Below are 72,089 nucleotides of genomic sequence, written 5' to 3' on the forward strand. Positions count from 1 at the left end.
AAAATGTTTTAAAACTTTACAAAACCACAAAAAAATTCTAGGGAACCGCCTTTTGCAGTTAAAAAAAATATAAATTATGCAGGTATCTAGGAATGAGTTTATGACTGGTTTATGGATGATTGAAGGACTGCATGATCTTATAATGACTACAAGAGTGTTACCTGTGTGATTCTATGAGTGCATGGGTAGTGCCTGGGTAATTGTATGAATTTATGGGTTTTTACATGGAAAATTGGAATGAGTGCATAGATACGGATGGGGTAATTAGATGAGTGCATGTGTAGTATCTGGGTGAGTGCATCGGTAGTGCCGGGGTGATTGGATGAGTACATGGATAGTGCCTGGGTGACTGTATAAGTGTATGACCAATGCCTAGGTGATTTTATAAGTGCACAGCTAGTACCTGGGTGATTCAGTGAGTGCAAGGCTAGTGTTTGTGTGATTGGATGAGCGTATGGGTAGCGCCAGGGTGATTGGATGAGTGCATGGGTAGTGTTTGGGTGATTGGATGAGTGCATAGGTAGTGTCTGAGTGATTGCATGAGTGCATGGGTAGTGCTTGTGTGTTTGGATTAGTGTATGGGTGGTGCCTTGGTGTATGCATTAGTGCATGTGTAGTCCCTGGGTGAATATATGAGTGCATGGGTGATGCCTGGGCAATTGTTTGAGTGCATATGTAGTGCCTGTGTGATTGCATAAGTGCATCAGTAATGCCTGGGTGATTGCAGGAGTGCATGGTTAGTACCTGGGTGATTCTATGAGTATATTTGGAGTGCCTTGGTGATTGGATGAGTGCATGGGTAGTGTCTGGGTGATTGGATGAGTACATGTGTAGTGCATGGGTGATTTAGTGAGTGCATGGGTAGTGCCTAGGTGATTGGATAAATGTATGGGTAGTGCAATGGAGATTGCATGACTTAATGGGTAATCCCTGGGTGATTGTATGAGTGCAAGTGCCGTGTCTACATGATTGCATGGGTGCAAGCGCAGTGCCTGGATCACTAGATGAGTACAAGTGCAGTGCCTGGATTATTGCATGACTGCATGGGTAGTGCCTAAGTGAATGGATGAGTGCAAGTGCAGTCCCAGGATGAATTGATAAGTGCAAGTGTAGTGCCTGGATCATTGGATGAGTGCAAGTGCAGTGCCTGGGTGACTGCATGGGTAATGCCTGAGTGATTGTATGAGTCCAGTTGCACTACCTGGATAGTTGCATTAGTGCAAGTGCAGTGCCTGGGTGAATTAATAATTGCAAGTGCAGTGCCTTGGTGAATGAATGAGTATAACTGTAGTACCTGGGTGATTCGATGACTGTATGGGTAGTGCCTGAATGATTCTATGACTGCAAGTTTACTGCCTGGATGTTTTCATGATTGCCAGTGCAGTGCCTGGATAATTGGATGATGTAAGTGCAGTGCTTTGGTGAACGGATGAGTGCAAGTGTGGTGCCTGAGTGAATGGATAAGTGCAAGTGCAGTGCCTGGGTGAATGAATGAGTGCAAGAGTATTGCCTAGGTGATTCCATATCTGCATTAGTAGTCCCCGAAGGAAGGCATGACTCCATGATTACTGCATGGTGGGTGATTGGATGAGTGCCTGAGTAGTGGCTGAGAGACTGGATGAATGAAAGTACACTACCTGAATGATTGGATGACCGCCTAGGTAGTGGCTGGGTGATTGGATGAGTGGAACTGTAGTACCTGGAAGATGGGATGAGTATATGAGTAGTGACTTGATGAATCCATTACTAGATTAGTGATTTGACACACATAATATATCTTGATATCCAACCACTGTAAACAACATAAACAGAGAACAATTTATCAGAATTTCATTTTGAACATACGGCAACCAAAACGACACACGATATATTATCTCCAAAACTTTAATTCAACATAGACAAATGTTTTGCTGGGAAATAACAGACTATGGATTGTAAAAAAAAACAAATGTGCACAGTACATCATTACAAAAATTTCATACTGTGCACGCCACTCACTACAAGTTTTTTTAGTAGTGCCTTCCTGATATGTGTTACTACCTTAATGAAAGTAACTATATGGTAAAACTGTTTCTGATAGTTTTATACCTGGTACAAAATGTCCAACAATTACTGAACAATCTTCATTTTTGGATATCCCTTTGTATATCCTTTTGTAAATATCATTCCTGTTAGGGCAAATTATGTCTAAAATGTTCTTGGTCCATGTACGAAACATGACACACAGTATTACGTACAAGCTTCTGTAGCAGAAACAAAAGGGGGCATTTGTCAGTGGTGAACAGACTTCTTAGATGCAGCTTAAGGCTACTGGTATTATAGTACCGCCATTTAGTTTTTATCTGTAGTAACAGAAAGTAGCCCTCAAATGTTTTAGAAATTCCTTTCCCGGAGTTAAAAAGAGTCTTTCATTTCTAACAGCTTGCTGTAGACAATACACCAAAAAGGCTGAATAATGTCTCAGAAACATATAATCCATATAAATCACAGCACAATACCACCTTTTCTTATCTTAAATGCTCCTTAGAACTTCGGTTCTAGAAATAGCAGATATGAGTTTGGTAACTTTTTAGCTAGTCTTGATTTGAATGTGACTTGTATGTCATTGAACTCTGTCCATCCTGTTTGATATCTTAAACATTTTGTGTAGTGTCCAGAGGTTATATTAACTCCTTCATGAAATATGATGCTATAGTTGTGAAAGTTCTCTTTGAAATGGAAATTTGTCCAGCTACTAAGTTTGTAATTTCAGTTCCCAATTTAGTACCATCCACTCTGCGACACTGTAGCATGACTATGACATATATTTAATTCATTTGTAGAAACAATGTTTACCTAAGTTCTGATCTACTATTTGGGCAGGACTTACTTTGATCGGCATTTTAGTTACATTTTCAAAGGGCACAGTTTTACAATCTTGTAATGTCAAGTAGAGGAATTGTTCTGAATTGATTTCAGTGCTAGATGTAAACTCACAGTCTTCACAGTTATGGCTCAATATATAATTAAATCAAATAATTCATTGGTATTCACATCTTCTTCCTCTAAAAGTCCTAGCATTACCATTAAAAGTTTTTGAGCATCCTGCTGAAGATTTAGAGAAAACACTATTGATCCAGTACAGTCATCTTTAAGTTTTCTTATTCCAGTAGCGGAATGTATAATACTTCTGTCACTTCTTAATTCTTCAAATAAACTACATACTTGTATCTATTTTTTCTTTAATTGTAAAATTAGGCAAATGGTATAGTCCATTTAATACTACATTTGCATAACAGTTAACTCCAGATTTATTATCAGAGTGATACCCTTCTATTTCCTCATTGTGCTGTAGCATTCTTTTCTTAGGTCCTTGTTGTTTTTCTTTTTGTTCATCTTTCTGTTCAGTTCTGATAAACTGCTTGGGACACATTATCAGTTTTTCCAACACAGTATACTGGCCTCAATGAGCACTTAACCGTTTATACTCCCTTACATAGCTTACATCAGCATTTGCTTCTCATCCAAATCAATCAGAAATCAACCAGACAATGTTCTAATTCGTGACAAAGCTACATATGACATTACTTCTTTGAATACACTGCTAACAATATTAGCAAGTGCTGTATCTACACTGAAACCTGTGATTTGTGGATAGTTACTGCATACTCTAAAGGCACTAGGAACTGCTTTTGCTGGATTTCTTTCATAAGTAGGAAACGTACAATGCATCTACCAATCTACTTAATTTCACCAGCATCGTCAACATTTATGGCTAAGTACTCCACATCATTTCTGTTTGGATAATTAACACATTTCATAGCTTCGCCCATTGCGCTATTCACTAGCCCTTCTACAACATTTAAATTACTACGTAAGATTACACAACAATTTTTACAGATATGTAAATGTTTTTTTAATCCTGCAGATTTTTACACAGTGTCTTCTAAACTATTCAATTTTGTTTGCATTGTTTCTGTTAGCAGCACTGTTACTCCTTGATGTTCCATTTGGTCATTTGCTATTATTTTGATTATCTCTTCTTTTTCCAGTTGCAACCATTGTTCATTGTTCAATTTACTACACACCTCAAGAGTTAGCATCAAACAAACAATAGACTTCTCTTCCTTTACAAAATTATACATTACTTCTGCAGTTGAAACATTAGCTGAAAACAGATTTTTGTTGAAACCGTTTTGTAATGCTCTCTTTCCTTCTTTTGTGATAACTCCCACTCTAATAATGTCCTTTAGTATATCTCCATATTGCATATCTGATGCTTGGTGCATCTTTCCGATTAACTCTTTGTAGTCAAAGTTTTCCCAACTATTTACATTTCCAATACTTCCTAGTGAATTCCTAATTTCATTATGTAGTAGTGTCTTGATGACAGGTTGTTCTTTGACTGAAGTTAGTTGTGGCAGGTCTCCAAAGACTATTAAGTGTTTTCCTCCAAAAAGCACATTGTAGTCAGTTTGTACTTGCTGCATGCTTAAATGTATAAAAGCTAGCATGAGGTTAGATACCATGCTGACTTCATCAATAATTAGTAGCTTTAATTTCTTTAATACTCTTGCCACTTCATGACAAGCATCACCAGATAATTTGCTGTATTCCAATTTGTCGTTTGGTTCAAAAAGCAGCATTAATAATTGATGAAGGGTAGCTCCTTTAATATTATGTGCAGCTAACCCTGTCGGTGTTGTAAATACACATGACAAATTGGAATCTGTTGTCTTCTGTAAATCACATGTCGGTACTTTAATCAAGAAGCTTTTTTCAGTTCCATCTTGACCACTTATGTACAATAGAACTGGTTTATACGTAGAACAAGCATGCTCTTTTTTCTCATGCAAAAAAACATGTTCTATTTTTCCTTTTACTTCATCAATAATGTCTTTCTGAACTGTATTCAGTTGCTATATTAGTTCTTCTACATCCAGTGTTTCCTGTCTTACTTGCTGCATTGCATTCTCCACTTCATTCATGGCAATTGCAGCTTTAATTTGAATGATTAGCTATCCAAGAGGATCTTGACTTCCATGTGATGACCTTTGACTGCTCTGAGAACTCTCTCTTGCTATCTCAGCAGCAATTATTTCTTCTTGTTCAATCTCATCTCTCAACTTTTGAAGATACACTGAAAACACAGAGCACTCAATGCTGTCTCTCACAGCATTGAATAAGTATTCATAACAGTCAAATTCTCCAAGTGCCTCACTTTCCGTTTGCCATGGCTTGAACAACTGTAACAAGGCTAAATAGAAAAACTCTCTTTTGTCTGTAGTTTGGCAACTTAGCTTTCAATGGTTGATTAAACTTCCTTTGTTGTGTCTGACCAAACATTCTTCAGATCCATCAACAGGAAATTTTCCTTCTTCTATGTTTTCACTGACATACTTTCTGCATGTATAGTGTTGAAGTATTTCACACAGACACATCCTTTCTAGTTGAGGACTCATTCTTGGATAGTACATATGCAGTATGTTAGTCTTCAGAATGTTTGTAATGTGTGGCTCGAATTCCGAAAGATATTGGATTTCAGGAAAATACTTCAGTACTCTGTTAAGAGTATTAGCAAGCCCTAAAACTCACCCATAGAACTCTTTAAGATTTAGAAAACAAGCTAGCTGAGTTTAACAGATTTGCACATTCATAAGAGCTGATTTCTCTGTGAGAAAGCATTTTCAAACTAAAATGGTACAATTTCTTGGTAAGACTCTTTTCTGGTGAAATCTCCTCCCACATCTCCTTCAACTCGGTTTTCTCTGACTTTGTTATATGAGGTGACATATCAAGCAACTGCCTTTGAGTTATCTGCACCAAACTGTAGATCCATATTCGCATTCCACATCTTCAAAATCACAGGATTGTAGTTATTGATGTATTTTGAGGCTTCTGTTTTTCTGAGGTTCTATGTGGTGTTTGGTGATTTCTGTGTGAGAGTGTGTCTTACTGCAGACAATAAGCTATTAACTCCTCCTTCTGAGATTGCATGCCATTGAAATCCATAACCACATCTTGTATAATATTTTCCTTTAAAACTATATTTTCTACGACAGTATTTTCCAAACTTATGGTTTTGGAATCTAGGAACTTGTTGTTTTAGTATTTTATCAACACTCTCATTTGAAATGATGCAATTGACATACTACTCTAGGAAAGACACCACAGGTTCATCAGTGTCTGTTCCAAACTTTGGAACATGTTTTACTTATAGTAGCATGTGACTATGTGGAGCACCCCAGGCTTGGTATTCTTTGCGCCAACAGAAATCAGTCACTTCACCGAGATGTTGATTGGTCTTGTTGCAGATGAAAGCCATCATAGCTTGAAATCGGTGGTTAAAAATATCTGCAAACATTTGAAGGGTCCAATGAGCAGAGTTCTCCTGGAGTCTTTAGATTAGTGTATTCTATATTTGGATTTACCTCTCGCAAGAATTGAAGCAGGTCATCCCATGCATTCTCAGCACAGCTGAGTGTTAGAAATCATGTAGGTGCTCCCAAATTTCTAAATATGCATTTTCATTCACCATGACGATGACTTAATATTCATTGGTCCCACGTTGACATGCCATGAGATTAATTAAACTGTATTCCAGTTGTTCATATTTCCCTCAATTTTCTCAACAAATTCTCCTGCAGATAGATTTTGCAGATTTACACCTGTTTTCAAAATGTGGTTCACAGCAGAAGACAATGAAGATAAATCGCTTTCAACTAGTAGATGAAACATATAAGGGATATATTGACGTAATCTAGGATCCTCTAAATAAAGTCTAGTAGATCTGTACTCAGCAGAAGGTATTTGTACAGACCAATCATCATCCCTACAACCTTCTCCAATAGGAAAGAGATGAGGGAAACAGCGAGCTTCTAACGTTTTTTCCCATACACTTAAGGGAGTTCCTTTTGCTTCTTTTAGTTGATATAGATCAATAGCACCACCAACAATCTCTTCTGAATGTAGGAGATGGATGATGTAATGTTCATAAATGTCTTCTTCTCTGCTTCGATCCACTTTTTCTATCTGACCTGTTCATGATGATGTGTTGTCCTCCAGATGTGTGATATCTTGAAGAATTCCTGCATTTTTATAATAATTGTTATTTTCTACTAGATATGAAGTCACATTTGTAACTTTGCTAACATCTACTAACTCTTGCCATGTTTTTTTACTCTTGGTCGGACACTATTTACTGGAATTGCAAGTCCCTCCTCCAAAATTCTCTGTACCCCTGTATAACTTCAATATTTTCCTTACAATCTAATGGCAAGTATACAACTCTACCTTTGAGACCTCAGTTGGAGGATCTTTGCCTGTCTTTGTCTCCATGGAAACTATAGCTTGAAATGGATGTATAAACTGTATTAATATGGATTCATAAATATTAAAATCTTTAAGTACTTCTGGAACAGGTACTATTTCTAAGTTGTTGTGTACTGCTCTAGCAGGCATTTTCCTTTCCTCTAACTTAATATAGCAATACTAACATATAACTTGTCGGGTGGGGTGGATGTGGCAAAGCACCATGGCTGACAGGATGTGAACCTTTGAGCTCCCTGCCAGCCCGCCGGAAGATCCTGCTTAATCCTGCCGATTGATCCCCAGACCAGCCTGAAAACTTTCAAGTTAAGGCGGGCTGCTTCCCTGCCTGCGTGGAGTGGCCCTGGGGGCCCCCAAAGCCGGTGATAGGGTGCTTTGTGCCATTACATACTGGGCTGCACTGGACCGCTGCAGCCCTGAACTGTGGATGAGGATTTGGAGGAGGGCTGCATCTGTAACCCTCGCCGGTATAGCTGGGCTGTCCTGGACGGTGGATCCGTGACCGATGGGAAGTGGAGACCCGCTGTCGGGGGGAACTGTAGGCAGAGGCTATGGACCCCAACATCGGCCGTCCAGCCCTGAGAAGTAATTGAGGACGTGTCCCGGGCCGTCCCTGTGACTCCCGTGATCTGCTGCTGTCCTTGGTGGGCGTGGGGGTGCGGCTGCACTTTTTTGCCTGCTGGAAATTTTCCCTTGGGGGCTTTGATCTGGTGTCTGGAGGGGGCCTGGAGTGCACCTGAGATTGACTGTGCAGGCCAGTCGAAGTTGGGGGCCACGTACCGTGGCTGCTGCAGAGTACATACTGGGAGGCGACCGGGCTGCACTGGTGAGGGCATCCCTCCCGCAAGGGTGCATGGAGTAGCAGATGTCGTGAAGAGCTTCTGGGACTGGTTCATTGGACCCCCCTTGCAAAACCAGGTTGTTTTGTGAGAGGTAATTTTGATGTCACCTCAATAGGATTTGGGCCCTTGCCTGTCGCAGGTACTTGACCCACCCACACAAGTGAGGTACCATTTTTCTCTGAACGCTTTGGGGAATATGGGGTGGGTTACATTGTGTGGATCTAAATAGATTATGGAACTTTCCACCACAGAAATGTGAGGAAAATGTTTTTTTTGTAAAAAAAACAATTGAGGTTTTCAAGGGATTCTGGGTAACAGAACCTGGTGAAAGCCAGACAAGTCACCCCACCCTGGATTCCCCAGGGTGTCTAGTTTTTAAAAATGTATAGGTTTGCTAGGTTTCCCTAGGTGCCGGCAGAGCTAGGGTTCAAAATCTGAGGCTAGGCACTTTGCAAAAAAAGGGTCAATTTTCACTGTGAAAATGTGTTGTGTCCACATTGCGTTTTGGGCCATTTCCTGTTGTGGGCACTATGCCTACCAACACAAGTGAGGTACCATTTTTCTCGGAAGTCTTTGGGGCACATGAGGTGGGTGGAATTTTATGGATCCACGCAGATTCCAGAACTTTCCACCACAGAAATGTGAGGAAAATGTGTTTTTTTTGGACAGATTTTGAGGTTTGCAAGGGATTCTCGGTAACAGAACCTGGTGAGAGACACACAAGTTACTCCATCTTGGATTTCCCTGGGTGTCAAAGTTTGAAAACTGTATAGGTTTGGTAGGATTTCCTAGGTGCCGGCAGAGCTAGGGTTCAAAATCTACAGCTAAGAACTTTGCAAAAAAGGGTCAGTTTTCACTGTGAAAATGTGGTGTGTCCACGTTGCGTTTTGGGCCGTTTCCTGTCGCGGGCACTAGGCCTACACACACAAGTGAGGTACCATTTTTCCCATAAGACTTTGGGGAATGTGGGGTGGGTGGAATTTTGTGGATCCATGCAGATTCCAGAACTTTCCACCACATAAATGTGAGGAAAATATGTTTTTTTGGACAAAGTTTGAGGTTTGCAAGGGATTCTGGGTAACAGAACCTGGTGGGAGCAAGACAAGTCATCCCATCCTGGATTACCCTTGGTGTCTAATCTTCAAAAATGTACAGATTTGCTAGGTTTCTCTATGTGCCAGCTGTGCTAGGGCCCAAAATCCACAAGTAGGCACATTGCTCAAAAAAGTCTGTGCCTAGTGGGCTTTCTGCTGCCCTGGGGGGAACTGGGGTGGGGGGGTTTGCCCCAATATGCCCAAGGGGGGGCAGAGAGACTGAGGCTATTTTTTGTGGGGACATTGGCATTCCTCACCATACAAAAAGCCAGCGTAATCGCTGGCCCCTAGTAGGCTTTCTGCCACCCGGGGGGGGGCAGATTGGGGGCTACTGCCCCCATTTGCCCCCTAGGGGGGGCAGAAAGACTGGAATATTTGCAGGCGGGGGGTGGGGGCATCGGCATGCCTGTTTTGGGCAACCCTCACTCCTGATTCAAATTTGCCAAAAAGAACCTGGCATTTAGTGGGCTTTTTGCTTCCTCGGCGGGGCACATAGGGGGCTACTGCCCCCATTTGCCCATCAGGGGAGACAGAAAGGCTGTAATTTTTGCAGGAGGGGTGGGGGCATTGGCATTCCCGTTTTGGGCAGCCCCCATCCCTAATTGGAATTGCCCAAAAAAATCCCTGGTTTCTAGTGGGCTTTCTGCCCCCCACCAGTAGGGAGTAGATTGGGGGCTACAGCTCCCATCTGCCTCCCAGGCATACTACTACTAAACTGAGAAAAATCCTAATTTTAAGACTTTCGGTATTCACAGAAGGCATTTAGGAGTCCTAAAGTTATGACTCCTAACTTCTGTGAATACCGAAATGAGTAAGTGCCTTCTGTGAATACTAAAATGAGTAAGTGCCTTTTGTGAATACCAAAATGGTAGTAAGTTTAGGATTTTGTCTTAAGTTAGTTCTGTGAATCGGGCCCTAAATTTTGCCAATTTGTTTTGGGGAGAGCGAAGGCCCATGCCCAAGGAGCCGACCCCCCCTCCTGGGGCAATCCCCAAGCAGGGATCCACTGGGAGGGACACCCCTTTCCAATGATACCTCTCCCGTCTTTCTACATTGTCAGAGGGATGAGATAGCCCCCTGAGCACATAGAAAGTGAAACTGAAATGAGCCTAAAGGCTCATTTCAGTTTCGGTTACTGTGAAATGACTTCAGCGCGACGTGTGCGCTGATTGTCATTTCACAGAAGGGGGGGGGGCTCTGGAGCTGGGGAAGCTCTTCCCCAGCTCCCAAGGCTTTGGGAGAGAAACCGAAATCCCTCTGGTGCCTGCAACAAAGGGATTTCTGGTGCCAGGATGCCCGGGAGCTGTCCTGTGCCCACGTGCACCATGGCGTAGGACAGCTCCCGGCCGTCCTGCACACACAAGGGGTTAATATGCCCTAGAGCATGTGCTGCGCAAACAGATTACTGCCATCTGGGACAGGTTGGACAAATACATGCTCACTCGCCATTGCCAGGACCTTCACACCAAAGGCAACAAGTCCGGATGCCTACTGGCCTGGATTTTGCACAGGGAGCAGGCACCCCTGTTGACGACTTGCTTGCACAATTCAGCGGGCGACATGGTGCATTCCAGAGAAGTCATACTGGAAGAGTTCCAGCAGCACTTGCAGAAGGTTTATACTGAGGACCCATCAGTTCGGTCTGACCGATTTGTCCTGTTCCTCAGGGGTTTGCAATTGACGTGCCTCCCACTGTTGGCCAAGAAGAAGTTGGAGGCATGACTTACGACTGAGGAATTACTCAAGGCCTTGTATGAGTTGACTGCGGCCAAGGCGTCGGGGGGAAAGGCTTCCCGACTGAATACTACCAGGCCTACTCAGAACTACTCGGAACAGTTGGTGCAACCGTTACTGCAAATATACAATGAGGCGTTCATGTGGGGATCCTTACCCCCTTCCCTATGGGAAGGGGATATATGCATGCTCTTGAAACAGGGTGGGGAGATAATCATGATAAACTCTGATGTTAAAATACCGTGCAAGGTACTTGCAAGGTGACTGACCCCCCACATGTCTCACCTCATTCAGGAGGATCAGTGTGGGTTTATCCCTGGCCGCAACACAGGCATGAATATTCGGCACCTATCGCAAGTCATGCACGAGGTACAGACTAGAGATGAGGAACTGGCATAGTGTCCATCGACCTTGAAAAGGCATTTGACAGTGTGGATTGGGGCTATCTTCAGGAGGTTCTGAGGGCGACGGGTTTTGACTAGCTTTATTGTTGTTGGGTCAAACTTCACTATGCAGAGCCATGCGTGTGGGTCCAAGTGGGGTAGAACCGGTCAGATAAATGGATGTTGGAGCGTGGAACACAGCTGGGCTGCCCACAGTCACCTTTACTCTTTGCTTTGGCCATTGACCCCATGGCAGTATGGGCCCGACAGGAGCTTGGGCAGTGGGGAGTCCGCACTGGAGAGTTCTCCCACATAATATTGTTGTATGCTGACAATGCTCTGTTTCACATTGCATCCCTCCGTGTGGAGGGTCCCTAAATTATTACAGCTGCTGAATGAGTTTTCTGACTACTCTGGCCTGTGCCTTAATAGGCGCAAGTCCTTGCTCTTCCTATTGGCTGGAATAGTGGCATTGCCACCGGAGAGTCTTCCAAGACTGGGTTTGCACTGGCAGACTGGGCACTTCCGATATCTGGGCATACAGGTTGCGCACATGGATTTGTTTCTGCTACAGCTGAACGTGAATGGGGTGACTGATTCCTTGAGGTAGTTGGCGGCTTTCTGGAACACCCTACCGCTCTCTCTTCTGGGAAGAGTAGCAGTGGCAAGGATGGTTGTTCTTCTGCGTTGTTTGTATGTGCTCCAAAACTCATTGTGCAGCATCCCCATGAGGGTGTTCAGGCAGCAAAACTCAGTGCTGGTGACCCTCTACTGGTCGGGTCGGTATAGCAGGGTTGCCTTGCATGTTCTAACGAGGCGTTATGAAGACGGAGCTGGGAAGCCCCCAGACTGGATTTATATTACTAAGCTGCACACCTGCAGTACGAGGCCCTGTGGCTGGACGAGTTAGAACACTGGGAAAAGCATTTGATTGGAAGACAAGCCCAGTCAAATAGGCTTTCATCGGCTCTGATAAAAGGGGCGGGCACCTCTGGTGACCTGCCATACGTGGTCAGACAGACCACAAATGTGTGGCAAGTATTTGAAGAGTGCGTTCTTAGGCATGCGCCGTTTCACTGGAAACCAAATGTATGGTTTCTGGCCCCAATGTCATTTCAGGCTTGGAGGGAGGGAGGTTGTCAAATGTTGGCAGACCTGTACCTGCATAAGACCTTCATCTTGCACGAATAGGCGTGTGAGGTGTTTGGTCTGGGTCAAGGCCAATACCTTCAGCATGCTGGCCTCACAGACATAGCTAGGGTGACATGGCTCACATTCCCTAATGCTCCCCAGACGACTCAATCACTTGACATTATGCTTACTTGTGGGAGCTGGCGTTGACTGGTTTAATTATTATATAGGGCCATGAGGGCCGACTCTGTTGGCCCCCCACTTGGAATGGGGACTTGCTGACACCCATGGGCGACAAGACATGGAAAGCAGCTTGCGCTCTAACTCATACTGTATCCTGCAATGCACACTTTAAATTAGTACACGTTAATTACCTGCACAGTGTGTGCATGACCCTGACAAGACTGTGTCGTATTGACCTGGAACGCACTGATGCTTGCCCTAGATGTGGAGTGGAAGGAGCAGACTTTCTGCACCTAGCCTGGGGGTGCCCTTAGGTGCAACAATCCTGGACACAAGTGGTTGAGCAGGTGAGGGGAGGAGTTTGAGATCACCCCACTGCCTACTGGGACAAGTTCCTAGGCCTAGAAAATGCAATATGGCATACAAATTGCTGCAATTACCCCTGGTTCTAGAGATAAGAAGAATCTCATTAGTATGGATATGTAGGTGCTCCCCTTCGGTGGAAGACTGGTTGAGAGAACTGAGTCAATTGCTGAGGAGGTGCACATGAAGGCTAGCAGGAGGGATGAGAAACTAGAGCAAGATCTCATGTTATGAAGAGAGCTCTGTAGGGATCTCCAAAACACCGAGGTGGCTGAGAGTTAACAACACAATTTGGAGGTGAGTAGTAGTGGGACTGAGTATCAGGTGTTTGGCTGCCCTAGATGTGATTATCCCTAAGCCCCTAGTCATGCAGCTTGTACTCATTGAAATTGTCTACCCCTATTGTCTTTGCTTTTGTAATGTAACCTGCTCACGGAGACAATCTGACCGTCTGCTAGCAAATGTGCACCCATCGCTCTGTTATTGTAAAAGGAAAAATAAAGGTTATACATTTTTTGTTTTAAACTTGTCAGGTGGACAAATCAAATCGTCCCTCTAGAAATAAAGAAACAGCAAATTCTATCAACTTAATATTCTTCTTTTTAGTTGTAGTGTGCTAATCAACATTACTTATGTTTCTTTTTTGTAGTGAGAACATCAACAACATGTACAAACACAGTTTGGTTGCTCGGAAGAAACTGCGTTAATCTCTCTAATCTCTTTTACAAAATTTCTAACACTAATACATCTGTTCTGCTCCACAACTCCTATTGTTACCAACTCTTCATGTTCCCTACACTCTTGTTCCAGTCCAAAAAATTAACATTCAACATCATCACAAACCTTTTCTACTTCTAATACACTCCTAAACATCGAGGAGTTTTTACATAACAAAGCCTCCTAACAAAAGTTCTCATTATTGAATGGTGTACACCTAACATTCTAAAATTATGAAAGCTGTTTTGACACACATTTTTAGACAAAAATCTAGTGAGTGCCCTTGTAAATTAGTATGTTGTCTTACTTTGCCTGGATCAAATCCTTGCAAATTACATATTTTGTGTTTTAATCTTCTGGAAGCAAACATATGGAGGACGTTTCTCAATATATCAATTAAATGTTGATAAATATTACAATTACTACTACAATTCCATTTGTACACTGGGGACTGTCTACATATTTCTTGCATCTCTTCAGCACACTCTTCTTCAACATTTCTAGGTACCATTACTTCCAGTAACAGAAATACAATTTTTCATCTCATAACATCCTCCAGATTCATCAACTGCATGCACTAATTTGTTGTCTTGGAAATAGCCTTCTTCATTAAAGAAAGGCTCAGTACTTGAAGTATGTATGCATTCACCACTAAAACTTTGCAAGAGTTACTTCTATTAACAAGTCTTTTCTTTTGGCTCTGTGTCCTCATAGACAACACTATTTTGTCCAGTGTCTTCATTCCGTTTAAAACCAAGATAAATAGTTTCATCTTCAGAGCAAACGCCTTATCGACTACACCTTCACCATATTCCTTTTGTCTAATTACTTGTGTTCTTCTTTTATATTTCTTCATAGATGCTAACAAATTGCGAATAACTCTAGTGCAGAACATCCTACCTCTGATTTCCTTGAACTGCCTCTGCCTTCTGCTTAAAGTCTTTCCTTTTTTCAATGGTTTCTTACTTTTTACATCAGAAATATTTAGTGCTTTAGTACTCGTGTTATAGTTTTCTTTCACTTTGCTTCTTTTTGTACTTTTTTCGGTTGTGCACAAACAATTTTTAGAAATGTCTTGGTCCTCTTACCAGCAAGCCTTTTGTCTTTGACCATTTTTTTCTGCATTGAGCCCCTTTTGTTTCTTAGTGCTAAGGAGACTCTATATTTGCTGCTGCTTCTTTCTGCTCTGGTGTTTTGTTGGCATGGTAATTCAGTGTAGATAACTAGATATTGGTGTCTGAAAACAAAATAAGAAATGTACATTCATCACTTAAGTATTTAGTGTCACATTACATATTTTCACTATTTAAACATTTCGTTTACATGAAGATATACAGCTTAGGCAATTGTCAGACTACATGTGTTCACTTTTAAGTAAGTAGCACCCATCCTATTAACAACCGACAGCCTACCTTACTGCTCAGTTATATGTATGGGTGAATGAAAGGTTGCTCATACAGCTACTCACACACACTTACTCATAGAGTTACTCATAAACCCTCTCACTTACCCATACACCTACTTACACAGACATTAACTCAAAGGTGCATATCCTATTGGCTAACTACAGCTTACCTCAGGGGACAGTCACATGGTATAGAAGACTAGCTTAAAACTTGACAAATCTCTACATGTTAGACTTGAATGTATGTGAATAACTATGCGAGTCCCTATCAAGAGCTGAAATTCCATGAGTAGGTAAGTTTTTTCGTAAATGGTTGTCTGTCTTTTTGATATCTATGGTCCGCTAAATGTGTCTGTAAAATATAGGTTTCTTTAAGAGTGTAAGAAACGTTCTTCATTACCATAAGATACATATCAGTTGTGCCTGTCTGTGTGAGTGAATCTTTGTGTGCTTCTCTAACTACCTCACTTGGGGCCATATGTAGGAAGCCCAATACCGGTCGGTAACGGCCGATTTTCGGTAAAAATCCCGTTACCGACCGGTATTCAGGCTTTTGGTATGTAGGGGGGGACATTTCAGGATTCGGTAATTTACCGAATCGGTAATTTTACCGATTCGGTAAATACCGAATTCTGAAATGAGATGTAGGGGTAGTGTGTGGGTGTTGTGTGGATTCGTTATTTACCACCAACTAAAAGTTGGTGGTAAATGACGAATGTCTTAGAAAAAGCATTTTTTGGCCCTTAGAAGTGTGCAATGTGGCAGACATACATGCCCTTAGGGCATGTATGTGTGCCACATGTGCACACATGCAGGAATCAGGGGTGCAACAGGGTGTCACTGTGACACCCTGCCACCCTTGGTTGTGCTCCCCCCATTACCGAATCGGTATTTACCGATTCGGTAATGGTAACTGGCTTCCCATTGATTCCTATGGGCCTCCTGGCCCATAGGAATCAATGGGAAGCCAGTTACCATTACCGAATCGGTAAATACCGATTCTTAATTACCGACCAATTCCGAATCGGTAATTTTTACCGACTGATTACCTACATAGCATTTACCACTTCATAAATACCGAATCGGTGAAATTCGGTATTTATGAGGTGGTAAATGTTAGGCTACCTACATAAGGCCCTAGGTGTTTCAGCGTCTGTTTCCTTTTGTACTTGGGTATCTTGGATTTAAGTCTGGCTGTAGGCTGGATCTATAATTGGGCACATAAGTTTTTATGATTGTATATAGCTTAATGAAACATCAAATTGCATCTTTTACTTTTTAAGAAAATGGCTCCCTGCACTATAGCCTAGCTACAGCCTACCTCAGGGTTAACTTAAATGTGGTACAAGTACAGTCTTTACCTTGTGTAGCACTTTTAAGTGATAAGATAGCTCTTCCAGAAAAACTACATGCCCAAGCCAAAGTATACCAGATGTGAGACATAATGCAAGGGCTATTTCTCTGCATAGTAAACTTGAAAGTGTCAGTTGTTTAGCAGACATCTCAATGAGTGTTTCACTTCCTATCTGGGGATGTGATTCCATGTGTTGGTAAATGTATTACTAAACCACTGCCTCTATATATGTGATATGTGATTGCCTGAATGTGTCTGTAACGGCCTGAATAAATTGCCTCCTGGGTGTACTAGTGAATATTGGATTTTTATGTATTTAAGAAACTGTGTTCATTACAAGATACATATCATTTGTGCCTGTCTGTATGAGTGAATCGTTGTGTGTGTTAGACCTGGCATCCTTTGGAGGTTGGAGGGTTTCCTCTGTCTTTTTGCTTTCTAACCTCACGGTTTTCACTCTGTTTTTACTGGTTTAGTGTCTCTGCACACTTTCTCACTGCTGTTCAGTGTTAAAGTGCAAGTGCTCCTGTTGCACTGCAGGGTCTGCTCGCAGTTTGTAACTGCCATGTCGACCTGGCAAGCGCACCCACTTGCCAGGCCCTAATCTCCTCTTTCCTTATATATAAGTCACCTCTAAGGTAGGCCCAAGGTACCCCTGTGGGCATGGTGCTGTGTATGTTTAAGGTAGGACATGTACTGGTGTGTGTGGCATGTCCAGGTAGTGAACTACTACAGTGCATTTCATTTATCACTATGGAAATACTATCTGTTCAATAGGATAGAATAGGAGTTTTACTCATAACATCTTATAGGTATAACTTCCCATTGGGACAGATGGGAAATGGAGTTTAGTATGCCTGGACTCAGAATGTAAAAATGCATCTTTTAGTAAAGATGATTTTTATATTCCGTGTTTGTGTAGTAACTGATTCAGTAGGCACAGTAGAGGTTCAATCAGAATTTATTCCAGCACAGCTACACAGCAGACAGGAGAGCAAGAAGGCTACACATCCAGCTCCAACTGCTCTCCAAATCATTTGAACACAGAGAACCCAGCAACAAGGCAACGAGGCAACAACCCAACATTCTACAAGGTGATGCCTGGAATGGAACATTAGAACAAGGCAATGCAGCATAGAGCTGCAATACTAACAGAGATAGGAGAGAAGATACAACATATTCTCCTTTGTCAATAAATAAAGAAAACTAAAAAAAAAAAAAACTAAACAGAAAACTAAAAGAACATCAACACGAGATATACATGAAAAGAACCGTAGTAATGAAACAGTTCAAAGACGGTCCCTATTAGGCACAATTCTTGATCTTGTGCTCCTTCTAGGGGAAACCCTGGAGGGTCCAGCAACCTCGAGACAATGAGGGACAGTTGGGGAGGATAGAGCAATATTCCTAACTTTGACAATTTTTCCAACATTCCACCATTTTCCTCCTTCAACTTGTACAGCATTCCTACCTACCCTGGTGATGGAAATGGGGGAACCAAGCTTGCTCTCACCCTTCTTTACAGGTAAGGAAGATTTCACGCGTACAAGGTCACCTACTGCAACAGGAACAGTCTTGACAGCTTTCCTGTTATCAAACCAGGACTTTTGTTTGGATTGAGAGCTAGCAACATTTCCTATAACCAATTCCATAAGGCTGTCAACATCAGGAACAGATTTGATCCATTTGTTCATCCAGGTGGGTTTAAAACTAGTGTTTGCTCTCCTTCCCCTTAAAAGCTCGAAAGGCGACACTTTGGTTGTGGAGTGTGGGGTGGTCCTGTAGAACCAAAGCATGCTATTAAGGGAAGTGGGGATATCACAATTACGAGACATAGCCCACCTGATGCAGTCTCCCACAACCCTGTTCATTTGCTCAACAAGTCCATCGGGCTGGGGGTGGTAAAGAGAGCTCTTGACCTGTCTAATGTTGCATGGCTGCAGGAAAGATTCAAAATTAGCACTGGTAAATTGGGCACCATTATCCATCACCATGGTATCAGGGAACCCCTCTCTCATAAAATCCTCCTTGAGAAGAAAAATAACGTTAGCAGTGGAGACTACTTTAACTAGTTTTACTTCAGGCCATTTTGAGGCATAGTCAACAAGCACTAAGATAAAGCGACACCCACCGGGCAAGAGTTTCAGGGGACCCATGATGTCTAACTCCACCTTGGACCAGGGTCCAGAGGGGCATTCGATTGGAAGAAGGGGTGGCGTAACTACCTTCAACCCTTTGTCAGCTGATCGGCAAATAAAACACATATCAACAGATTCAATAATATCACCCACTGTCCATGGAGGGCCACCAGAAACAATCACAGACACATCGCTTGGTGAGCGTAGACCCTAAATGACCTTTGTGTGCTTTAGTAATAATATATTTTCTGAGGCTCTGTGGGGGAATAAGTCTATCATCACGTAATAAAACACAACCCTCCAAAGAAATCTCGGATTCCGCCTTCCAGAAATGTTGTAGACATTGAGGAAGAACGCGTTCTTTGGGCCATCCTGACCCGACAAACTCACACACACGCTGCAAGACATCATCATCAGAAAGAGCCTTCATCCAACTATCTTCAGTGCTGAGACCATGCTCGGGTAAATCAGGAGAGGCCACAAGACAATCATAAGAGTCTTCTTCCCCCACATCACCAAGAACAGACTCCTCCTTGTTAACATTCATGGGAAAACGGGACAAATAGTCCGCTCTGAGATTTCTACCACCAGAGACATGAATGACATCAAACTGGTACTGCATAAGACAAGATACCATACAGAGGATTCTAGGGGAACAACACTTACCGGTGCCAGCACCAAGTATACTAATAAGGGGCTTGTGGTCGGTCCTCAACAAGAAACATCTTCCCCAGATATAGGGAAGGAACTTTCGATGACCCACAAGCAAGAAAAAAGTTCCTTCTCAATGACCGAGTACTGAAGCTCCCCATTCCTCAGAACTGTGGAGGCAAAGACGACAGTGTTTTCTCCACTACAGGCATTCTGTGTCAACATGGCCCCTAACCCCACTTGACTTGCATCCACAGTTATGCAGCAGGGGAAATCTGGGTCAAAAGGCTTGAGCGCACTGCTATTAGTGAGGGCATCTTTAACACACCACAAAGCAGTCTCACACTCATCAGACCATGCGAACACAACTCCTTTACTAAGGAGGGCACTAATGGGTCATACAAGAGTGGCATAATTCGGAACAAACTTTGAATAGTATTCGAGCAGATAAGCAAAGACTTGACTCCAGCCTTATCAGATGGAGCGGGAGCCTGGGTGATCGCATCTAACAGCCACTGCCAGAGTCTGATTCCCTCACCAGAGATTAGATGGCCTAAGTATTTGATTTCGTCACTGAGGAACTTGAATTTTTCAGACTTTACCATGATTCTTGAAAATATCAACGACCCTCTAGAGTAAAGAGTTATGAGTCAGGATGTCTTGAAAGACAAGTACCCTATCAATCCCACTAACATATTTTGCATGACTCGTTGAAAAACAAAAGCCGCAGAGGCAAGTCCGAAGCATTTGTTTGTACTGAAACATGCCTTAGGGAGATACAAATGCTGTAAGAGGACGTGATGAAGGGTCCAACTCAATCTGATGATAAGCGCTGGCTAGGTCCAGCTTTGAGAAAAATCAGGACCCTCTTACACTGGCAAACAGATCACATATTTTCGGCAGCGGATGAGAGTCTACCCAGATCTCCCTGTTGAGAGACCTCAAGTCCACGCAGACACGCAATGTGCCACGTTTCTTGCGCACATCGATCAAGGGTGACAACCAGAGTGACGACTCTGTAGGTTCGATGATCCCTTGATCGCACAGAGACTTGAGCTCTCTCTCGAGGTCATTCCTCACACTGAAAGGTACACCCCTCAATTTATGTTTAAAAGGATGGGCCCCATCTTTAACAACAATTTTGTGCTTGAAACCTTGTACGGTTCCCAGACCCCCTCCAAAAACTGATGGAAAACATTCCTTCCATTTGTAAAGATGTTGATCTTCAGAAACTACAAGGGCTTGCTCAGATGTACCAGGTTTGAGAACCATCCCAAATAATCCTTGATGGTACCACCCCAGGATGTTCAAACCTTTTACAGCAACATACATTTTCCCACAGATTTTCCTATCCTTGAAGACAAGCACATCCTCAAAAAAACCAAGAAGGTAAATCCTTCATAGGAGATCGGCGAGCGATCTGGAGGTTGGAGTGGTCTGTTGCCCCATGTCTCACAAAATAACTTGTGTGTTAACATAGTGATCAACACAGTCACATGAACCATTTACAGTAGATACAAATTTGTGAGAATCAGTGATAACAGAAATGACCTCAGGATCAGATTCTTGATCAGGTTCTAAGGCACATGCAACAATTGTTTTTTGGTTGTTCTTTTTCTTGAAACAAACCTTTGCAAAGTGCCCTACTTTCTTACAGTAACTACAAATTACATTAGCTCCAGGACACTTTGCTCCCTTTAAGTGGGGAGGATTGCCACAGCGAAAACACACATCTGTTTGGTGTTGTGAAACTCAGGTACACTTCTCCCAGTATTTGAGTTCTTAATTGTGTTACTTGTAAGAGAAGCATGCTTAGAGTCATTTTGTTTATCCTTAGCGTTACTGATGATGGCATTAACGGGATGAGCAGATTTTTCTTCCAGTTCTTTTAATGACACCTGAGATGTTTCAATGCTAATGGCTATTTTTTGGGGGGGATGAATAATTTTATTGATAATGTAACAGTTGTCACTTGCACATTCACAGCAATATACATTCTTTTGCATAGTTGAAGGTTAGCGTTATTATGTACAATAATACAGTCGGACATTACAGTTCAGTGGCTCGTCCCCTTGACATTTCTAGTTCCACTGTCGGAGAGATGCACAGTTCCCCCGATAAGCATTCCAGGCACCTCATTTTTTGTCCCATTTTTTGGGGCATCCTCTAGATTTGTAGACCTCCTTTTCGGCAACCATGCATCTGTCCATTTCCGCCACCCATCCTATAAGTAAAGACCAATCTGCAGCCCCCCATTTCATGTCAATGGCTCTTTTAACCAACGTGTACCCCTGGGTAGTGAGTTGTTGTTCCGAGTCCGTGAGATCTGTAGCCGCCCAGATATTCAGAATCCCCAATGAGGGTGTCAACCCGAGTTGTTTCCCCAGTGCGTTCTGCAGTTTGGCCATAGCCCTGTCCCATATGTGACGAATAAAGGGACAATCCCACAATATATAGTAGAATGTGGCTATCTGGTGACAGCCGCGCAGGCAAAGTGCATCCTGTCTCATCCCTATCTTAGCCAGGTTACCCCTGTGAAGTATGTCCGATGTAGAACCTTTCATTGGATAAGTCGAAAAAGGTGGTTTATAGCTGCCTCTCTCGGGGACATCAGAGCGGTTTACCAATCCTCATCCTCAATGTTTCCCAAGTCTCCATGCCATTTATCCCGGAGAGTGAGGAAGGGGCCTGGCAAAATATTGCATAGATTACGGTATGTAAGTGAAACGGCCTTGGTCAAGAGGGGTTCTGACATGAGTCGGTCCTCCAGGGGGGATGTGTCTGGTATGGTTGTTAAATCTACAGGGGCTGTGGTAAGCGCTTGGCGAATTTGTAAGTATTGAAAAACCTCCTTAGACGCCACCTCATATTTAACCTGTAACTCTTTAAAGGCAAGTATCTTCCCCTTTTTTATGAGATTGCCAATAGTAGAGATTCCTATTGTGTCCGATCTGTCAAACCCCGCTTGGTAGCATAGTAGACCGAGCTGTTGAGAGGGCCATAAGGGCGTTGCTTTTGTCAATTTTCCCTTCCAGCCCAAGCTTTTGGTAGCTGAATGCCAAATGGAGGTCGTGTGGGCCATTGGGCCTAGGTATCTCCCCTTGCGGGGTCTAGTGTATAGGGCTCCTAGATATCCCTCCCGTCCAGTCTGATACCGCTCTAGTTGGTATGCTGGGTTCATTGGAGGACTGTACAGCCAGTGATTGATCGCCACCAACTGTGATGCCCAATAATAGAAGCGTAGATCGGGAAGTGCAATTCCCCTGTCATACCACCCATTCGTTAATTTGGCTAGGGCAATTTTCGGTGACCCACCGTCCCACTGCAGCGTACGTATCTCCGCTTCCACGCTGTTAAAGTATGATTCAGGGACCAGATATGGGCAGTTTTGGAGTAGGTAGAGGAACCGTGGCATTGCTAACATTTTAAACAGGGCCGCCTGACCTAGTAATGATAGTGGCAGTGACCTCCAGTGTTTGACGTCCTCTTTGAATCTATGTAGGGGGCTACAAGATTTTTGTCATAAAGAATTTTGGGGTCCGTATTGATGAATATCCCCAGATAGCGGAAACACTCCTTTGTCACTTCGATATTGCACCCTCTAGGTAGCCTAGGAGTGGGGTCATTGAGAACAAAAAGCACCGATTTCGCCCAATTAATAGCATAGCCGGAGTACTTGCCAAAGTTTGTGAAGATGTTTAATAGGCTGTGGATCGAGGTGTGGGGGGAGGCCAGGTGAATCTGGATATCATCAGCGTATAATGATATTCTGTCCTCAATATCTGCCTCCCATTTGTGGCCCCTTAGAGTAACATCCCATCTCACCCAAGATGCCAGGGGTTCTAAAACAAGGGCAAAAAGCAGGGTGGACAGGGGGCAACCCTGTCTGGTCCCCCTGTGTAACACAAACACCCTTGACGTCCAATTATTCACCTGCACCTGCCCACGGAGCTCGGTGTAGAGCAGCCAAACCCAGCTATAAACCTGGGGTCAAAACCAAAGTGAGCGAGTACTTCAAAAAGATAGGGCCATTCTACTGAATCGAAAGCCATAGAGGCATCCAAGGACAATATCACCGCGTCTTACTCCACATATTGCTGGCGTGCTAAAACATTATGTACTCGACAGATGTTGAGTGCTGTATTTCGTCCAGGCAGAAAGCCGGATTGGTCCGCATGGACAAGGGAGGGTAGGACAGCATGTAAGCATGTTGCTAACAGTTTTGCCAAAACCTTGGCCTCCGCATTTATTAAGGAGATCGGCCTATATGAGCCACAGCAATCCACCAACTTCCCAGGCTTGTGGATCACCACTATAGATGCCAATCTTTGATCTACCGGTAGGATGCCCTTGCTAAGGCTTTCCGTATACACGTGGTTTAGGTGGGGTGCTATCTTCAAGGCCACTGATTTGAGGAATTCTATCGGAATCCCATTGGGCCCCATTGCTTTTCCCGAGTGGACGCTAAAAATGGCTTTGCAGATTTCATCATCGGTGATGTCAGCATCTGGATCATCCTTCTCTGTTTCAGACAATGAGGGCAAGGTAATGTCTACCAAAAGTTGTTGGGAGTACTCTGCCGGATAAGTAGCGGAGGGCGTGTACACTCCCTCCAGGTAGGTCACAAATGCCTCTGTGATGTCTTGGGGATCAGTGACGTACACGCCCGAGTCAGTGGATAGCTCTGGCAGCCAGCTCTGTCCTTGCTCTCTACGCTCCAGCCAGGCCAGCATCTTGCCTGCTCTTTCCCCCGTCTCGTACACTCTATATCGCGTGGAGCGCAGCCGTGCCCTTGCTTTTTCTCATGCCAGGGCCTTATACTCGAGGCATTTGGCCGCTAGACAGTACACCGTGGCCTCTGTGGGTGAGGCGTTATGTTGTGTCTCTAGCTGCTGGAGATCAGTTTCCATTGCTCGTATATGTTCATTATGGCGATGGAGATAGCACAGTTTTAGCGCTAGGACATGGCCCTTCAGGACCGCTTTGTAAGCCTCCCAGAGAGTCTGTGTGGAGTACACTGAACCCAAATTTTTGGCAAAATAGTGGTCAGTCTGGTCAGCTAGGTGTTCTTTTGTGTCAGGGATTTTTAGAAAGCCACGTGTTTAAAACTATGGAGCTGCGTTGTTTCTGATAGTGAAAGGTAAGCTTGACCCATACTGGAGAGTGATCCGAGATTCCTTGCGGAAGGCCACGAGGGTTCTGAAAATGGCCCACGTCCACGTGGAGTGTGAGGAAATAATCTATACGGGACATACTGTTGTGCACATGTGAGTGGTGGGTGTAGTATGACATATGTGGTTGCAGTGAGCGCCAAACGTCTGTCAGTCCCATGGCTTGGGTGAACTCCGCTGTAAGGGTGCTCTGTCGAGGGGTAGGCCTCCGGGGGTACCTATCCAAGGTATCATCCATTATTAAGTTAAAGTCGTCTCCTAATATCAGAATACTATCCTGTAGGTCAAGTAGTATTTTACCCAGGTGACTAAGGGCTTCCTTCCCCAGTGCAGGTGGGAGATATGCTGATATCACATTGATCGTCTTCCCCTCCCAAGAGGCCCCAAGAACTGCAAATCTACCCTACGGGTCCGTCCAAGTGTTAGTAGGTGTGAGTGCCAGGCCTCTACGCACTATCATACCGGTCCTCCTGGAGCCAGATGTATATCCTGCATGGACCAGAAGCGTGTACCCCCATCTGCTGAGAGCCTTGCAGGTATTTCCCACGAGGTGAGTTTCTTGCAACAAGATCAGGTACGATGCCTGTCGCTTCAGATACTGCGATACTATCCCCCTCTTAATCTTGTCCCCCAGCCCATTCACATTCCATGTCAATGCGGACAGTTTTGTAACTATGGTGTTAGCCATTTGGGAATAATAGGAAGGCCAGGGTAGAGGAGCCCACAGCCCCCCTGGAGGGGAGTAAGGCCTGTACATCAATGGCGGTCATGCTTTTCAGCAGGGGCTGGCAACACAGTGCGGGAGACTGCACCACATTCCGTCGTGTATATTGCATCCTGTGAAGTAGGTCACTGGTTATCAATCCTGCGAGAGTTCCCTGAGCACCCCCCTCCCTGCCCCCCTGCCAGTGGATTCCAAACTACCCACCCCCCAACAAGGCAGAATGCCTGTCGCCCACCCTCCCATGGAAGGAGTGCTTGGTGAACAACCCTCCTGCCCCCACCGTAAGGAAGGATGGAAACACGTTACACAATCTATCAGTTAGATCCGTACAACTCCTGTTAAGTTCCGATAGCCCATGCGGCCGAGTGTTAACATGTTGGCCTGATTGACATCAGTATCCTCCCTCTAGTTATCAATGGGGCCGTTCCGGGACTCCGAGAATGCGAATGTTATTTCTACATGCTCTCCCTTCGTAGTCATCAAGGAGCCCTTCCATTCTCGCCTGTTGGCCTTGGAGTTGAGCCACTTGCTGTTTGAGTAGGTCAGTGTCAGATATTAATGTTATGTTATGTTATGTTAATAGATATTTATAGAGCGCACGGTCACCAGAAGGTTTCATGGCGCTAATTGCTGCAAAATGACGCGGCGGGGGAGCAAGTCGTATGTCAGCGCAAACAGCCATGTTTTGAGGGACTTTCTAAATCCCATCAAGTTTTCCTGCGCTCTGATGTCCAGGGGCAGTGAGTTCCAAAAACCAGGTGCAAGATAAGAAAACCTGCGCCCCCCCCTGGCGTTTGAGTTTGATGGTAGGAGTATGTATTTTGTATTTTGTATTTTATTTTTGTACCGCGCAACTATCACCCAACGGGTATCTTGGCACTTGGACTGAGATGGAGCAAAACTTTTAAACCAACAGAATGTGCATCAGCAGGGACAGAAAGAGGAGGAAAGATAAAAGAGCCGAGACCAGACAAGAACTAGGGAGATTACGAGTCCATAAGCCCCTCCCTAGGAAAGAGCCAGGTTTTCAGCTTTCGCCTGAAATCCATCAAAGAGTTAGTCTGTCTGATATTCAGAGGGAGTTCGTTCCAGTATCGTGGGGCCACAGTACTGAAGGCCCTACCTCCCATCCTGGCCTTCTTGATCCTGCCAGTGTTTAACAAAAAGGCGTTCGAAGAGCGGAGAGTCCTTTGAGGTCTATACCAGGAAATTTTCTCCTGTAGGGAAATAGGGCCAAAGCTGTGTGCCGCTTTATAGACAATGCACAGGGATTTAAATTTGACCCTTTCCCTCATGGGAAGCCAATGAAGCTCTTGAAGCGCCAGCGTGGTTGAGGAGCCACGTTTCCTATTTAGCGCCAATTTGGCTGCCATAGACAGGACCCTCTGCAATCTCTGAAAGATGTAGAGAGGAGCTCCTAAATACAGAGAATTGCAGTAGTCCAGCCTACTCAGGATGATACTGCGAACTACCAAAGGTCTTTTCTCCACCGGCAGGAAAGGTAAAATCTGCCGTAGGGCTTTCATAAGGGCAAAACACAACCCCACGGTTTTTTTAGCTTGAGAAGCCATTTGAAGATCATTATCGAACATGACCCCCAGATTCCGCACCGTTGTCACAGGGACAATGGGTTCCATTTCTGGGGCCAGTCTAAATTCAAAAGGCATATCCCTTACTCTCGCTGGGGAACAGTAGATCACCTCAGTCTTGCCTCCATTGAGTTGCAGGGAGTTAGCCCTGAGCCAGTCCGAGGTCTGACTCATACATTTCTGGAATTTATCCATAGTCAGGGCATCCTTTCCCTCTAGTGAGAACACCAATTGGGTATCGTCCGCATAGTTGATAAGGTCAACCCCATGCGCCTTGATGATAGGAATTAATGGCTGCAGATAGATATTGAAAAGGATGGGGCTGATGGCTGATCCCTGGGGGACCCCATGTTCCACCAAGGTCCTATTGGAGGTAAAAGGGGGCAAGGAAACCAACTGTTATCTCCCTGTGAGTTAAGATCGTATCCATCTCAAGGCACATCCCTTGACTCCCAAATGCTCCAGTCTGTTCAACAAGATTCGGTGGTTTACCGTATCAAATGCGGCTGACATGTCTAAGAGGACCATTACCGATGAGAGGCCTCTATCAGCCCGCATCCGAAGGTTATCCAGCACCGTGACCAGAGCTGTCTCCGTTCCATGACTTGGCCTAAAGCCAAACTGGCTTTTATCCAGGAGATGGAACTCTTCCAGATACCCAGAAAGAGAGCTACTCACTACCTTTTCAATGATTTTTATAGGAAAAGGTAGCAGGGAAATGGGTCTAAAACTAGTAGGGTCTCCTGGGTCCAGGGATGTTTTTTTTAGTAGTGGAGTAACTACAGCCAGCTTCCATGTTTCAGGCACCACCCCTTCCTCCAAGGATTGGCAGCATATCTGCCATAGCCGAGGGAGCAGTGCCGAAGCATGATCTTTCCAGATCCTGTTAGGTATGGGGTCTAATGGGGACCCTGACCTCACATTCTGTGCACACTTATTAAACAGCTCATTAGTGAGTGGTGTAAAGTGCTCCAATGAGGTTACCCTCCCTAGTTCTTCCAGGGGCGATTGTCCAATAGCATTTAGCGGAGAGGTGTCGCACATAGTTAGCCCCCCTACAATATTAGCGATTTTCTCCTCAAAATGGGAGGCGATTTTGTCGCATAACGTCTGTGACGCGACCACCTTATTTCCCACACTAGTGGGGTTAGAGAAGTCTCTAATGATCTTAAAGAGAGCTCTGGCGCTATTTGGTGCTGACAAAATAGAATTGAGGAAAAAGTCCACCTTGGCCTTAGCCAACAATTCTTTATACGGAGCTTTTACCTTTTTAAAGGCCACTTTATCATGCTCAGCATAGTGATGAATACAGGCCCCAGCTAGGCCCGCAGGACACAAGGGTTCGCTCTCCTGTAATGGAATCTATAAGGAAGTTGGCACGGAAACTGCAAAGTACAAAGACAGCATTTATTAACCCTTAAGGGTGGTCCTACAATCCACACAACACTCTTCAGTATTGCATAGAGTAGCACAAAGAACCTTCGTACATGGTCCCTTTTTATACACAGTAGAGGGGCTCATAAGTGGGTGGATACAACATGAAGACGAAGAACATTACCATTTATGGTCATTTTCGATACTGAATCAATATGTGGGCGGAGCTAACGCACTCCTTGAGCCCGCGAAAACATGGTCAAGCAAGGCTAACTGATAACAGATGTGGTCAAGTCTGGGCATGTGCCAGATAGACAAAGGAGCTATTTATAGACTGTTACTAGGCAGATTACAAGAGCAACTAACACAGAGGTTGGACTCTTCTCGTGGGGAACACGTGGAAGCATGACAATACAAAATGGAGTCCAAGCTTCGGCCAACATAACAGAGAAAACACGATCTATAATAGAGGAATTAATGTCTTTAGTAAATGCTTAATCACATCGTTGTTTCAATTTACAACAATAGTACCTGCGCCACTTCCTCTCTGCCTGCCGAGAAGCTCTACGTATGATACTCAGCTCTTTAGTAAACCACGGTGCGGAATGTTTTTTTCTGGCCTTCAGGCGTTTCAGGAGTATAAGCTGATCTAATACCTCAAAAATATAATTCTGGTACAGACGATAGTTTAGGTCCACTGACTCATGAGGATCAAAAGGAGGCAGATTTCGAAAAAGTGGCTCAACCCTGCTCCTCATGAGTTTTGCCCAGTCTCTCCCCATACGATATGTAGCAGGAGGCAGTCTACTTATTACAGGTATACAGATCCGAAACTGGATCAGCGAATGATCTGTCCAGGTCTGAGGTAGGATGTTAACCACCTCAGTTTCTTTAAAGTCAGCAAACAGAAGATCCAAGATATGCCCACCTTGATGGGTAGGTTGCTGGACCAACTGATGCAGGCTAAGACTCTCACAAGTTTCCGTAAGGTCTTTTAAGTGGCCATCTTGAGGACCATTCTCCCACATATTGAAATCACCCAAGAGCAACATTCTTGAGTGGGTCAATGACTGGGCCGCAATGACATCCAGGAGCGCCTGAAACTGAGTGTTGGAGCTTGGGGTCTATAACTGACCATCCCTGTAAGGAGCCTCCCTCTCTGTTCTTGTAGGGAAAATCCTAATAGCTCAATGTAGCAAGCAGCCTGAGGTGGCCAGACCGTAAATTGCGACGTGGGATATGTTTCACGATCAGACCGCTGATAAATTTGGGGCTCCTACAGTGCAGGGCTTTAAAGAAAGCATCCGGTCTTAAAAGCTGTGCGTTGTGCGATTGGGAGCCAGTGTAGTTTAGCGAGTAGGGGGCTGGCAGAATGCCATTTTGGTTGCTGAAATATTAATCTTGCTGCCTGGTTCTGTACTATTTGAAGGCGTTTGAGCAGGAACATAGGCAGGCCGAGGTAAATGGAGTTTGTGAAGTCGAGGCGTGACAGTACGAGGGCTATTACTGCCTGAATGAGGGCCGAGGGGGTGAGTAAGTGAGCAATTTTCCTTATTTTCCTCAGTTGGAAGGCGCATGAGGAGACTACTGTCCCCACATGTCCTCTGAGCGATAGATCGGAATTTAGTGTGACTCCGAGGCTTTTTACTGAGGGGAGGGGGTGGGGGTGGTCCGAGGTCGGTCGGACAGAAATGGGGACCCCACATGATCGCGCTTTTTCCCGGTAGGACTAATTCTGTCTTGCCGGGGTTAAGTTTAAGGTGGTTAAGATTCATCCAGCGCTGGATGTGGAGCATAATAGCTTGGAATTCTGGAGCGGAGTTCGGGCCATCCAGTGTAAAGATAAGTTGTAGATCGTCTGCGGAGTTGAAGGTCGTAACCTTCCTGTGTTTTAAGGAATTAATGAGGGGTCTGAGATAAAGATTGAATAAGTGAGGGGAGAGGGACGAGCCCTGGGGTATCCCGCAGGAGGTGGCAATCCTGGGAGCGGTGAAAGTGCCAAGACGAACTGCCTGTGTTCTATCTTCAAGGAATGATTTGATCCAGTTATATGCAGGGCCTTGTATGCCTGCTTGTTCGACACGGGACAGTAAGATGTTGTGGTCCACCGGGTCGAACGCAGCCGACAGATCCAGAAGAATGAGTGCCTGATGGATGCCTATGTCAGCGTTAGCTCGCAAGGTGTCTAATACGGCGAGGATGACCGTTTCAGTAGAATGTGCAGGGCGGAACCTGGCTTGATTAGGTTCCAAATGGTCAGACTGTTAGATGAAGTTCGAGAGGGACCTGGCGATGTGGGCCTCAAGAATCTTTGTGAAGAAGGGAAGCAAAGAGATGGGGCGATAGTTGGACTGATTCAGTGGGTCAGCCCCAGGTTTTTTTAGTAATGGGACCACTATCGCGTTTTTAAAAGCAGTGGGAACCTTGCCTTGGAGGAGGGATTCATTTAGGAAGGGGAGTACACAGTGGGGAAGGTTAGACAGGGCCTCCTTTAGAATATGTGGGGGACAGCAGTCATTGGTTGAGCCGGATTTGACTCGAGCCAACAGAGCTAATAGAGTCTGGGGGCATAAGGCTGGAAAATGATCCAAGGTGAAGGAGTTAGTTGTGACAGGGTCTGTGTTATCTGTGCAGCAAATGGCGGGAATGCTGGCTTTGATAGTGGATATTTTATCCAAAAAATAGGTATTGAGGGAGTTACAGAACTCCTGAGTAGGTAGCTGATCGGGGTGGGTTCTGTCTGTATTGCAGAGGTCATTGATTATAGTAAAAATTTCTTTAGATTTGTTTTGAGCATTGAGTATTCTGGCAGAGAAATATGTGCCTTTGGCTTCACGTATAGCCTTTTTATAATCATTTCGGGCTAAGGAGAACTGAAGTTTGTCCTCCGTGGTATAGTTTAATCTCCATTTTCTTTATTTTTGCCGTAGCTCGAGCTTTTGTTTTTTAAGCTCTGTGGAGAACCACTTATAGGCGTCAGTGTGACTGAGGTATCTTCCACGTCTTTCATCCTGGCATCCATTTTACGCAAGTCAGCTCTTATGAGGGAGACCTCGATGTTTACTGTGTTGATGCGGGTTTCTAGAGATGTACGCACTCCTGCAATGGCCTCCATGACATCGTGGATGGTGAGGTCAGACTGAGGGGCTGGGGCATGGGTCGCCTGGTGCACCCTTGGCAGCAGCTGCGGTCTCCTTGTCGACCTTTCCCCATGTGAACTTTGTCAGTGTCTTTTGCGTTTGCGTCTTAGATCCTTTGCCACTGGCCATCGTCACTGGTGCAGAGATCTTGTACGGTATATCAGGCCTTATGCCAGTACCTACCCTCCCCGTCGGCCTGTCGGTTTTCCTGGTAGTTGGTAGTACTCGCAGAGAGGTGGAGTGGACTGGATGCCGCCGTTTGTCTCCCAGGTGGCAAATGAGGAGAGGATGGAGAAGGGGGGAGGGGAGGATGCGGCGGTCTCCCCAGGATGACTCGACAGTGCAACCGGGGCCAATTCAACATATGGGATAACAGAGGCAGAAGTCAGGTCGCAGAAGGGCCCACGTCGAACTACAGTAGACCTGGCCTCATCTAACACAACAGTTCTGGCTTGCAGCAGTGTGGCCCATGCCATATGAGAGGTCACTGTTGTGAGTGCCAGGGAAACTTATGACCCCCCCAATAGCACATCAAGGCAGCAGTACAGTCTGCAGGGCGGCACTACGGACCAGATGCAGAGGTCTGACGATGGGGGACCTTGGGTACTTTCCGCGCCACATGGGTAGGCCTCAATCCGGGGTCTCAATTAGTTGCACGCCAGCGCCACCGTACACTCACTTGTGTCTCTGTGCCCAGCGCGGGTCCCGGTCGATCTGCTGCACCTCCCCAGAGGCTCAAATCCAGGATTTGCCGGCTCTTCGATCCTCCAGCCGCACTGCCTCAGCCGCTTCAGCTCCCTCACCTCAGCAACCCGGGAGACGGGAGCAAACCGCCATGTTGCCTTGTCGGAGATCCGATGGCGCCTCTTCGCTCTCGATCATGGCGCATTACGAGACTCGGGCCGGTCGTGCTTTGGGATGTGGGTGTCGCCTGGATCTCTGCTCCCTGTGATGAAGGGCCAATCGGCGTTATTATGTGGGAAAAGTAGCAGAAGATCGGCAAGGGCAGCAGATCCACCTCAGAGCGTGGCCATTCCAGTCGGCTGCTAGCCATGCCCCCGCTAATGGCTATTTTGATTGTTTCCTCAAGAGAAGGATTGGCAAGCGAAAGAAGCTTTTGGCGAATCTGTTTTTCCCTACAATGGCACACAAATTGATCACGGATCAATTGGTCTGTGAAGATATCAAATTGACAGACAGCTGCAAGTCTGCATGAGCTAGAGATGTAGGAATCCACGTCCTCATTTTCAGACTTGTCTCTTAAAAAATTTGTGACGGAGAACCATCAGACTAGGTTGCTTATCGAACCTTATTTTGAGTTTCGATATTGTGTCTTGAAAGTCATCAACGTCATCACCTGGAAGATGAGTGATTTCAGGGAGATGCTTGAAGATTGAACGACCTTCAAATCATAGTGAATGAAGAAGGAGGCATTTCTTGCGTTCACTGCTAAAGCTTGAAGAACAGATGGCTCCAAGGTACGTCTGGAAAGCATCAAACCAAATCTCCCATCTAACGGAAGGTTCTCCTGGAGATTCGAGAAAAGAAGGAGGAGGAGTTACAGACTGCATAGTTATGCAACGAGAGAAAACAGGAAGAGGAACAAGGGAAGAGAGTGAAAAGAAAGTGAGAAAAAGAAATAGAAGGGAAAATAAAACTTGTGTGAAATGTGTTGAATGCAACAGTGAAAAATAATTTGCACAAAGAACGATGATTTTGACAGGGTGTGCGAGTCACCTTGAGAAGTAGGTTTTCCAAGCTGTATAAATGTTTAAAAATGTGAAAGGGGGTGTGAATCACCATCGTGTGACCCACTACAGAGATGAGTATCAGCACTGAAAAGGGTAAAGAATAAGAGACGTGGTAATCGTAAGTTTTTCCAGGCTGTATAAATGCTTAAAAATATGAATGGGTGTGTGAATCACCATCGTGTGACCCACTGCAGAGATGAGTACCAGCGGTGAAGAATGTGAGACGTGCTAATTGTCGTGATCAGCTATAGTGAAGAGTGGAGTAGTACGTTGCTAGACAACCGCTGTGTGGTTGCTAGGTACAAGACAGGGCTGTGACATATAGAGAATTCCGGCATGGCGTGGTGCGTGCACAGTCAGGCAAATTGAGGGCTACTGCTGCACGAGCTTATGCGAAGACAGATGATTGAAAATCAACATCTGCGCGTGCATGAAACTGAAAGTCGGAACAGCGCGCATTTTAGAAAACAACGTTACAGCCCAGTAAAGGAGGTGATTCTGTGCACAGAAGCAAGTTTTAAACAAGCCTGAATGTTAGAGCAGGCAGTCTTGATTAGAAGAAAGCATCCCAGGATTGTGCTGAGCGTGGTGCGCTGCGTCGTGCGGTGGGATGAAAGTAAATCCAGAGGTTTGAAATAAATAAGAACAGTCGTTGAAATAATACCAATCAAACGATAGGAAGAGATGCACGCAAGATCCAGCGTGTGACTGTGTAGCTCAGAATCGTTGCCACAAATTGTAGTAACTGATTCAGTAGGCGCAGTAGAGGTTCAATCAGAATTTATTCCAGCACAGCTGCACAGCAGACAGGAGAGCAAGAAGGCTACACGTCCAGCTCCAATTGCTCTCCAAACCATTTGAACACAGAGAACCCAGCAACAAGGCAACGAGGCAACAACCCAAAATTCTACAAGGTGATGCCTGGAATTGAACATTAGAACAAGGCAATGCAACACCGAGCTGTAATACTAACAGAGATAGGAGAGAAGATTCAACAGTTTGAAAATACAACTTTTAGAAAGTAGGTATTTTCTTACTTAGACATCCTGTTTGCCTTTGCTGGGTTTGTCGATTGACAGTCTGGCTTTGGAGTGAGAGGGCCTGGGGATGTGCATTCTCTTCAAACAGCCACTGGGAGGGGGGCTGAGGTGTGTCCTGCCTTTCCTGGATGAGTCAGGGCTGGGCTGAATAAACCTGGGCTGCATTTAGAGTAGAGGGAGGACATTTTCTTGCACCTGAATGGGCCTGGTCTGCCTTGAACAATGCTGTCTCCACCTCCTCAGTCATGCAGCTACTAAATAATGTATTCAGGCACTTTTACATTGACTTATTCTTGAATAAACCTTGGCATAAATATATATGAAAAATATTTAAACTTTACAGAAACACACATTCACTGGATGATGTCATCAGTGATGTCATCAGTGATGTCATTTGAGATGTCATCAGTGATGTCATGAGTGATGTCACTGACCATGTCATGAGTGATGTAATATGTGACATCATCAGCAGTGCATTGCAGGCGCGCGAGTTATAGTTAGCTCAACTAACTATAGCAGGTGAATTTCTCTGGTCAAATGTCCAACTAACTATAACGTCCATGAAACCTATAGTTTTTTCAGTGAATATATATATATATTTATATATATGTTTTTTTGGTTTGCTAAAAACTCTGGCGTCATTTGATGAATCACCAAAAAACTTCTAAAATAGTGATCTTTTTTTACTAGTTTCTTCATGGAAAGTTTTGGGGTAATCTGCCAAACTGAGACTGAGAAAAAAAGTGGGTCCCAAAACACAAAATACCCATGTATTTTCCATAGACTTTTTTAAAATGCAATGCATAATTAAACCAAATTTGGAAGGAAGATTGATCTTGGTTTAGAAAACGTGTTTTGGATCAAAAGTATCGTATATCTGAACAGGTGGGTTTTCAGGACTCTGGTGAGAGTCCATGGAACCCCTTTTAAAAAAGCCAGCTTGCTTCCATGGGAGTAAGGGTCCCACAGGAGCGATCGGTCCATTCCAAGCAACAGAGGCAATGCATCGGTTCTGCTTGGGGATCCTCCACTCAGCCAAGGAGATGCTCAGGGATGCACCGCCCAGCAGAGAAGATGCGTTGGTTTGACTGGCAAGCATCTTAGGCCCACTAGAGGTGGAGTTCACCACTTGGCAGGGTAGACTCACAGATGGCAGAGTCCTGGTGCAGAGGTTGGGAGCATGTTATGTCCCTGAGGCTTAAGATCAGGAGACCAACAAACTAGCCCTTAGATTCACTCTGGGTTCTTGGGTCAAAAGATGCAGGTCCAGTCCTTGTCACATAGGCAAGAGTGCATCAGGCAGCAGATCAGCAGAGCAAAGCAGGAGTCCAGCCGAGTGCAATCCAGCAGAGTGTCAGTCCTTCAGCAGCACATCAGTCCGTCTTCCTGGCAGAGTATCCACAGGTACAGAAGTGTACAGAAGTGGTGGTGTCTGAGGTAACGTACTTACCTGTTGGTGCCTTTGAAGTGGGCTAGGCTTCAAAAACATTCCTTTGAAGTGCACATATGCCCTCCCCTTTTGCCCTGGCTCCAGACTCACTACAGCGCTTTGTGTGTGGACAGGACACAGCCTATTCAGGTGTAAGTGAGGCTGTGCCCAGCTCCTCTATACCATCCTGCCAAAGGTGGTTCACTGAGGCACACCTAAGCTCCCATTGTCTGTGGCTGTCTAGAAGGAATACACAAAGCCCTGCTGCCACTACACTCTGTCATGTGTTCAGAGACAGGTTAAAGGCACCAAATGGCTAAAGCCAGAAAATGCAAACTTTCTAAAAGAAATGTATGACGGAACTCCGCAAGCTATTACCAAGCATGGCTTTACAACGCGGTCATTAAAATGACCGCGAGACTACCATTCAATATTTCTTATGTGTATGTCTATATATATATTTTTGAATAAATATATTTACAAACACACACATGCAAACAACCTTACTACCCAAAAACCCATTCCCACCTTAAACCCTAAATAAACCCTTTCCACCCAAAAATCCATACCCACCCTAAAGCCTAAAAATACCACTGTCACCCAAAAACCCATACCCACCCTAAACCCTAAAAATTATTACTCCACCCAAAAACCCATTCCCACCTTAAACCCTAAAATTACCCTTGCCACCCAAAAACCCTAACCACCCTAAACCCTAAAAATCATTTATCCACCCATAAACCCATATCCACCCTAAACCCTATAATTACCCTTGTCACACAAAAACCCATACCTACATTAAACCCCAAAAATGCCCTTGCTATCCCAAAACCCATACCCACCATAAACCCTAAAAATACCCTAGTCACCCAAAAATCCATGCCTTTACCCTTCCAGTGGTAAAGGCATATTCATTACAAAGACTTGCATGGTAATGTCGCATGCGTGGTTAAGCCTGCATAGTAAAGGCATGCGTGATTCGTGATGCGTGGTCAAAGCTGTTTCCCTTCATTCTCAGAATTATAATTTAAAATTTGATTTCACAATAAGTTAGGATTTTTAATAAGGATTCCGGAGGCACCAAACTTGAATCAGTTATACCTTATCATTTGGAAATTACACGTGTCAGTTCAATAAGCTTTATTTGGTTAAAAGACAAACCATAAAAGCATACATACATATAAAAACTTGCTATTAACCTATTACCTTGCTATTAAACCCCAAAGCAGACTGCGCAACCATACAGAATATGCAAAATGTTTATAAAAATCATTAGTGAAAAGTTTCAGTGCATGAACAGTAGTCAGAAAAGCGTAGTAGGTTCTCTAATCCTCCATCTCATTTGACGAAGCAATCACATCCCTAAAATCAATATTGTTTCCTCCCAGCAATTCTACAATAATAATTGAGGATGGAGCAATTCAGGAGGAAAATAAGTGTGGCTTTAACAGCTGATACCATAGAAAATACACAGAGGCCCCCTTTAACTAAACCAATAAGTCAGATAGAGCATGATGCTGACATCCCATACTAACAATAATAAACTGTCTTAGATGAAGGGGATGAATACATAAAACTTTCATACAGTCCATGTCACATTGTTTGGAACTGAAAGTGAAAAAAAAAACATTCACTTTTCTACTAATTTCCTGGAAGAAACACATATGTACATTGTGACACATACTTGGTCAGTTTGAAATGATTGTAAATACACTAGTGCTTCTTTACACTGCCTAATATTTAAATACCTTAAGAAAGGAGTTAAAATCCTAGTTCTCTGCTCGTTGTACAACCCACAAAGGAACAATATGTATAGTTAAGATTGAGGCATAATAGAGTCACATGGGCATAATGCGATTCCTTTGTAGTATACGCATAGGACGAATAAGCCACAAGAAAGTGTTCCAGACCTAGTCTGAACCTTACCAAGTAATACCGTTGGTGTCGGGGACCTTTAAGAGTTACGGTTTGATGCTGGAGGTCATGCATAGGGGGAGATATGCCTCCTCCATTACCCTTCTTTGTTCATCCTCACACCTCACTTCAGTTATCTGATTTTAAAGTTCTGTTTTAACCAAAAATCTAGCCCGGGTATTTATACACACTGGATTTTCAAATAGCTCAGTTCTGTCAATTGCGTGCAATATTTTTTTGACATACATTAGCCACTTAATATTTTGCACTCCTGCTACCTTTTGGCTGTCAGAGATCAAAGACTGTGTCCATGCTGCTTCAGGCCTGGACCAGAATAAAGAGCCAAAGCAAAATTGGTGCCATTTTGACTATGTCTCCTAGGAGCTGCAGTCCTAATTCTTCGTGCACTATGGTAGAAGGGATGCTACCAGGAAGTGACAACATTCTTTTTAAAAATGTGTTCTCAGTAATCTGTAATGATGAGTAATCTGTAATGATGAGCAGTTGGTATACCCCAAGGCACTAGCACCAGAAGATGCGACTGATATAGATCTGGCTTCATAAATAGTGATGGCAACGTCTGGGGGTATAGAGCCTTGCTTAGGTGCAAATTTGCAAACAGACACTGATGACTGCTCAAAATGCATGACCCGTACGACCTCAGGGGACCCCGGGTGCTTCTGCTATCTAAAGGCGGCCTCAAATACGAAAATGTGGGAACGCCAATGCAGAGGGGAGCTAGCCTACTTCTTGGATGGCCGCATAACGTGGTATAATTATTCGCGGAGAGGCCTAATTCGGACATAAGAGTTTCTGGAGGCCTCTGCCCGTTGGTGCGATGAGTACTCAGTCACCCACGTGCAGTGCGGGCAGGTGTCATGTCCCTATCCTCGGCGGCTCAGCTGCAGCTTCAATCAGGCAATCTTCCAGGCCATTGATGTAAAAGCTGAAAAGAAAGGGTGCCACGACACAGCCTTACCTGACAACAGTTTTGATCTCTATATTTGGAGTACGTTTCCCATTTGGCTCATACTTTATCCTATATTCTACATTAGCATGCAACTGTGGAAGAAGGTGTACAAAGAAGAAGTACAATTTTTGGGTTGGCACTCCTCTTCACTGGCATATCCCACAATGTGCCTCTTACAACATTATCAAAAGCTGCCTTAACCATGAGCGCCAAGAAGAGACATCCCTCTTTGATGATCACATATTTGTCAGTCATCAAGTACAGATTCAGTCATTGGTCTGACGTCCCTAAGCCCTGTCTGAAACCATACTAAGCAGGTGATAAAATGCACTTTTCATTTGCTCAGCTTTCCAGTTGTTCTAGGTGGTATCTGCCCAACATCTTAGCTGAGAAATAGATTAACGAATGTATAAATCGGAACAATGGTTGCCCTTGACCAGGAGATTGGTGGGGCAGCACCAATCACACTCCTAAGCGCATCCCCCAATATAGGGTCCCAGAAAGTCAACGGGAACACCATCTAGTCCCAGTGCTTTATGTGATGGGCATCTTTTGACCGCGGAGATTACGTCCCACAATGAAATGTGTAAATCATTTGTATTTGTCAAACCATCTGCATCTGTAGGGAAGCTACATTCCAGAGATACTGGTTCATTACAGTGATATAGCTTTGTAAAGTGATCAACTCAGACATATTCAGGAATAAATACCTGTGTGCCAGTGTTAGAGTTAGTTGCAAAAATAAGGACATTGACTACCTTCCAGAACTCAGTTACATCCTTCTTCATGGAAGCATTGACCAACTGCTCCCATGCCTCCCCCTGAGATCCTCTTTCTTTCACCTAATGGCTTCTTTATAGAGCGTCTTACACCGACCTATGCTAGGAGCTTTTCAAAGCGCTCAAGAGACTACAGTGGGCACGTTAGCATGCCTTATCAAACCATTTGGCAGGTATCCGAGGGGAGTGACTCCTAGACATCGCCAATCGTTCCTTAGCCAAGTTACAGATCTCAGAGAAGGCACCCAAGACTAGCCCCGGGCCAGGATTGTCACTAAGATAGAGCTCAAGGTGGCCCATATGATTCCCCACAAGTTGTACTAAAAAGTCCTTGGGTCAATGTCCCTTCATTTCCTTTGCACACCGCTATTTCTGGTGTATATGGTTGGACAATCTATCTTATCCATGGGTGACGTGGGGAGTCCAACTTTAAGGCTTAGGACCAGTCAGAAATGATCACTTAAAGCAGTGTTGAGGATCTGAAAATCAGAGACTTTCCAGGCCCACATCTTGGGGACTGACAAAATCAATTATTGATCTTTTGCCCCTACCTGTATATGTTACCTGATGAAGGGTATCTCTCGCTACTATGTCCTGAACCAAGATAAGGTTCTAAGTCTTAAAGAGTCCATTCGGCTTAACTCCACAAGGGTTATGCTTGAAATGTGTGAAATTGGAGAAATCACTTTCAGCTAGCCCACACATGTCATCATCTGCAATAGGGCAGAGCCTACGGTTAAAATCCCCCTTCCCCCCCATAATATTATATAGTCACCTTTCAGTCCTGGTAACATTGCATCCAGAGTACATGTGAGAGAATCCAAAGTTTGTGTATTATTATGTATGCTGGACCTTGACCAAGGTTCCTGAAAACATACAATCTGTTGTTTAGATATTAGTGTTACCCAGTTGCTATCTGTCATTGTACTACTAATGGCCATAATGTTCCAAAAAAACAACATTCATGTAAGGTGGAATAACCCTATTGCCAACCAGTTATTTTGTTCCAGCAGCTATCATATATGAATGACCAGAGTCAGCCTGTACTTTCGGCAATGGGTTCCCCTTGATGAGTCACCTATAGACACAATAGAGTCTCCACTTGGAAGTTAGTAAACCTCCTCAAGGGCAGCAAATCGATTGTATGTGCGAATAGGGAAACTGCTGCTGCATTGTAGATGATTCATGGGACTTGGTCTAGGCTGATAAAAAACCCAGAGGAACCAGCTGTATTCTTTGAAAGAGTTTTTGCTGGTTACCAAGCCTGTCCAAAATTAACCCCCATAGGCATGGATCACGAAAGTTAAATACAACACAATCCCCAGTTTTCATCCTCCGAGAATTACCCAGCCAGTGGGCCATCCGTGCTCCAATTGTTCCATTTGAGAGCACGTTACTACTAGTGTGTCTAATGGTGGTGCCAAACCAGTGAATCACCTTGTTCTTCAATTGTTGGTCTCATTCCTTTAGGAGCGGGTCCAGGGGTGCAACATTTTTAAGAACAAATACATAGGGGGTGCACTATCAGAGAAACTGTAGGGCCTGGGGTTTCCGCTTTCAGCTCTATTTAGCGGAACAGATTTGGACGCCATTAGAGGTGTGAGTCTTCCTCCAGATTGTCGTGAAGGACTCATTGGAAGGAGTTGTGTTGCAGGACCTGACTTGCTGAGTTACCAACACTTCCTTGTCTTGTCATCAGCCACAGTATCTGTTATAGTGTGGGGCTCAGTTTCCACAGGGCATAATTATCACACTTTTCAGGTAATTTAAATTTAGCATGAGCAAGGAGCTTTTCAAGGTTTTGCTAATGCTCTTCAACACAGGGTGCCAATAATCTCACAAAGATACCCTCCATGTGGTAAAAAAAAGCTTATTTAACAGTGAAACACTGTGATGCATTTATGTTGCATTTTGGACCATTTAATTTCAGAGGCACTTGGCCTAGTCGCACAAGTGAGGTACTATTTTTGTTGAATGACATGTGGGAACATAGAATAGTAGATCATTTGCAGTTACCAACTGGATATTACTGCATTTGTGCCTTCCAAATGTAAGGGAAGTTGTGAGAAAAATATACATTTTGAAAAATGCAACATGAATGCATCACAAATTTCCACTGTAAATTACCTTTTTGCAATGCCAGTCGCTGTTGGGCCTGAGCTGAGTCGCACCTAAGGAAACCTAGCAAACCTGTACATTTTTGAAAAAAAGACACCTAGGGAAATTTAGGGTGGGATGAATGGTATGGGTCTTACCTGTTTATTTGACCCAGAATCCCTTGCAAACCTTAGACTTTGAGTAACAAAAATACATTTACATTTACATTTCTGTACATCACAACAATGTATTTTGTTTTGGTCAGTGACAAATTTCCAGCCCAGCCTAGCCCTGCCAAATTTTGTTAGTTTCATGCTTGATTTGCTGCCCCAGTCCAGGTTGTCCTTTGAATACTGTGACTTGTCCTTCAATGTATGACATGAGTGAGCAGCGCGACAAGTCCCAAAATACAAAGCACTAAACCTGTACTGGAGCAACACATCATGCACCTAAATGTGGAGTGTAAAGTCATGGTCTGGACAGGGATTGCCAGAGGATTAAATTCTAACCCAAGGGGGGATATAGGTGCTAAGTATCTGAAGGATCGCCAAGTAGGATCATGTGAAGAGTCATATGTGCAGTAACTAGCATAAAGCCATATTTCACTCACCTGTCCTGATGTGCTGGGTGAGATTACAGAGGTGCGGCTGCCATGTCAAACATCACACTAACTCCTGTCTTGTACAAAATAATTTTGGGGGTGGGTTGAATGCAAGTGATGCACACCAGAGGTACATGAGGGTTTGTTGGCAGCATAGATGGTGTGTGAGCTTGGTGGGTCCATGGTAATGTATTGTCATGTAGGTGTGGTTGAGCACATTGAACTAGCAATGTGTCTGAATGGGGAGCCACAGAATGTCAAGGAGGTGAGGTGTGGTGTGTGTACCGCAAGGTAGATTGAGTGGTAGTCATGCACTGCTTTGTGTGATAGTTTCCCAATTGTGTAGTAGCTGTGAAGGGATGCGTAGAAGAGGGCATTAGTGTACTACATTCTACATGTGATGTGGACTTGGGTGATGGTGTAACTGGTCAGGAGGGAGCCATAAGCAGAAATGTCTGACTGTGCTACATATGTCAAAGCTGGAGGATGTGAAACAGGGAAATGTGAACTGTAAGGTGAGCTACGTGTTCAGGATGGTGGGCAGGTTTTGGGGTGGTTGGAGGGTGAGGTGTTTGGGCCTAGTCGTGTGGGCAACCAGGGTAGGTACATGTCACGTAATATCCTCATTACTATTTTGTGTGGTTCATTATGACCCATACCTCTCAAGTGCAGGTAGGCATGTTTGTCAATTGCATGATGTAAGAAATGTAGGTGGTGTAGGTGTTTTCTGAGAGTCCATATATGATCTTAGTGTCATCATTGTGTGAAGTGTAGTCCCTGGATCTGAATGATGATTGACAGAGGAGTCATGTATAGCTATGAGTGAATGGGGCTGGTGAAAAAGATTAATGCATCTCTGCAGATATATGCAACTTGGGTAATGAGGCAATGGAGTGAGCTTCAGAGGTTGCATATTTTCAAGTGTGACAGTGCCTATCCTCTTCAGAGATGATTCACAGTGTCTATTGTACTGGACTCTGGGGATGGCTTTGTCTCCTAGGAAACTACTGTATCCAGCTCAAATAAGCACACTATGGCGAGTAATTACCCATTCCTGCAGGGTAGCAAGGCACCTTGCTATGCAGAGTAATTTGGATGAGTGCCAATGGTGAATGTACAAGTTGCATGTATTACAGCAGAGCAAGGCAGATTGGCATGGTGCACTGTGTGAAAGGCAGAGTGCAGGGCCAGAGCTAATAGATGGCAAAAAACATTTCGTTGACTGGAGCTGAGGGCTAAGTGATAGCTAGAGGCAATGCAGGTACCCTGGTGACATGTTGTAATGTGCTCAGCAGTGGTGTCGATAAGTGAACCTTACATCAATCTTGTCATTAAAATATACAATCAGCTAAGCAACATGGCAAATGGCATCCATTCCCTGCACTCACCCTTTCAGGCAGGGCAGACAAACAAGCTACGTAACTTCCTTGCAATGTGTGATATGCCACAAAAAGGGCACCTTGTCACACAGTGGTTGTGTGAACATTTCAAAGATATTGTCATGTGAAAGACAGCACCAGTGTAACTTGGCCACTTTCACTTGTAGTAACACATCTATGTGTAACATAAAGTGAATACAAATAAAGTCACCCCAATTTACTTATGTCAACATAATCCTATCTGCAGGTAGCCCTTTCCCCTGGGAAGTGTCCCTAAATGTGCACTGCCAAAGGTCCAAAGGAAACACATTTACTTAAATAATTCAAGGTAGTCCAAAGTTGCAATCAATACTTCCTTTTAATGTATTGTGCAATGATTGATTAATACTCATTTTTTTCTTTACATAATTTTCTTTGATCCATTGGTGGTTATCCATAATGTTTTAAGCACATTAGTATTAGCCCCAATGCATTTTGGGCAGTGGTATCGCCCTTCTTCAGGGGGGTAAATTCCTGAATGTGTGTAGGTTTTCACACTCAACCGATGACTGAGTTCAAACGACTCATAACATCCATCCTAGATCATCATTAAAATATTTCAATTTTATTGCAGAGGGACCACCAGCAACTGTTCAGTAGCTAGTCCTGGATGACCAATCTGTTGGTGATGACATTCTGCCCCCAATGGACGATGACACCCTCCAGCAAATCCTGGGCTCCATAGAATCTCTGTCATCGGTCATGGCAAGGGAAGACGGCATTGCAGGGTCTTCAGAGGAACCGCCACCCACAGGACATGCCCCATCTTCCAGTCCAAACCCTGCTGCCGAATCCGTGGATCTCCAAGTTGTCTTCCACTGGTGAATGTTAGGACTCCAGCAGTGAATGATTGATGTGATGCAGGCGGGGATGGAGTCCATAGTGGGCAGCCTACTGAGAGTCCGTAGGAGCCTCAGTCCTCATAAGCATGTATCTGAGGCAATTAAAGGCATCTACCCTTGGCTACATAACATAGATGAGTACCTGGCTGACATTTTTTTTTTTACTTTTATATAGCGATAACTAGACCCGAAGATATTGGCTATCAGAGAGCATTTATGGCACCAGCTTCGTTACATGAGGACACATTCAATTTTGTTAGGCACTGGGAGATTAAGTGATTTGCCCAGAATCACAGGATGTTGAGCGTCGTTGCTGAGACTCGAACCCGGTTCCCCAGCTTTGACATCGACCGCTCTAGCCGTGCTGGTGTCATGAGGAAGAGGCAAGAACAACAGGCCGCAACCTCCAACATCACTGAGATTGCCAGGAATGTGAGGACCATCATTAACATTATGGCATCTATGGAGCGCAAGTTGGACTCCTACATACCAATGACTGCCCTCCCTAGCAATGTTGTTGTATTGTTGAGACCCTTGTCAGCGTTGTGCTGCTTTCCTTGCTGGCACAGACAAATGCTGCCAGGGACATTGGATCCACATCTTCTGCCCCTGATGTGCATGTGCCCCAGATGTCTCTCACACAAACACCACTGCGGGGGAGGTACAACACCCATATGGGGAGAAAGGTGTGAACTTCAACAGTTTCTGTCACCGAAGTGCCAGGTAACATGAGTCTGTGCTGTCTGGCCAGTTTCCCCGTGGCCCTGTGCCCGTCATCATGCCACCTTCTTAGTCACCCAGCACTGTACCCTTTTGTTTGAGCACCCGTTAATCTTATCCATTTGTGGAATTTTCAATAAGCCTACTTTCCCTAATGGAAATGTGTACCTCATCACTGAAATGCTCCTCATCACTACATGTTGCATGACATTCTCCCAAATGGACTCTGTCTGGACATCTTTTGCTCACAATCAATGTTGGTGTTGTTGCCCCAAACACTGCAAGTAAGCTCATGCTGAGCCAACCAATTATTGGAAATAATTTCCCTACTATAAATCAGAGTGTTGTAAGTTTGTTGATGAACACCATGGTGGATGTATATTAACATAACACACTCAATAGCATCTCTAGGAGAGGAAGCAAAAGTCACTAGCACATGCATTCTTTGGATCTGCAGCAACAACAAGTACGTTCACTGCAATGGCATTATGAGGACTGTGTTGCTTCACAATGGAACATCTGGGTGTGACAATAAGTTCAGGTACTCAACTGATAAACAGCGAAGAGCTCCAACTAAACACATACATTTCTGCCTTCTAAAAATAGTATCTGTGAGCGAGGTGAGCCAATAACACGGTTGCACTCATCCACATATGTTTGACTCAGTGAACATGACAACTTGATCAAAAACATCTGATAGCCTCAATGCTAACACTGAAGAGATTCTAAAGTACATGAAATATCATGCACGCACTAATGATAGGCAGATAGTCATGCCCATACTCCTTTCTGAATTAGCATCATACTTAAGCCACACAAGGTTGCACAAGGCCAATCCAATACCATGTATCTCAGTATGTATGCCAGTATGCAAAAAATGCAGGCACTTACTGTTGGGGCCCAGTGTCAATGGGCATATGCTGCTTTGGGGTAAGTAGTGTAAATGTGTTTCTCTGCACCTAAGAGGCCTCGCATGTTTTGACTGAGAGTGTAATCACACACTAAATTTATGGTACATTGCACACACATATGCTGCATGAGAGACAGTGCACATAGGCAGGCAAAAAGCAACACATCTCCAGGGAAAGATGCCATGGGACATGGCCATATACCAATAAAAGTATTTACCCAAAGTGAACTGCATGTAGTGCAACACCCACGAAGTAGTCAATGGCAATGATTATGGTGGCTCTACAGGTACTTGTGGATACATTCACTACTGGAAACCAGCCAACAACAATGAACCACTTGCACAATAGTGCAAGGGTGTGTAATCTAGTGGAAAGCATCACTGTGTGCCAACACACCCTGGAATCTGCGATCTGTATTGTTAAAATTATACAAACTATACTTGCTCTATCACTTTCACAAAGAGTGCAACAGTAGCAGTAGTATGCCGCCTGCATTGTGTGGTGCAAAAAAGTTCAAAGAGAGGCCCACTTACAGTGGCTAATGTTCTAAAAGACACCACACCTGACTCAATTGTCATGTAGACTATCAATTCCCCATATTCCTCTGACAAAACAAAGCTTAGTTACAAAGCCAACTGGTCAATAGCCATATCATGAACTCAACTCAACTTACTCCATACTAGCAAATCATAATTAAGAAATGATGACGGAGTAGTGAAAGTAGAAAAATGTTTTTTTATAGTACAAATCTAATCTAACCACACCTATCTAGCCTAAACTAACTAAACCTAACACTGCCTTACACTATGCAAACTTATCTAAAACTATCTACACCTACCAAGCTTATCCTAACTAACCTTAACTCTAGCCTACAATATCTTAACCTCTCCTAAACTATCGTAACTACTATGCACAAATGGCAGAAAACAACCACATCCTAAACATACACTACCTATAGATTTAATTTTGAACATATAGATGTATATATACATGTATATATATATATTTTTCAATATGTATATATATATATATGTTTTTATATATGTTTAGGTTTTTGTTTTTTTCTAAAACACACAGTAACAATAAACCCCCCACCCACTTAAAAACCTAACCATCTAAAAATGCACAAAAAAACTACTACCTAATAAAATATTTATAAAACTAACACTAACCTACACTATACCTATCCAATATCCTGACCTACATTATGACTAAATTACTATAACTATTAAAAAACATGGGAAATAATGGGTAAAGGGAAATGTTCGAGGGAGAGTCATATTTGCATACTGATGTGCACCATTGCCTCCTGTAGCATCAGCATTATCACACAGAGGCTTGGCAGTTCACCCTCAATGCCTGCTATCCATATTTAAAGTTCCTGCCTGCCCTGAGGTATCTGTTAGCTGTTTGGCACCCTCCTGTTGTGTTTTGGCACTTGACTGTCCTTAGTGTTCCCACCTGCCTGCGTTCCTGGTTCCAGCAGCCTTGTCTTGTTCATACAAGAGCCCTATCTTCTTTTTTTGACTTGGTGACATGATGGATGTGATGGTAGTGCTCCAAAAGGGAGAGGAGTTGGTCTAGCGGATAGGGCGCGCGACCTCGGACCTGGGGGAACTGTGTTCGAGTCTCAGTAATGACGCTAAACATCCTGTGATTCTGGGCAAATCACTTAATCTCCCCGTGCCTAACAAAAATGAATGTGTGTCCTCATGTAACGTAACTGATGCTATGTAAAGCGCTCTGATACCTGATTGGATTCGGTTCAAGTTCGTGCTATATAAAACTCTGCAAAAAAATATTTATGAAATATTGCTTATCCTCTTCCTCCGTCATGTTGTCTGGGAAGTTAAAGGAAATACACATCAGCTAAAGTTGCAAATTTACAATTGTCTGCAATAATAGGCTTACATTTTCCAACTATTACCCGTGGCAGGCCAGCCCAAAGCCCAATATTGAGAAAGAGATATAAACAATATAGCTTCTGTACGTATACTTTTCCTAATCAAACATGGAAAATGTATGCAAGTTCTGAAAGTGTATTTATATGGTATGGCAATGTCGACACAAATGTACTTGTAACCATATAATTCCTGAGACTGAGTTGCACGCATGATGTGGTGTCTATATGGAATCAGACACATGGTCCACCTAAGGGCACTTTGGTGTTGGTATTGCTGCATTCAACTGGGTTTGGTTTTGGTCATTAACATATATGACATTAGTTAAGTCAAGATAATCAGGTAGTGTGCCTCTGCATGTATTTGCTCATCTGGAAATACACAAGGCAACACATATTGCTGCCTTGACTGACTCACTCCGTGTCAGGTACTCAGAACATAGATGGAGAGTGGGTAGTTACCTCCAGTAAAACATGCCTGTTGAACACTTCACCAATATAGACTCAGGCAAATACCAGGAAACCAAACACATAGCTTCTGGTATACAGTTGTAGCAATACCATGGTGACCTTAACATAACCTAGTGTCTGTACAGACATTTCAGCAAGGCTGCTTTCTTTGCCACACATTAATAATTAAGCTATGCATGTTAGGAGTGTGCACATGCATTCAGCAATTCTCATCTTTGTGCTGTATTTTGCGGGTAACCTTGCAACATAAGTCAAGGGTGATAGCGTTGGTGCTAGCCAGCAGAAGTAAGGCCACCAGTAATGCGCTATAGTCTGGTGACGCATTGCATCCCTGCATGTGGTTCTTTCCACATTGCATCAAAATAAACAACTCACTATCATTGTATGAATGCCTCCCAGAAATGGAACATAGGGTGCAGGAGGCCATTAGTTAGGCATTTAACTTAATTTCCACGTGCAGACTGGTGACTTGTACCCAATATACTCCAAACAAATCTGTTTACACTGAAGTAGGATTCCTTACATCCTGTTATAACCTGCCAATCCATATGTCCTTACCCTTTTATATGGACATCTACACTCACAATGTGCATCAGACAGGCAGTCTGCTCATGATTCGTCCAACACCATTGTAAAAAAGAATTGCAGGCCTACATCTTTACAGAAGCCAAGGCATACGTGTAATCGTTCCTCCATCACCCCATCTCACATATGTATGATATGAACTACTCGGAGGGATGCGCAGGTAGCCCTGAGGCCGGATTACAGCAGCCATACCTCAGTGTTAAGTGTTGCAGAAGAGAAGAAAGAAAATAAATAATTCCTACGGAAAATGTACTAACACCCTGACAGCAACACATGTTGAGATCCCATATGTCCGGTTTCCTCTTACTCTAATCAAGGAATAACTTTGCCCTGACAAAATGGGCAGCATTTATCATAGGAAAAATTGTTGGTTTGTGATGGCTAGCCTGTTGACATGGTGACATAAGTGTGTCCAAGATGGGCATTTGAATTCACACATAGCTACTGGAACAGGTATGGATCACAAAATATTTTAGTTGTTGATCAGCATGAATATCTGATCAAGCCTAGAGTCTTTCACACTAAACTCATTTTGCAGGCGAGGCTAAACATGCAGCATGCATGAGCATAATATGATGATACACATCAATATTACAAGTTATATGATATTATATATCGGAGAGAGGATGTAGCCTAATGGTTAGGGTGGCCGACCTCAAATCTGGAGAACCAGGTTTGAGTCTCAGCAACAATGCTCAACATCCTGTGATTCTGGGCAAATCACCTAATCTCCCAGTGCCTAACAAAAATGAATGTGTCCTTGTGTAATGCAACTGGTGCTCGTGTAAAGCACTCTGATACCCGATACCTTCGGATCAAGTTTGCGCTATATAAGACTCTGAAAAAAGAAATATGTTGCATTTGGAAACACATTGACTGTATTTCTGATGACATGAGACTGTAATGTTGACTATTGGTAATGCTGTCTGGGCAATGTGTTCCATCTGACCAGCACTAGTCTCATGCTCAAATATGAACATAGGCAAACATACCCTGTCCAGACAAGCTCAGCGTATATCTTGAACCATAGGTTGTAACGTTTGTGCCATGTTTTGAGTGTAAAACAATGAATGTTTTGATCATCTGTAGAGTTAGTGCCAGATGATGGTACACATGCCTTAGGCATCCAAAGAGTAGGTGAGAATCACCACAGCAGGAAAAGATGCATGATTCATGTGGGCCTGCATACATTGCCTCAACATGCTCGTTGATATATGTCCGTGTCCATTTTACATTGTACTGTGTACACCTTAACCCCTTCAGTGCTCATGACGGCCGGAAGCCGTCATGAGACACAGTGGGCGCGTGCTCATGACGGCTCCCGGCCGTCCTGGCACCTACCCGCCCACGGGGGAAGCGCATACACTCTATTGTGGCATTGACCATCAATACATGGGCACCTCATGGTGTCTTGTGAAGGAAGCATATCCATTTTACTGACAATGAGTTTGGCCATCCCTTATCCTGATACATGTACTGAGTCAGTGGCAGGAGATGGGATATGTGTGTGTTGGCACATTTCAATCACAATTTCAGCAGTTCTGAGATATGTCTATGTGGTGCATGTGTGCACATATAAGTAGTGGCATACTACATGCACCAGACAGATGGGTCCATGGAGGGGCAGGATATGAGGGGCATGGTTGACTGGCAGACTGACAGGTGTATTTTCCAATATCTGTCAGCACTTTTTGCAATATTTGGCAAATGATGCAAAGGTGTGCTCTGTAATGTGCTGTATTGACTGTGATATGTCAGGTGAAACAGGTGACTGATGTGGATCTGTTTATCCAGATTGTTTGCAGATACATCTACGGCTACTGGAGGAGACAGCTCCACGGACCAAGGGGAACCGCAGAGCCAGACTGAGTCCGCTTCAGAGGAGTTGGAGGGACCCAGTGGCACAGAGGGTGAGGTGAGCCACACTGATGAGACCTCAGCTACAACCACCTCGGCTGAGGAACACAGCATCTCCAGTGAGGACTCCCTTGTGGAGGCGGGTGTCAGCAGACCCCAGAAAACACCTAGTGAGTCTGTCCCCGTCACCACCACCATCTCCACCCTCCAATCTGCTCCCATCCCAGATGTCCGTGGAGGCCCCCATGTAAGGGAGCATGTCTCCTTTGGTCCAGGCACCGCACCCCCTGCCCCTGTCTCCCCTGCTGCCCCGAGTGTGGAGTCTGTGGACTTACTGAAGCAGCTCCATGTAGGGCAGACAGCGATGCTGAGTGTCCTCCATTCCCACACCAGTCAGCACTCGGGCCGGAAATTCCGGCCCGGAGGCGGAGCTTCCGGCCCGAAGGAGGGGCTTCCGGGCCAGAGGCGGAGCTTCCGGCCCGGAGGAGGGGATTCCGGTCAGTGGCGCAGATTTAGCCATGGCCCAAATCTCCACCTCTGGGCCGGAAGCTCAGCCTCCGGCCTGGAAGCCCGGCCTCCGGGCCGGAAGCTCCACCTCCGGGCCATTCCGGCCCGAGTGCGGACATAAAGTTAGTAGTCGTAAATCCATTCTGTGAATACCAAAAGTAGTAAGTGCATTCTGTGAATACCAAAAGCAGTAAGTGCATTCTGTGAATACCAAAATGGTAGTAAGTTTAGGATTTTGTCTTAAGTTAGTTCTGTGAATCGGGCCCTATGTTTGTATGTGACACAACCACCACATTGCCACTACATTGCTTGTGGTGTTGGGACCAGTAATCACAAATGCTGGTCTGGTGATGCTGCTATTATTATATCCACACTCACCTTTTGGTCACTGTAGTGATGGGGGGTTTAGACCCCATTACCACAATGATTCTAAAATGCTGTATTTTTGAACCCCACACTCACCTTTTGGTCACTGTAGTGATTGGGGATTTAGACCCCATTACCACAATGATCCTAAAATGGTAGTGTTTTGGACCCCACACTCACCTTTCGGTCACTGTAGTGATGGGGGGTTTATACCCCATTGCCACAATGATACTAAAATGCTGGTATTTTGAACCCCACACTTACCTTTTGGTCACTGTAGTGATGGGGGTTTCGACCCCATTACCACAATGATACTAAAATGCTGTTGTTTTGGGCACACATGTGATGGGAGTCACAGTGTATGCTCACTGTCAGAATCTGTGTTGTGGGCATTTTGCACACACAAACAAACAATCTTGCCAAGATGGTGGGGGGGTGGTTTGCTTGTTCACCCTATGGGGCCGATTCCAATCCTGGAAAAAGGCTGTACGGATCGTTGTACGGAGCGTTTTCTCTGTACTACTCGTACCCGGTAAACTTTCCGTACAACCTAGGAAGTACGATTCGTACAGAAAGCCTATTTCCGTACGTTTCGTACAAAAGACCGTACGGGTAAAAAAACCCTATGATTCTGATCTGGAACAGCCTGTACGCGACGTCCATACGTATTTAAGCAGCGTTTTCCGGCCCAGCAAGTACGATTCGTCCCTACATCACTCCGTACGGCTCTTTTTTTACGGGAGCCAAAAACAGCCGTAAAAGCTGAGTCTCCAGGGGTAAGAGTCATACAGGCATACACCCCCGTGCATTGTGTATGTACGGTGCGTACCCCCAGTGCATATGTACGGTGCGTACACCCAGTACGTATGTACAGTACATACATACGCGATGTTGGGATACGCACCGTACATTCGCACTGGGTTACGCACCATACATACGCGATGTTGTTGTAAGGTGCGTACATATGCATGGGGGGGCCTGTACAACTCGTACCCCTGTACGACTCGCACCCCGGGAACAACTTTTTCCCGGGATACGAGTCGTACAAACTTCGCTTCGTAGCGGGTAAAGTCATTCCCCGTGTATGGGACTTTTTCCGTACGAATCGTAAATCAGAAAGCTGGTCCGGATCGTACTTGTACGGTCGGACAGTATTTTTAGGATTCGTACGGAAAAGTGTCCGGGTCCGTCTCATACAACTTTTCCCGATACGATTCGTACGGATCTCCCCGATCCGTATGTATTTTTCCTGTACGAAACGTACTTCACTGGTCGGACATGCCATATGGAAAAAATTACGGATACGAGTCGTACGGAAAAAAAAAAAAACAGGATCGGAATCGACCCCTATGTGTGTGAATGCTGGTGGTGCTGTGAATTCAGCCCCCTATGAGTAGGGATGGTAGTAGTGCTGTGCATCCGGCCCCCTATGAGTTGAGGGTACTGGTATTGCTGGGCATCCAGCTCCCTATGAGTGGGGATGTTAGTAGTGCTGTGCATCCAGCCCCCTATGAGTTGGGGGTACTGGTATTGCTGGGAATCCAGCCCCCTATAAATTGGCGGTACTGGTACTGCTGAGCTTCCAGCCCCCTATGAGTGGTGATGGTAGTAGTTCTGGGCATCCAGCCCCCTATGAGATAGGGGTACTGGTACTGCTGGGTATCCAGCCCCCTATGAGTGGGGATGTTAGTAGTGCTGTGCATCCAGCCCCCTATGAGTTGGCGGTACTGGTATTGCTGGGCATCCAGCCCCCTATCTGTGGGGATGGTAGTAGGGCTGGGCATCTAGCCCCCTATGATAAGGGATGGTAGTAGTGCTGTGCATCAAGCCCCCTATGAGATGGGGTACCGGTATTGCTGGGCATCCAACCTCCTATGAGTGAGGATGGTAGCAGTGCTGTGCATCCAGCCCCCTATGAGTTGGGGGTACTGGTATTGCTGGGCATCCATCCCCCTATGAGTGGGAATGGTTGTAGTGCTGTGCATCCAGCCCCCTATGAGTTGGGGTACTGGTATTGCTGGTCATACAGCCCCCTATTAGTGGGGATGGTAGTAGTGCTGGGCATCCAGCCCCCTATGAGTGGGGATGGTAGTGGTGCAGGGCATCCAGCCCCCTATGAGTGGGAATGGTAGTAGTGCTGGGCATTCAGCCCCCTATGATTGTGGTTGGTAGTGGTGATGGGCACCCCCCTTAGGTGTGGGCACTGCTGGTAGTGAGGACCATGCTACCCCTGTGGTTTTGCTGTTGCTGGTGGAAGGGATGTCCCCCCATGTGTGTGTAGCATTTCGCTTGTTCGTGATGTTTGTTTGTGGGGGTGTCTGACTTACCCTCTGCGATGTATGCGTCTGTTCATTATCTGGTCATAGATATACAGTACTGACCTACGTGATGGGATTCATCATTGGTTCATCTCGTACTTGCTGATTGTTGCTCCGTCTCATACACGTTCAGTGTTGGTCCATCTCGTAGCCGTGGATCGTATTGTGCCGCGAATCGGTCCTGATATGCAGCTCTACCGGATGCTGTGACGTGCTGCTAGTAGTCACCCATCCGGCGCGTAGGATTTACGCATTGTACTTGTCCGGCCGGAAACTGCTGTGGAAACTGCTTTCGGGCGACTCGAATAGGCGTTTGGAGGAACAGCTGCTGGAATCGCAGCCTACATATGAGACAGAATTGTGGCACTTTTGCGCATCGTACTTCATCGTCTGGACGGACCAGCTCCCGGTGTGAGTCAGTCGCAAGGTACGGCTACGGACAGCTCTCGGAGGGCTGTCCGACCCGGATCGGAATCGACCCCTAAGTGGAGTGGCAATAGTAACTTATATTGGTTTAGTGTCCAGCACCTTCCCTTACATAATACTAACTGGAGTGGGAATAGTAAATGATATATCTTTAATGTCAAGCACTTTGCCTGAGTATATATTAATTGGAGTGGGAATAGTAAATTATATATGTTTAGTGTCCAGCACCTTCCCTGCCTTAATACTAACTGGAGTGGGAATAGTAAATTATATTTCTTTAGTGTCCAGCCCCTTCTTTGACTTAATACTAACTGGAGTGGGAATAGTAAATTATATAGGTTTAGTGTCCAGCACCTTTCCTGATTTAAAATTAAGTGGAGCGGAAATTCGGTAAATTTCAGTGTTACCGACCGGTATTTAGCCATTCCTAATGTAGGTAAGGAATCGGTAAATACCGATTCCTTATTGCTCTTGCATGTAAGGAATCGGTAATACCGATTCCTTAAATGCAATGTAGTAAGCACATTAAAGAGTGCTTTTGAGCCTTAAGAAATCGGTAATTACCACCAACTTCAAGTTGGTGGTAATTACCGATTATCTATAAAAATTCACTTTTTCGTTTTTTGTTAAGTGCCATGTGGCACACATTCATGCCCTTAGGGCATGTATGTGCGACACATGTGCACACATGCACATTTCAGGGGTGCAACAGGGTGTCCTTTTGACACCCTGGCACCCTTGAATGTGCTCCCGCTATTAGCGATTCGGTAATACCGAATCGCTAATAGTGAATGTCTTCACATTCATTCCTATGGGCCTCCAAGCCCAAAGAAATAAATGGGTAGCTATTCCTTATTACCGAATCTCAATTACCGATTCGGTAATAAGGAATATTAAGGATTCAGTATTTTTTACCAAATCTTTACCTACATAGGAAATACCGATTTCTTAATAGCGAATCGGTAAAATTCGCTATTAAGAAATCGGTATTTCAGATTTACCTACATCTGGCCCTATATTTTTTTAGTGTCCAGCACCTTCTTTGAATAAATACTAACTGGAGTGGGAATAGTAAATTACATAGGTTTAGAGTCCAGCACCTTCCCTGAATTAATACTAACTGGAATGGGAATAGTAAATTATAGAAGTTTAGTGTCCAGCACCTTCCCTGACTTAATACTTTGGGGCCGATTCCGATCTGGGTCAGAAAACTCTCCGACCGAGCCGGATCCGGAGTGTTTTCCGACTCCTGCATTTCGACCGAGCGAGTACGATGCAGCCGCATGCTGCTAGACTTGGTTCGGTCAGACTCCCATAGAAGTCAATGGGAGCCTGTTGTACAATGCGTACATGTGCTCCCATTGACTGAATGGGTACGTCTCGAACAAGTGCACCCCCTACAGTGGGTACGCGTCAGTGCCATCCACGCCGTATATGCCTGTGTGGGGGAGCCCCTGTGTGTGAGTCGTACGGCTGCGGGTGTCGGGGGGTCCGACGCGGACCCCCGAAGTCTGACTCTGGGAGCTTTTACGAGCCGGACACTCCGGCTCGCACAGGCTGTCCGACGCGTGCATCGTACTGGCTCGGTCGTGAATCGCATCCTTATCACGCCACAGTTAGCTTACGACCGAGACGTTTGGAGCGGTTCGGACCCGGAAACGAATCGGTCGGTGAATTTTATGTAGCTCGCATCCTACTGGCTCGCTCGTACAGCTGTACGAGTCAGGCGGAAAACACGCGTACAGCTTGTAGTTTTTCCGGCCGGATCGCGTTCGGTACCCTTCCGACCCGGATCAGAATCGGCCCCACAGAGTAAAAAAACTGATTTTATTAACGCAATATTATACACATGAGGAAACATACAAAATAAATACACATTTTTATTTTTGGAAAATAAAATAATTTGGATATATTTTATACACATACATTATATATTTGAACATACATGTTTTTAACATTGTTATATTTTAGGAGACAGGTATCTATCTTTTGTAGCAGAATTTTTTTTTTGTCATTTTATTTTTTAACATTTTTGTAACATAGATTCATTTTGCAATACATTATTACAGTTTTCTTTTTGCATGTTTAACAGTTAGTAATTATATACATATTTAGTTTTAATTAAAAAATATAACATTATACGATGTAGTCAAAAAATATTCACATTTTCAGTGGGTAACTAATGTTGTACATGTAATATATAGTTTTAATTAATATTATTAATGTATGAAATATTAATAATATTAAATATTATCTTGTTACATTTTATATAAACATGTGTTTCAGAAGTTAAGTTTTTTTTTACATTTAAAAAAAATGTAACATTTTTTGATAAGCATTGCAAATGAGACAAATACATAATAATTATAATAATCATTAATATATTTTATATTAATGAATATTATAAATTTACAATGTAGAATAAATGTTACCTTATTTTTAAAATATTAGTACAATATTCTAATATTTTTAGAAAACATATAAAAAGTAATTTATTCATGAATGTATTACATCTTTTGAAATTAATTTCTATGTATTATTTACCCAGCCATTTTTGTTTTACAGGTACTTTTTTGAAACCGCGTACTGTTGTTTTGTTTATTTCTGAGGGGACAAACTCGCAGTTAGAAGCTGTGTTGCGTCGAGGAAGGTAAGTGTAATTTTCTTTAATTAAACTATGGGGCTCATTACGATGGCGGTCGATTTTTTTCCGTCCGCCATCGTAGCGGAGATTGGGTCCGACCGCCATGCGTGCGGCGGTCCCACCCATGGTATTATGATGTGGCCGCCACACTCATGGCGGTGATTGGGTCTGTCCGCCATGCTTCCAGCGGTCCCGCCTGTTGTATCATGATGGACCCGCCACCACAGCGGTAGGATTCTGCAGCTTTAACATTGTGGCGGGTGGTGCTGCTGCGTCACGAAAACGAGCATGTTGTGCATTTCACTGCACTTGGTGCAGTGAAATGGTACACCCTCAGTGCACCCACACCTGCCCAAACACAAGGGGGGCCCGCAACGGGCCCCCAAATTCAATCCTTGCTAGCCTTTCCATAGCAGAGAGACAGCCGCGGAAAAGCTGGCTTCTGAATGCATCCTAATCTGAACTACGGAAAAAGCTAGGCACCAGCACCATTATAGCAGTCCAGCTCTGCCCACCAGGCCAGCGGGCGGATTGCTAGCGGCGGGAAAGCGGCAGACGGATTTTCACACCGCCGCGTTCACCACCACTATCATAATCTGACTGGCGGTTTTCAAGGTTACGATCGCGGTGCGGAGGCCAAAGCCGGCCCGGCGGTGATGATCCAGCCGCCATCGTAATAAGCCCCTAAGTTTTTACTTATATTGAATGTAGTTAGGTGGTAGATAGTATGTCTAGTGTTAGGTTGTTGTGGTTTTGGTTTGTTTTAGTTGTTAGTTATGCTTTAGCGGGATGTTGATAGTTACTGTTTGAGGCCTAGTGTAGAGAGGTTAGAATATGTATAGAAATGTGTGTATATGGTGGTAAAAGTGTTACAGTGTATGTGTATGTTTGTGTGGGTGGGTATGTTTATTTACTTTTTTACAGGTGTTTTTGATCAAAGTCACGTTTTGGAGAAGATAGCATGTTTTTTCTATTAACAAGTGTGTATTAGTATTTGATACTAATATTTATTTAACACTTTCTTAATTTTTTGGGCTTCCCTGGAGCGTTTCTTTTTTTAAAATATATTTTCGGGTTTTTTATGGTTTGGTCGAGTTGGATTTATCGACACTGGATTAATTTTTGCAACAGTTGGATTTTTACATTTTTGGGGGTTAATTTTTACATTTATTTGGATTGAAAGATACCTGGATGGATTAACAATGATTGGAACATGTTTTCTTCAGCTACAGAAAGCGTAAGTAATTTACTTATTAAATGTGGGAGGGCAATGTTGAGCATAATATTTTAAATATGTGTTATTTTTTGTAAAATGTAATTAAGATGTCAATACATATTTATATTATTAAATTAAATATATGACAAATTATTTATATTTAACAAACTTTAGAAAACTTGTATGTATAGATACAGTTTGTGTTTATGCAGAAAACTATTTTTAATTATTTTAGATTAATAATTTAAACTATGGTTTTAGCTATTAGTGATAGGTATTCTAGGCCTCTTGTGCTTGGGTATAGTGTTACCTGACTTTGTAGTAATTCAGGGAAAAAAATGGTTTGTTTGGTGAGTTTTGGGCCTATTTGGGTCACAGATTGTTCCATTCTGAGTTCCTGATAGCTTTGTTCATCATTTGCCATCATTTAACAGTATTTTTGGTTTTGGCTTGTTTGTTAAGTGTGCTCAGGTACACATTCCACCATGGAATGTGGAATTTGGGTAGTCTTCTGTGCCCTGATCTACGGAGTCTTCCCACCCAGGTATCTTCGAAGTAATCTAAAAGTGGGCTTAGTTTTTCTTCATTTCTTTTGTAGTAGGGGCTTTCTATTAGGACGTTATGGTGTTCTGCTAGCCCAGTTAATGGGACATAGGCCAGTGCTATCAGTTTTTTTACTTGGTATGCAAAAGTACTGTCAGTTGTATATTCCACACTTAGGGGCCGATTCCGGACTCACTCGGAAGAGCTCCTAGCGACATCCGCCAGTAGCGAGACCGAGTCGTACGTGTGATTTCCATGTGACTCGTGCAGCTGTACGAGCGAGGAAGTACGATGCGAAAATTGCCTCATGCTCCGTACCCGTCAGCGATGCCTCCCGAACGACTCAGATGTGTCCGACGCATATTGCGCAATACGTTCGATTTCGGGCTGGCCAAGTACGATGCTCGTTGTGAGCAGCCAATGCGAATCAGAGCCTCTGGCTCGAAAAAGCTCTGGGAAGTGTACTTCGAGGGTCTGCGCCGGACCCCCCCTTCACCCAGGGCCCTATGACTGGGCGGGGACCTAGGGGTCCCCCTCACCCATGCATGCACATTGCGGGGGGCACCGACAGGAACACACGACAGGGGGCGCACATCTCCAAGACATACGCTTTTCACAATGGAAGCCTATGTACGCGCCGTACAACAGGCTCCCATTGACTACAACGGGGCTCTGAGCTACCCGAGTCCGTCAGCACTGCAGCGCAGCATACTCTGTTGCTCGGAGCCCCAGAGCACGAGTCGGTCGGAAAGCTCTACGGGACAGAGTCGGTCATAGGGCTTTCCGAGCGAGATCGGAATCGGCCTCTTGGGGTTGACTTTTGCAGGTGTCTCCATAGACATTGGTTAAAATGGTAATAGCACCCCTGGATTGCTGTATGTGGGTAGCATTTTAGTATAGAATTAATCATGGCTTGTTCAAAATCTATAATAATTTGTTTTTCCTTTATTTTGTTTAGAATTTCAAGGTAGGTAGAATGCTGTTTATTGGGGAGCAGGGTATAGATAAATGGAATATTAGTATTTTGAAATAGACCATGCATTGTGTACAACTGAGAAAATGGTTTGAGACAAATTTTGATGGTCCCATCCATCATCCATGTGTCACATTGTTGTAATTTGAGTGAATTGTTTGCAGTAGCAAACATAATAATTTGTTTATCTTTGCATGTATTATAAAATAGTATAAATGGTTCATTATTGTGTGTTATACTTAGTTCTGGGGGAATTTCTACCTCTTGAAATGTTTTAGAGACACGTACAGTGGTTGTAGTGGCTTTCTTTTGTCTAGCTATTGTTCTTTTTAAGGAATCAATAGAGGGTAATTGGCTAGATGCTTGTTGAGGTACTGTTAGAAACTGCTGTTTTAGTATTTCTGTGTTAGGTCTATCTGTACTAGTGCTAGCTTCTTTTATTGATTCAAGAGCCTCTCTTACTTCAATCTCAGTTACATTTGGGGGGTGGTTATGTTCTTTTACAGATACAACAGTGATTTCTTGTGTTATAGCTCTTCCATAACATTTGTTCGAATAATATTTGCTGCATTTCCAAAACACTTTTAAACCAGTTTGTTTTTCTTGTATATGTATATACATAACCCATGTACCATAATAACATTTTCCCTTTTTGAGACGTAAGACATTGTGCACCTTTAGTCATGGTGGTCTTTTTAGTGTTAAGGAAAATATTTATAAAAATTAATTAAAATAATACAGTATAGTTTTTAAGTAAATACATATACATTGCTTTGTATATACTTACAATGCTGCTATTGATGTCAATTAAAATGGTGTTATTGAAGATGTTTCTGTTGGGTAGAAAATATATAATTTCAATATTTTTGTTCTATTGTATTGTGAATAAGTGGGTCTTTGGGTGGGGATTTTAGGAAGTTGTTTAACATAAAAAATAATATACTTACTTCTTTAGTAACTTTATTGTTGACACTGCTGTAGTATTTTTGGACCTTTTTAGAAGATATCTCTAGAAGAGATATAAGTTTAAGAGAGGTATATTAGTAAATTATGTTTTTATATTTTTTGGGGTGTAGACTATAAGTAGTGTTATATTCTAAATGCGGTTTTACTTAGTTAGTGCAGTTGCAAAGCTTTTTTCTGTATTGTAAATATGCGTTCTGGAAGTAATCCGGCAGAGTCTCCTTTTCTTTTTTCTTTTAGGGTTGTAGTATGTATTAAATATACATTTTCATTGTTTATATCGTGTTAGCTTAATTGATAGGTTAATTTTATTGGTGTATTTTATTAGTGTGAGGTTTTCATTTGTTGTTGTTAATTTATTTTCTTCTTTTTGGCAGTTGGTTTCCTTATATGGCAAACTCTAATTAGGAAGTTGTTAGTGCTATTTTTTTTTAAACTGATTTCTTTAGTTGTGTATGTTTTACATTGATTTTAATGTTAATTGCTGTATGTGTTATACTTAATAAAATATCATACTTATTATTTATTAGTGTGTTTTGCTATTATTCTATGCTTTTATATGTTTATATGTCATAATAAGATCGTATCATAGTTATAATGTGTGTAGTGAGTGCTTATAGTCTAAAAATACATGTTGGTGTAAAGATATTTTGATTTTAGTTATTTTTAAATAGTCAATATTTGTCTAAAAATGATCATTTTGCTGTCTATATTTTTAATTTCCGTATTTAGGATTTTTTGTATCTTTTTAAAGAAATGTCGATATTTCCTTACGATATTTGTGTGTTTGATAATGTTGAAAACGATATTTATTATTGACAATAATATGGTTTTGATATTTGTGTATTTTTTTAAATAAGTATTGCTCGTCGATAATAGTGTTATAGATATTATATTGCCGATATTCTTGTATGTCGATATTTTGTCAGGCGATATTATGTCAGTGATCCGTTAGGCTACACTCACTGTGCGTGGTGCTTCTATTTTTGGCGCAATGGCGGAAGGAGCCATACACCATATTTACCAGATGTCGCATTTGTGCAAATGCATCCGTTTTTGGACTCGAGTTGGAAAAAATGTGTGCCAAAACCAGCTGCGCCCACACAAATTAAAGAATGCAAGGTGTGTGTTCTGATGCAAATACTAACATAAATTCTAGCCAATCATATTTAAAGGGAATGTCAATGTTTCACGCATCATTGGCAAGTGGCACGCAAAGGCTGAAATACATCAAAATTCTTGGAAATCACCAACCCAGGCATAAGAAATGACACAATGGATGTGGTATTAGAAGACAAACTCCACAATTTGGCAAGCTCAACTATACCATGGAGGTGGTCATTTTGCAGCTGGGCATCCTCAGGGGACCACCACCACCATGTAGGCAGGGAAGGAGAAGGGAGTATGTGTTCTGGCAGCACATCTCCCTCATTGACCTCAGGGAGGATGATATTATCAAATTTTACAGACTCAGGAGGGAGTATATTATGCGATTGCTCCACCACATTGGGCTAAGTCTCCAGCCCCCAACTGCCAAGCCTAAAAACATCCCTACACAGATCAAACTGATGGCAGTGCTCCACATGATGGCATCAGATTCCTTCCATATCACAACAGCCAGACTGGTAGGAATATCACAGCTGTCATTTTCTGCCTTCCTACCTTCAGTCCTGGATGCAATCAGCAGGCTTCCACCCCAGTACCTCCTCTTCCCCAACACCCAACAACAACAGATGGACACTGTTGGACTTGGCCCTTTTTGCAGGGTCATCCCTGAAATTGTTGCCTTCCTCCTGTATTTTTTCTGACCTGTTGTTGGCTGTTCTATGACTCTGGGCACTTTACCACTGCTGATCAGTACTAAAGTGCATATGCTCTCCCTACATGCATATGTTGGTTGGATTCCATGATTGGCTTATTTGGTTTACTGTCAGACCCCAGTAAAGTGTACCAGGAGTACCCAGGGCTTGCAAATACAAATGCTGCTGGTGGGCTTGCAGCACTGGTTGTGCCACCCACAGAAGCGGCCTAGTAAAATGTGTCTAAGGTCTGCCATTGCAGAACCTGCATGCAGTCTGGTACTGTCATGCTGACTGGGCAAGTGCACCCACTTGCCAGTCCCTAAACCTTCCCTTAACTTCATATTAGTCACCCCTATGGTAGGCCCAAGGGCAGGGTGCATTGTAAGCATAAGGTAGGACAAGCCCTGATGTGTGTGGCATGTCCTAATAGTGAATTACAGCCATTTTCGTTTTTCACTATTGCAAGGCTACCTGTTCCCATAGGCCAGAATGTGCTGTTAGAATTGTTACATTCTATGATCCTAACAGACCCAGGGAACATGGTAGAAATTCGAGTTTAGTATGCCTGAACTCAGAATAATAAAATTCATCTTTTAGTAAAGTTTATTTTAATATTCTGTGATTGCAAATGCCACTTTTAGAAAGCTGGTATTTGCTTGCCTAACCATTTCAGCCCGCCTCTGCTATGATGTGTATCTGCCTGTCTGGTTTGTGTGAGTGACAGGGCTGGGGAATTCCAGAGGGGCAGGGCTAGGTAGCCTGGTGGTGAATAGGGAGATTGACATCCAGATGGGTGGGAGGAGTACACCTGGACTCTGAATAGGGCTGTGCTCTGCCGCCACAATTCTGGCTCCGCCTCCTGTGGAGCGGCTGATGTCTCTGCCCTGCACCCTGAATAGAAAGTCAGAGTCATGTCAACAAAGTGCTCAGGAACTGGTTTGGACTTGGCAAAGGCCCCTCTACCCCAGAGGAACAAAGGATTTAGGGGTATAAGTATTGGGACCCTGCTCCCAAGAAATTAGATCATGCTTGACAAGAAGAACCTCTGCCTGAGGAGAAGGAACTGGAAAAGCTGTAAGGAGGAGTACTGTCCCTGACCTGGGGGATTGGCCTGCAGTGGTTGCCTTGCTGCTGAAGGAGAGGAGAAAGACTACAAAGACTTTATTTCAACTTGTGCTTTAAACGATCTCCAAGGGCCTGAGAAGAGCTGGCCTCCTGTTAAGAAGTCCCAGGAACAAAAGGACTTCACCCCCAGCTTCCCCCTGAACTCTGCTGTGTGAGTTATGTCTTCCTAGAGTGCTGGAACCAGTTGTGGGGCCTCTGGAAGTTGTGCCTGCTGTTGGGAAGCTGGCCAAGAAGAAAGAAATCAAAGATCTCCACTTTTTCACGCACAGCCGGCTTAGCGAGAATTTTATCGCTGCGAACATCGTCGCAGAGCCTGCTGCCGCTGATCCCGATCAGCGCTGGGAAAATCATCGCACCGCTCATTAGCGGACCGAATTTGATCGCTACCAGACCAAGATCCGTGCTCCGCCTGTTAGCGGGAAGAATTTTATCGCTGCGAACTTCGTCGCAGAGCCTGCCGCTGCTGTGTGAAATCATCGCACAACAAGCCAAGATCATCACCCGCTCGTTAGCGTGAGTAATTTTATCGCTGCGAAAATTGTCGCAGACTCAACCAAGATAACCGCTGGTGAAATTGTAGCCCCGCTCGTTAGCGGGCCGAATTTTGTCGCATTGTGCCTTAGCGAGTAAATTTCTACCGGATAAGCTACACCTTGATTTTCAACGCTGAAGTGCCGCTAGGAACTTTTTATCGCATCATATGGTACTGTGGGTTAAAACGGACGCTAAGGTGAATGATTTTGTCGCTAACCTAAGAACTCTTTCTACAATCATATTCTTGAACTGTGTATGTCATTTTTGTCGTTATTTGGTCTTGTGCTAAGCCTTTATATAAAAGATCACTATTTTTGATATAAATCTAGTGTGGTGTCCATTTGTGGTGTTGTCATTGGGTTACTGTATGTGGTCACAAATGCTTAACCTATAACGCTCTGAAATAAGCCTTGTCTGCTCGCGCCAAGCTACCTAGAGGGTGAGCAGGGGTTATTTTAGGAGTGTAACCCCTTACCCTGACTAGAGGAGAGGGTCCCTGCTTGTCACAAGTACCTACCTGTGCCAACCAGGGATCCCCAATGCTAACAGACACCAAGCAGGGCTTCTGTGCCATTGTGGGATTTCCCCATGTTTAAGGTGCCACTGATTGCACACATGTGTAATTGGTTCCACCTGCTGAAACATCTCACCTGTACAGGCACCCGAAGCACACATACTCCCTCAATGTCCAGGCCATCATGGAACATCTGGTGATATTTCAAATACCCCGGAAGTGCTCATGATGCCACAGTATCATCAATGAGCACTTCCAGAATGGGAGATATTGGAATTACCTACTTATTGGTAAGGAAATTAAAAATATACAACATACCTAATACATTTTTTCAGTCTTTGACATAATAGCCATCTATGTGCCTGTCGATAGAGCTAGGGCTATGAGAGGTGTGTCTCATACTTGCACCATGCATCCTGGTACATGTTTGATGCAAACCCCTAAGTCAGATATTTAGGGAGGTATTCCCTGTGTGTATTGTGTGGGTGTATCCATGCAACTACCATGGTTAATGACACATGTCCTGTATACCAAACTAGGTAAATATGGGAATGCATCAAATTAATTTGCCTCCTCAGCTGATATGTAACAAGGACAAATTACTTAAGTTATCCAAGTCACTTCCACTTCCTATGTGTGCTGCATTCTGTGGCACAAATAGATAGAGGAATATGCCTCTAAGATTGTTGATGTGCAGGAAGTAAGCCTGGGCAAAGCACTATGCTACGCTCGCGTAGTTTGCGAAGTGTGCGCTACTTTGCCCTACGCAAATTGCACGTAGCATAGTGCAAACACGCGTAGCGTAGCATAGCGTAGTGCAGCAGTCATTCTTTGCTTGCTCGCGGTCCTCAACGTCAAGTTGGCGACCGCGAGCAAGCGGAATGACATCCCGGCGAGACTTTTTCCTCGTTCGGGATCAGCAACATCAAGTTGCCGATCGCGAGCGTGGAAAATAAACCTCCCGGCGAGATTCTCAACGCGAGGAGGTCAGGTTTCTCATTGCGAGTGGTTGTGTATACTCGCAACCGCTCGCGATGAGAAACTACCAGTCCGCGTTGAGAAAGCTGCCGCTCGAGTAAAAATCTACTCGTGTGGCAGAAAACTACAGCTCGCACTGTGCAAGATGCCGTTTTCAATGATTGCACAGTGCCGGATGCTTGTCCGCACTGTGCAATCATTGAAAACGGCATCTTGCACAGTGCGAACAGGGTACTACGCAGTTCGCAAAGTGCTACGCGTAGCTCGCGTAGTGCGAATTGCACTTTGCGTAGCTACGCTTTGCGCTACTTCGCGAACTACGCCCAGGGTTAGCAGGAAGGTGCTCTTCCTGCACTAAACCAATGCTGCATGCACGCAGGCACACTTGCACCATGATGCAAGGATGCCTGTGTCTGTGCTAGGCACCTCATTGTGTGCAAGTTCAGGGTGAAATTACAGGAAGGTGACCTATTGAATAAGTGCTGCGCGTTACTGCCCAGTGATGCAGTGCATTGCACCTTGGAGACTTGTTCCACTGCAGTGTGTCACTTTGGCCCTAGTGTCATGTGCACATAGTCGGAACAACATACTTCAATGTTTAGACAATGATTTTACATTCTGTCATTTCCTCACTAATCTGGCAATGGCGGTCACTACAGAACATCTGTGTGTAGTAAAGTGTCCTTCTACACTGTGTGAATGAATGGGCCCACATCATCTGTGTATCTCGGTATCAGTTAAAGTCCCACAACTTAAATTGTGTGAGAAGAACTCCTGTAAAAAATCAAAGTTTTAGGAGCAACACTGGAAGAAGTATTTGCACAATCCATGTGTGCTATGCAATATAAGTGAAGGCCTCATACATGTACAAATGTTAATATTGGGTAACAATGTAATACCAACAGTACAAAACACACATATGTCTCTGCTATGGTGACAGTCTAGGTACACAGATTTATATAGCTATCAAACTAGGCCTGGGTGTAAAAGTCCGCTCCGCTCAAGAAGTTTGTGGAATTCGGCAACTCCGCATTGCGCAGAAAACACAGAGTTACTGATAACTCGGTACTCCGCTACGGAGTGTGGTTTTTTAACTGCTACACCCGGTGCTAGTATTAATAACAGGATTACCAACTCTGGGCAGTGTATTATTCGTTAATATCACTCCTCTAAGCACTGCTCCTGGTAACATCACCTGGCCCATTGTGACATTTTCCAGGCAGTCGTAGGTAAAGTTTCTTTCAGCAAACATTTTTTTTAGAAATGAGCCAATGGCTGAAGTGTAAGCACCTACCCATTGCACATTGTTTTTCTTTTTCGTGACTCATGCCTCTGCCATTGAATCACACCAGTATTTTTGTGCCAACTGCCTGCTGTAGAAACAAATAATCCTTTTTAATTTAATGAATGTGTAAGAGAGATCACATGTGTGTGCATATGTGTGTGTGTGAGAGTGCATGTGTTTGTGAGAGAGCATGCACGTTTGCAAGAGTGTGTGAGAGAGTGTTGTGTTCCTGCATATGTGTGGGAGATAGTGACAGAGAAATAACAATCATGCCCTGATTTCTGCTGAGATGCTTAGGATAGGAAAGAAGTCCACTCATTTTATGTGTCAGTTTCAGAAGGAAGGCGCTGGGACATTGCCTCAGTATCAGGGAGTGTTCAGGGTCTTTTCCGAAGAGCCCCTGCCTGAGCTTGACAGTCTGAGCGTTTACTATTTTTAATGTTTTCACCGTGAACCAAGGATGCTGTGCAGGTGCCGCTTCTTCTCATCTGCTTCCAGCCCTTATTAAGAGCTACACGTGCTATTATCTGAGTCATGAAAGATTTACTTAAGCATATGCAGAGACTCAGTGAGAAGGAAGACAAGCTGTATATTGCCCTGGAGGTGATTCGTCTTGATGACTATCTTCTGCATAAACAACAGATGTGCGCTTGTGAAATGGAAGCTGCATTGAATCACTTTACCATGGCGCATTGAAGTAGGTTTCAGAGTTGGCTCATTTTTTTCTCTTTTAACGCATTTCCAGTTACATAATAATTAATTGTATTGGTTACCACATAGTTAAAATGAGTGCAAGACCTCAAGCTCTGTTGCTCTTTGTATACCATTATTTAGGAAATGTTTAGTACCTTATATAAGTTAGGTGCCGCATGGGAACTGGCGAACTCCAGCTCACACATATACGTCCAGTACCGCTGTTATACTACTATCTTCCTGCCCATGCTTTAGTTTACAGCCTTTTGCGTTCTTCTTTGTTAGTGGGTGTGGCTTCTGTTGGACCCGTTTCTTTTACTCATAGTGCTTTTTTCAACAAGCTTTGTATGTTGGGATTTTGTTTTATTTACATATATAACTCAACTTCACACTTCCAGTGTAGGAAGCAGAAACATATGGCAACCCCAGGCCAACAAGCATGAAGCACCTGAGTGGCAGAAGAGGCTGTGCCCTGCCCTTCCAGTGGAAGAGAGGACACCAGAAGGGACTGTCCTGCATGCACACGGGAAGAAGGAAAACAGGGATTACGGTGCCCTGGAGGAGGCAGGGGTCATCTTGACTCACCGAAACGCCAACCTGAGGTGGTACATGGCTCGGGAAGGAGGCGCCCAATGAGTTTGTACTCCCTGGAGGGCAGCTGGGGCTGAGTGGTAAACCTGGCCTCTATGTGGTGCAACAGCTCAGTCTTTTGCATCCAGAATGCCTGCAGGGCTATGTTCATCTCCCTGTAGGAAGAGTTCGTCGTCAAGAATGACAAGCAGCTGAGGTTCAAAACAGGTGAGGGTTGGGGGAGTTGGAGAAGGAAGGATAAAAGGAAATCTGTCGGTGGGTGACCAGGACATACTGAAAAAAGTCTGCAGCACATCACAGATTTCTTTGAAACACAGAACACATGGGGCATTGTTGGAATTCCACCATGTGTGGAGTTCCACAGAATCTTGGAGAGTTTTTAGTTCACTCCGCAGAATTCCATGAAATAAAACTCTCTGAACTCCACCTACCCCTACATCAAACCACATTGATATATGTGGCCAATTTGATAGATCATCAGTTTTGTTTTGTACGTTGGCCAACAATGCTAAATGTCATACACCAGCAATTAACATAGACTAAAACACCACCAGGGCAATGTATCACAGTGTGCTCACGATACAAATCCCAACTTTCACAGACCACATCAATGATGTTAGAAACAATGCATAGAAGTACAGAATCCCCTACAAGTTGTAGTCATACACATACATGTGAAAACCCAAAGTATTGTGTCCAGGTCTGTAATTGAAAGCTTCTTGTAGCACGTCGGTTTGTCGTACATAAAGATGGCCCAGATTGCAAGATCTATGTGTCAATCCAAGTGAACCATGACAACTTGTCTGACATTAAGCATTAGCTGAAGGCTAGCAACAATTGTACAACTGCAAATGTTACATATTGGAAATACAACACATGTAAGCAGCAAAATCACATTCTAAAGTAAGCAAACAATTTAAAGGCTGTGTCAATGTCATGTAGAAAAGTACTAACATCCAAGGTTTCACAAGGACATTTGTATGTGTGACTGTCCAACATGTTTGCACTGCACAACATACCTAGGGAGGAACATAATGAAAGAAAATCAGATACATATTTTGGCAATTTACACGTGTAGAGGGTGTACATAACATAGAGGTTTCAAGAACTTTTCAAAATAACTATCACTTTAATATACTGTCTAAACATGAAAGTCAGCATGTAGTAGTGTCCAAAGTATCAGGGCATTGTCAACATTTTCAAAAACACAAAGAACTGGAAGAGAAATGTGCAAACCAATGTTCAACTGGATATAACACATATCAATAAATACTGTAATAAATGTGTATGAGTTTCTCAGTATACATAGCACACATGCAGAGGAATGTGGATGTCAAAATGTGCATAATCGTTCCCACTTGTTTTTACAGAATTTTCAGCTGACCAAATATAGGATCTGCAGCCCTGGGTCATGACCCCAATTGGACATGCCCAGATGGAGCCACATCAACAGCACAACCAGGCACTTGTCAAGACCCTAAATGTGGTGGAACTCACTTTTGGTGTGCGAAAGTCCAGGTTCCGGAGGACATGTCAGGGGGGAGATTCCTATACCTGCCCCTTATGGTCTGCAAGATAATACTGGTATAAGTCACCCTCCACAATATCTGTGTGTGTACTAATGACCTGTGGGACTTGGAGCAAGAAGAATAAGAAGAGCATGAGCCAACGGAGGAGAAGGAGGAAGAGGATCCAAGACACAACGGCTGATCAGCGGTGAGGCAACCAAATTATACATAATTTGTTTTATGAATTTTTTGGCTACATGATGGACAATATGTCTGCAATTCACTAAAATGTTCAACATGAAAATAAAATGTTTGAAGTAATTAATTGTGTTGGCTTTAATGTCACAGTCACTATAAATATCAAGTCACTTACTTAAATCAACTAGAAGTAAGCCTCAACATGTAGCAATCATGTTGACAGAAACGTTGAGCAACATGGGGCCATGGAGCTAAAAAATGATTGTACCAACACAGAAATGCACCGTGATGCATTGTACTGCATACAGGGGACAGGGCAGGCTTGACACATATCAACATCCATAATTTCCATTCCTGTCCTTACGCACTTGAACAGTGCTGCACAGCTAGCAGCCTTGCTGTGTTCTGCAGCAGCTACGAGTGTTTCAGATGAAACTCAGTGAGTTTTTGAACACAATCCACACAATATGGCCATACCTGAGACAAAACCCTCATTGTAGCATGTCTCATCAGTGTGGTAGTATGCAGAATGGCAGGCCTTTGCTAGAACAAATGTTGTTGCAGATACCATCACAGATCATGAGTGACAATTGTAATGGACAAAGGCCTACTATCATGTGAACATGTGAAAATGTCCTTTGTAAATAAGTCATACATGCATGAGTGGCCAACCTCAAAACTCAACACATGTGCCTCAGTTCCTGTCAAGATTGTCACATATACCAAATCATGCCACAATTGACAAATCACACATTTACCATGCATTGCACAGCAATGTGATGAGTCTCAAAGGTCTGTAACAAAATACTATGAACAGATGACCTTGAAATGTGTGGCATTACCCAGAGAAGTATGACAATGGGAATGTTCTTGTAACCATCACATCACGATGAGAATACAGAGAAAGACAAAGTGTGGTGTCTATGTCACAAGTCACACACAAATGCATGTGTACATACACAATCTCATTTACCATGGTGCAATGATGGATTTTGGATAATGAACCTACATCTGCATGGTAAGAGGAGTTTACCCCTGCTTGCGTATAGACGCTTATCACACATTTTGTCACATCCCAAAGGAGAACTGGTATTTGAGTTTGTGCCATTATATAGGCCTGTGTCATGGAGTGCAGTCTTCTTGGACCAGGAGGGCCACACAAAGACCTGCGCTCAGAGTAGATGCACTGCTACTGCCTTTGACAGGACTAATATGCAGAGAAAGTGGAATTGGAAGCATGTTTTTTAGTAAACTGGGATATTGAACATGACCATCTGACTCAGGTTCACTGCAGTGAGGCCTACTGGCTCACTCACCTCTAATAAAGGTCTGTTGATGTGTGTCACACTCACCCCTGCCCAACATTGTTTTGTTGAAAATATGCGTGAATAATAGCCCCATGTGCAGAATTCATGTGACTGTGCAATAGATATACAACACATGGGCTCCATTGTTTAACAGTGTGCACGTGGTGAATGTGTGGGTTCTGGTAGTGAGTGTTCACCCTCATACACTCAATTCAGGTCAAAAGGGAGTATAGTTCCTATCAGTCTGTGGTGACTGAGTGTGTGTGCTGCATGTTATAATGCAGGTAGTAGCCAAGCACGTGCATCACATTATTGTGGCATGAATGCCCAGTGACATTAAAAATATGGGTACCATATGAGCATGGCCACACAGTGCAGGGCAGGAAGTCCTCCTACTGCACTGCTATGTGTGAAATCAAAAGGTTAGGAATGTGTTGCATGCAATAGTAGGCAATGCATTTCTGCCTTTTCCCCTTCATCAGTGCAGTTTTAGCTGGTTAGGCCAAATGCAAGCAACCTTGCAACATGGTGCAAGGGTGCTTCATTAGCATGCAGGCATGTATTTGTTTATCAGCAAAATAACCTGTGAGGCATATTCCACAATGTAAGTGTGCTTCAGAATGCAACACACATTGAAAGCTAAATTAACAAAGAGATCCTAAGGTAAAACGCCTTGTTACCTGACTCCTGTGAAGGTTGTACATACTGGTGCATTCCTAGGTTTCCCTAGTTAAGTATGTCTGAGAATGGGTCTCAAACCACGAAAGTTGCATGGGTTCAACCTTGCAACGGTCATGGAACCTCTCTCCGGTGCTGAGAAAGCCAATGCTGTGTTTTCTAAAGCATTGCCTCACACAAGATGAATGACTCCTCACAGGGCTATGCAATGTGGACTTTGGTTGGAGAGACAATATCAAAATAGATGTGCATTGCAGATATACCATATAGCATTGTGGAAGCTCCACACAACTCAGGTCATACATATACCCCTAAGTGCTGAAGTGCCTGCGCC

The sequence above is a fragment of the Triturus cristatus genome, chromosome 5_2, assembly GCF_964204655.1.
Source record: "Triturus cristatus chromosome 5_2, aTriCri1.1, whole genome shotgun sequence".
NCBI lineage: Eukaryota > Metazoa > Chordata > Amphibia > Caudata > Salamandridae > Triturus > Triturus cristatus.